The sequence below is a fragment of the Protopterus annectens genome, chromosome 2.part0 (genome assembly GCF_019279795.1).
Source record: "Protopterus annectens isolate FY-2018-M chromosome 2.part0, PAN1.0, whole genome shotgun sequence".
Classification (NCBI taxonomy): Eukaryota; Metazoa; Chordata; order Ceratodontiformes; family Protopteridae; genus Protopterus; species Protopterus annectens.
In genome coordinates, this window is record NC_056728.1 from 1,344,278,425 (window position 1) to 1,344,350,513 (window position 72,089).

Below are 72,089 nucleotides of genomic sequence, written 5' to 3' on the forward strand. Positions count from 1 at the left end.
GTACAAAAAATAGGTCAGAGGGAGCTGGAATTTACTGGTGAAAATTAGCCAACAACCAATATATTGAAAGTAAATAACTAGGGATAGGCAGGTGACAGAGTTGGGCGAAGCCAAGCAGACTAGAGACTGACAGAGAAAAGGAATTGGAAGTGCAAAGTGAAAGACCAGTGCAGGTTGAGGTTTTAGTTGAGTCTAGACTAGAAGTTGCTGTTAGAAAGGGATAATTATCAGGGCATATAAAGTATTGCTAACTATAAGAATCAATCAGAAGAGTTTAGAAAAGATTGGGAAGTGAGACCGGAAAGGCAATTTACAAAGGAACAGTGGGAGGATGTTTATATGTCTCTCATGTATGAAAAAAAAAAAAAAAAAGTCCAGAAGGCTTAAGAGTTTTTTATGGAAGTGTTTGCACATTAATTTATATCCCAAGTAGACTTGAGATAATTTTTCCTCCAGTAGATAGTAAATTCTAGAAACGTGATGGGAAAGAAAGATATAATTTGGAACATATGTTTTCCAAGACCTTCAATAAACTATCACTTAAGACACAGGTGCATAAGCATTAATAGAAAAGGCAACAAACTGTGATAATACTTTTTTCTTTTTTCATTACATACATTAACCATCACATATATGTTTTCTTTCTTTATGATAATACTCATTTAGGCCAGCATTATATAAATTGCTCAGTTATTGTCTTCCCTTAAACCTCACTCCTGATTATGAACATTATTTGAGAAAGTAATGAGCTGGGAGATTTTAAACATTCCCTACAGAGTATTTTGTCTGAAATGCTGAGGCAGCAAATGGTTATAACTCAGGAAACAATTAATTTTAGCTGGGATCTGGAATTGCCTAGGCATGAAAAGACCTTAATATGCTTAATGTTATAGGCTGACAAAAAGCAATTATAGAGAATGGACATCAAGATCTAAGCCAAATGTGATTGAAGTATTGAATATTGTAAGTGAGATGGGGGAGCTGAGGGTGTGATCTTTGGGAAAGGGAAGGAGCAAATGACATAGAAATAAATGGAATTTAGCTGCCAAGACATGCAGAATAGTGTTCATGAGGAGCAGGAGTGGAATTTAAAGCAAGCTAGGACTTGAGCAGTTTATATAATGTTACGGTGAATGAGAATTGTAGAAGGAGAACATATGTGCATACTGCATGAAAATAACAATGGAAATATTATGGGTTCTTCTCCCTTCTGTTGCTGTATGTGTACCTATATCACGTCTTAAAATGCCATGTTTAATAAACATGGTATAAAACAAATATGTAAATGACAATTAAAATGTGATAGCAAATATAAAACAGATGCACAACCCCTAAACACATAAATGACAATTAAAATGTGATAGCAAATATAAAACAGAAGCACAACCCCTAAGTAACATAAAAAAAAAACAAACAAATCAAGAAACAAACAAGACTTCTGAATGGGTGGCAGTTTCATACTTTAATATATTTTCTTTATGTTTTAAGTCCTTCTTGATGTTTCCTATAAGATATTTTATTGTTGTGTATCCAATGAGTTTGAAATTATGGACCACCATTTTGCATTTCATGAAGCTGTTAAACATAGAGCTATTCTTATTTTGTAGAGCTATTCTTAGTTTCTAATACATTTACTGGTTCTGGTTTTCACCATTATTTAAGTTTTTGTTATATGAATCTTGTCAGAGACGTATGTTATGGCATAACCAATTCTAGTAACTATACAGAAATACTTCTCAACATGCTGGTTTCTGTTTTGAATGGTTAATTCTCACAATTTAAATTATGATCTTCCCTTTCAAGAAAAAAAGTAGATATTATACTTCCCACAAAGGACTGTTTTTTTTACACATATCTTCTGGTTTTCTGCTTCTAACAACTACAGAGCAGCTGTACATCATAAATACAGTTAGGCTTCTTCCCCTTCTGTGTGTGTGTGTGTGTGTGTGTGTGTGTGTGTGTGTGTGTGTGTGTGTGTGTGTGTGTGTGTGTGTGTGTGTGTGTGTGTTTTGTGCTGTTGAGTTGTGATTGGCTCATAGTAACCTTATGGAGAGTTATCTAATTTGTCCCATAGTTTATATAGCAGAGATACATACCAAATACCTTTCCTGGATGACCCTCACCAGCAAATGTAGTCCATTCTCAAACTCAGGCTTGTAGCATTACTGATGGATACCTTCCATCTGTGCTGGTACACTGACTCCCCTTTTATAGTCAACATAAAGTTTACATAATAGATATCTATTAATAGTGCTGCTTTCTCAATTTCAAGTTATATACTCCATTCTGTACAGACCTTCAGCTCTCACTACTTTTTTATCTTCCTACACCCCTTCTAGAACCCTCCGCACCTCTAACCAGCAACTTTTGAATGCAGATCATCCAAAGAAGAACATAGGCAAACTACTACACAACTGCTCAATAGCCCACACTTGGAACAAACTTCCTCTACACATACGCTCCATCATATACCTGCACACTTTAAAAAGGAACTCAAACTTTACCTTCTCAAAATAAATCTTGTCCCTGCTTAGAACCTACCTAATTTCTCCTTTATCCAATGGTGCTTCATCACTCTGAACTCCTGAAAGCAAATATACCTTCCTAGGAAGCCTAGGCAATAAATCTGATCACTTGTATATAACTTGTTTGTACATATATCAAAAATAGTTCATCTATTTATTTCATTGTGATTTGTTTCTTAGGGTAATCTAAATATGTTTGATTATGATCAAATTAGGGCTAATATGTTTTGGCAGTGTCACTTGGTTTTGCTACTTTCTATTTTGCTACCTATGTAATCCTTAATTTTTTTTTTTTTGTAACTGGAGCTTTTCTCCTCGGGTCTCCACTGAAAACCGACCTCTGGCCCAGCTGGACCAACCTGGTTCACAAATGTCAATAAATAAATAAATAGTGTCAGAAGACAATTTATGATAGTGTTTACAATACAACAGATTACAAAATTTGATGGAAGAAAATGCCAATTTTTTTATATAATCTGCTCATTTCTATAAATTTAATATGCAGGTACTATCCTCTGTCAACTTGGGTTTCTTAGTCTCTTTCAGCTATCCCATGCTATCATGAAAACCTATAAAGATTCAAAATTTACTACTGACTCAGACAATCTGTGCCAAGGTCTCATGACTGTCAATGAAGAAGTACTTTCTTTTAGTCCAGGTAAAAGTAAGTTCTCTTGAAATTAATCTGATAGTCCCTTCTTTCCGCTGTCCTTGTGTCTTAGTTACACTCTTTCAGTCTTCACATATAGCAGATTGCGTGTCCATATCATGTCCTCTGTCTCTCTTTTTCTTCCCCTTCTCTCTCTCCCTCTGTCTATCATACTATTTAATGAATGCAAATTTAGCAAATACAGATGTTGTTCACACTCGTTTCTCTCTATCTTCCAGACAGCCTTGTTGTCTTCTTCTGAATGCTTTTCATTTGTTTTGCATTCTTGTCCTTGTAGGGTCTCCAAGATATACATAGTGCTCCAGATAAGATCTGACTAATATGCAACACAATGGAATTATGATCTTCTTATCCCTGCTGCCGTCTGTGTCCTGCACAATACATCTTAACATTCTGCTATCCAGTCCTTCTGCCCTCTCTATTTGTGCCCCATAATCCATAATTGGTGTGATGATCACTCCTACGTCCCATTCATCTGCTTTATCTCCTAGTTTAGCATTCCCTAACTAATATGGGACTTTCATGTTGTTAAATCTAAAATGTAGAGTTATGCCCTTAAGTGCAAATAACCTTGTCTTCACCTGTCTGCTCACCAATGTTGTAGCCAGGTCACTTTTTAGGCTTCTTTCTTATACTTGACTAAGGCCCAGTTTTTGTGCCATCTAGAGATAGGTTCACTCTGTTAGTCAACTGCTGTGACATGTAACAGATGAATATTTTGCACAGTGAGGAATATGTCACTGTCATGCCTTTCATCCACCCCAACCATCATCCTTTGAGTCCTTGCATTGTTCACCTACTTTGTAAGTTTCTGCCTTACTCTTAGATATTCCAGCTTAATAGGTAGCCTTTGATATAATACCAAGTCAAAGGCCTTAAAGAAGCCCAGATAGGCCACACCCACTGGCACTTCCTTATTCATCCCTGTTACTAACCCTAGAACTGCAAGAGGTATGACTGTCAACTCTTGCAAGTAAAATCCTGCTGTCTTGGGTCCTGAAACTCTTTTTTTTCTTAGGAGAACCTTAAACCTTTCTCTCAGGATCCTTCCCATCACCTTCCCATCTACCAACATCAGAATAACGTCCTGTAATTGCTTGGATTGGTCATGTTACCTCCCTTGAACAAGGAACCAATGAAAGTTATTTTTTGGTTGCCTGATACATCTTCAGTGGCCACAAGTTTGTCAAAGCTTTCCAGGAGTGTTACTACCAGGTTATTTGCTAGTTTGTGAGTAATCTGACAAGTATCCTATTTGTACTCAGCTCTTTATCCTTCTGTAAGCTGATCAGTCCTTTTTGTATTTCCCCCTCCCTACTGGTCCATCACTCACTTCTATCTACTTCTTCCCCTCCTAGCATACCCTTGAACAGTCTATTTCAGTTGGTGATCCTTCTCTTTATTTCTCTCTGAAATGACCTGAAAAATATTACCCTCAATGTTTTACACCATGTGGGTGTTCACTCTTCAGTGACGAAACAGTATCTACACTACAGCATGGTTTACCTTAGTCACAACAAAGGAGAACCAAGGGGACAAAGTAGAAGTGAAGGCATACATGTTTATTTTTTGTTCTCAGCCTCTTACCATTGTCTTCCTCTGACCCAAAACACATATTGCGCCCCATGTGAAGAAACTTTACCCCAATGTCCCCTATGACATATTCTCCTTCATTCTGATCATGATCTTGCTTTTTTTCCTGCTCTCCTGGCTTTGATGCAAGCCTGTTTCATTTCCTTTACTTCTTTCCACTATTTGAATGATTTGCCTATATTCTTGAGTATTGTCTTGACCTCTCTGCTTAACACTTTTTTTGGAGTCCTACACTCCATCTTTTGAGGACAACTGTTTCAATCACCCATATGCATCATTCACAATGCTGTCTCTTACTTTTATGCATAGGTTGTTTGCCTCTCCAGTTTCCCTATTGCCCTAGCTCACACTCTCAGCTGCTTATAAGCCTCCTTACCATAATCCCACATTGCTGTCATTCAATACTGTGGCACTGCATCTTTATAATATTGAACTGAACACACGTTTCTCTGAGAAACATAGAGCCCAGGAACTTCACTGTGAGAAGTCAAATTATAACTCTTCAACCGCAAACTGGATGAGTCAAACTTACTGAAACACATACTTGCTGAAACTGCAAGTATCATATGTGAGGAGGTATATTTTGCCCCCATGTGTGGAGGCATCAGTCTAACATCCCTTATTTGTTTATACTGTATTTGTGATCACGCAACTGGAAGGGAAAGAGAAAAACTGGTAATGTGAAAAGAAATGTCCCATATATCAGAGTCAATATATATATATATATATATATATATATATGTAGGGAGAGAGAGAGAGAGAAACTCCAAGAGAGCACCCCTGCAATAGCAGGCTACAACTCTTATCACACTTTTCGGCCACCAAACCAGGACCGAAACACTAAAGGTGGAGGGCTGTCCATATTCACCAAGGATATTCACAACACCAGGCTAGTTGCCCAACACAATGCATCTGAAATTCTCCAGGAGCAACTAACACTAGGTAAGACTTCAATTTAAATTATAGCTTGCTACAGATCTCCCACCATGCCCCAAGATTTTCACTACACCTTTCTAAACATACTGGAAAATATTAAGATACAACCAGACACCGTAATACTGGATGATTTCAACTACCCTGCCTGGGAAAACGACTCATGTACCAACACCTTTGCCTAACGGTTCTTGGAAACCATAAATTCCAATGCCCTGGATCAACTAATCCTTAGTCCCACCAGGGGCTCCAGTATCATAGACCTGATCATTACCAACATGGGAAATCGATGCTCCACACCTATGGTCACCCCCTTATTGGTCAGGTCTGACCATAAACTAATCACCCTTGACATCTACATCCCACTCCCAACCCCAGTAAGGAAACCTCTGTAAAAAACTTCTCCAAAGCCAGCTTCATGCTACTCAAGTCAGAAGTGACAAACTTCATGACACCCATGCAGACAGGAACTGAAAGTTCGACTGCTGAATCCTACACTAAGGCACTGTACGAGCACATCCACTCGTGCATGAATTGTGCCATCCCCAGTAGAACCAAGATGCTGTCCTCCAAAAAAAGGAAGCCAATCTGGTGGTCCCTTGCCATAACTTTACAACAAAAGGAAAAAACTGTTGCAGAAAAGAGAAGAATACCAGGATGCGAAAAACTTCCTTACCAGCCTCAGTAAGAAGCTGAGATCCCTCATGAAATCCTCCAAAGCTAGTTATGAAAATAAAATTGCCAAAGATTCCAAAGACAACCACAAGGCATTCTATAGCTATGTCAAGAATCTAAATGTCAATGCTCAGATCTGCTCTGAGCTACAACAGAAGGGCATTAAATATACTGATCCCAAGGATATTGCCAATATCCTGGCAGATCGAGTCAGTGCAAACTTCACCCCCCCTCTCACCCCCTAATGGGCCCATCTCAATACCAAAAGATTGCCAAATTCCGGTAATAATGGCCACACAGGTAAAAAATGCACTCTCCAAAGCTAAGAATACAGCATCCATGGGACCTGACGATATCCCAGGCTGTGTACTACATGAACTACAAAATGAACTGGCACCTCACCTAAATGTCATGTTTAATCATAGCCTCACCTTCAGGCTTTGTGCCCACTGAGTGGTGCACAGCTACAGTTATCCCACTTCACAAGGGGGGATCCACCTTGGATCTCAGGAACCTTGTCATCACAATGAACAAAACATGCTGGAGGGATAGGTTCCTGACCCAGAGACTCCCCAGACTCTGGAATAGACTGCCCATACATGTCAAGCAGAGTGCCTCTTTGGCCCTCTTCAAAAGGAACCTTGATGATTGGATGGGAGATAGGAAATTCACCCTGGGTATTACATCAGTCGCCCTGCTAGACAGGGCTCCAGGGAAGTAAATACTGTGGGAAGAAATAGCCAGGGAATTGTTATGGCTAGGCTTGTATAGGCCCTAGGGCCAATAGCCTAGTACCAACCTATCAACTTATAAATGTATGTATATATATATATATATATATATATATATATATATATATATATATATATATATATATATTACAGTCTGGTGGCTGTGATTTCGAGGAGCTGGGATCAGCTACATAACATTCATTATATTACCATTTATTGGGTGTGTTGAATAGTTGATCTCTCAAGCTCAGTACATCCTTAAGCTAATGTTTGCAACTCTGATCTGTACATGATGTGCTTATAAACCGGAATGGTTTTCTGAAAAGCAGGCTTTTTCATTTCGAGTTTAAGGGCTGTAAGTGTTGTATACATTTTAAGGGGCATGTTGGCAACATTAGGATACAGATGTACATTTTAAAAATGTTAGGTGGTTTGGGGGACAACAATGTTAAAGTTCTGAGTACAGAAAATAAAAATGTATAACTTCACCTCTATTTTCATACTTGGGTTTCCATTGCTGTGAATAAGGTTTTCTATACGGTTACTGTTAGCCATTGAAGATTGTACCCCCCCCCCCGGGGGGGGGGGACTTCTCCTGACCTGTTGAGCACTAAGTCTAGACTGCTGCATTATCAGGTGTCTGACTGCATGAAACAAACAGATTCTTCCCAAACCAAAGGTTTTTGAATAATCCTTTGACATTCTATTCTGGATGTAGGAACTTACTAGTCTGCAGCTGTGAAACTGAGGTTAGTGCTGCCCTCTTTTTTGCCCCTCTTCTGACCCTGCCTATCAACAGAATGTCCTCCTCCTCCACTGCTTTGGATGTGGGATGATAGATAGCATCCAATCACCCAGTCACCCCCAAAGTCTGCATGCAGTTTGTATACTAGTGTACTTACATTTTTCACCATTCACATTTTGCCCTGATGCTCTTTACAACATCTTGGAACTGCAGCATCCAAGTCCCTCTTTTTTGTTGGCCAAGCCTCTGTGAAGCTTGTGATTTTTTTCCCTTGACAGATCCCAGGATAGCCTGAATTTCCTCCATTTTTTCCCAGGCTTTGACACTGCACAATATGCCCTCCCAAACCCTTTCTTTGCTCCTCCCCTACTCTTTCTCCTTCATATCTTTTAGACTGCCCTTCATGTTTACTCCTCCTTTTCTATTTACACCATTTCTTCTCTGTCCTCCTCTTTGTTCTCCTTAAGATCATTCCTTATTCCCTTTCTTCTTCCTCACGCCATTACTTCTTCAACATCTCTTTTGGCAATGCTGTCCCACCTTACTGATTATCTTCAGCGTAAAGCTCCTATCTAGTCCATACCTGCCCTCAGTTGCCAACATGTTCATATCACATTTCCCTCGCTTACTGTTGCAGTCATGAATTGTGATCTCTGTTTACTACTTTCCTTGGTATGGTGACTGCAGATCCTGCTGGCCGCTCCTGTGCACCCAAACTCCTGACATCTTTTGGCCACCCCCTTTGCACCCCTGATCACTTCCTCTTCTGTCTATGATGCCATGCCATTCATCCTTCTGTAAACTGTGGCATGTGACTTTGTCTTACTTATTTCATTACCTTTCCTGCCTCATTCACAGTTCTAACTAGGATCATTCCTGGTACTGTTTTCATCGTGGCTAACGTTGTTCTGTTTCCCACCTGTAAATTTCTAATTCCCCTGCTCTCTAGTGCTGGATTTACTAAGTATAACTCTTACTGTATTCCTTCTAGCATATTCCTGGATGTCTACAGGACTTTTATCTCCTATTCCAAGTTAGCAATCCACCTCACTGGCACTGAAAAATGGTAGCAAAAAGTGATCTTGTAAGTGCCAAGGGGGTGGGGCGGAGTGGGGGCTTAATCATGCAGCTATTTATATATACAAATAAATAAAAACATAACCGCTCAGACTGTAGTTAACTAATCCCTATGGCATACCTCTCAACCACTTAGTCCAAGAATTCTGGACAAAAAAAAGTAATGGGGATATAAATGCCCAAAATTTAGGACTGATGTTAAGTACTTATCTTACAAACTTAGATGGTTGCTAGAATAATAGTTTCTGCATTACCATGCATTTTCTGAGGGATGTAAAGTCTGCAGCTCACATGTCTGCATTATTAACTGACCACACTCCATAACGATTTGCTAGAAAAACACACATTTTTATGAGAAATGAACCAAAAATATAAGGCAAAAATCTGGACATTCTGCAAAATTCTGCACATTTGAGAGGTATGCCCTAAGATGGTTACTGACTTACACTTGAGCTGTTTTTAAGTTCTTGATGCTTTTACTTGTTTGATTACTGGCAGTTACTTATTATTTAGCTTGTACTAATACTGAATATTTCTGTGGATCCGTTTTACAAGACTTTTCTGAACACTGCCTGACTGATAGATTAGGATGTAACCTGGCCTAGTTATGGAGTCCTGTGTGTTATATTTAGTCAGTTTTGCTTTCCTCCACAGATTCCTACATTTAGTCAGTTTTTGTCAGATAATCACAACCTCTGTGTATGCATAGTAATCCAGTATTTTTAAAAGTATTGGTATACATGACAGATGCATGCAGACACAATGAATTAGTTAGCATGGGAGAAAAGGACTTATCAGGCCTGCAGCCAAACTATTAATTTATTATTTATTTATTTATTTTATTTTACATTTGTTGACTGGGCTAGTCCAACTGGATATATGCCCATTTTCAGTGGAGGCCCAGGGAGAAAAGCTCCAACAAACAAAAAACACAATATCATTTATAATATGAGATATTTACAAATACAGCTAAATTTACAGATACTGTGATGTTCTTGACTGGCTGGAAATGGCTGTCATGTAATAGGTAGCTTTCTTTAACATGGAGTTCCATTCTGGCTGCCTTCCTCTCCTTACTTTGCTAAGAACTCTATCACATCCAGGGGTTCTGTTCCCAGATGCACAGAAACTGAAGATCTTTTCCTGAAATTATTCCACTTGCATGGAACAAGATCTGAGGCACTTGTAGACACTTTTGTCCTTGAGCCTTCTTCACTGGCTGCTCATTTTCCAGGAACAGTAGCTCTCAAACACAGATGCTTTGCTCTGAAAAAAAAAGACTTTTGTGGCTGTTGTCTTCTTTTTTATAATTTCTGCTGCACTGCTGTCAGTGCAGAATCTCCTTCTCTTTGCCTGTGCTGTTCTGCCTGGTTTCTTCTTAGCTTTTTCCTGCTCAGCTTTCACCCAGTATGTCAGATACTGATCACTTGTTCTGACTTTGCATACTATTTCTTAAATACTATAAACTTTCCATTCATCTAAGACCTGGTCTTGTATAATGGTTTCATAGTACTGTCTATCAAGATCACTTAAAGAGCTTCACTTTTGCTAAAGGGTATAAGTGTATGAGGAGTTATGTAAATTGTTTATTTATTTGTATTGCTTTGTATTTCCATGCACTTGTTGAGCTCTGAATTCCACAACTCATGCTCTGACTGTGAGAGGCTCCAGTCTGCTTCACTTTGGTTCTGCACTATGCCAGGTTCTCTGATAAAAAATGATACTTGTTTCATCATGCTGTTAAAACCAGGAAGGGTCTGAAGTAGATAAAGACAAGTGTTGTTTCATACTGGCAGATGTTAGGTAAATGAAGCCATGGCAGAAGGTATTGAGGATTAAGTGGTAACTGGAAAATAAATAAATGAAAGTACTAAATGCATAGCTTCATTCTGACAATTCAGCATCCTACACAGGTAGGGTTAACCACTTCATTCAGAGCATATGCATCCATTCTCGTCAATCTATTAGCATGCCTTAATTGTAGATGTTTGTTGCCCACTGTGGGATGATTTTTAGATTATCAACTTTTTGTTTCTTACAGCTAAAAATAATAAAACAGTGTAAACCCTCTTGGGTTCATTTGTCATTTCCACTGCCTTGTTATTGCCTTTTTGGAGCATAGTAGTTAGACCTAATGAGTGAAGATAGAGAGCTAGAAAGGGTGGCAATGAGAAGCATCTCTAGTCAATTGTATAGGAAGAAGTGGGCTAAGTGGGAAACTGTCATAGGGGTTATGGAGTTGGAAGGGAAGTCGACTAAGAAGTTCAGAGAAAGCATAGTGAAACTGCAGGAGTAAAATAACTGTTGGAAGAGACCAAAAGTAAAATGGAGGGGAGGAGAGTGGGTAACAGAGGAAGGCAAATGGGAAGGAAAAAGCTATGGAGTAGTAAAAAAGTAAAACATGAAATATACACTCTGGTATTGGGTCTGTCTTCATGTTAAGGAATGTTAAAGATATAAATATTGACAAATGAAGCAACTACCAGAGAGTAATGTGCGTCAGTGATGATGCTTGCATGATGGCAATGATGAAGTGAATTAATATAATGTTGTTTAGAAAAAAAAAGCAGTATAAAACCTCAAATAGTGGAATATATTTACAACTATCTGTTTTGGTCCTTGTGAGAAGAAGCCCATCTATGGTTCAGAAGGTGAACAATCCAGATAAAATTAACAAGAATTTTTTTTACTTCAGTTGTTTGCCATATTTGTTTAATTTCAGGACAGTTCCCAAATTATATAAGGCAGTGTTCCCCCTGTCTGTCCAGGATGTGTATTATGAATTATTATAGCTCTAGATAGCTTTAACCATTTTTTGGTGATACAGTATTCTATGTACACAGTCTACCGAATATGTTTCTGACGAAGGAAAGGCATACCTCTTAACCTCTTACAGCAAGAAATCTGGACAAAGCCACAAATAACAGTGGGACCAAGACCCAAACATAGGGACAATTTTTAAATATTGCTCTGACAAGCTTAAAATGTTTTATAGAATAACACGTTTTGCATTATCATGAATTTTCTGAAGAGTTTCAATCTGAAACTCAAATGTCTGTCATTATTTGCTAATTTCAATCTTTAATGATTTGCCAGTAATTTGGCAGAAAACTACATATTTATGAAAAATGGATCAAAAATATGAGGCAAAAATCTGGACATTCCGCGAAAATCTGTACAGTCGAGAGGTATGGGGATGAGTAAGCTTCTATTCTTCTTCCTCCTGTCTGCCAGTGATTCTCTTAGGCTAAGATATTTTGCTTCCATAAAGCTACTTTAACTAAATATGTAGCTTCCCAGGGCTCTCTCATAAGACTGTTTATTTATGAAAATAAACCATATCTGGAAACATCTTCATGAAATCCAAATCTACCAATGACTGAAATGTTGATCTACTATATGTAGTTGCCTTAATAAAGCTTAGAAGTTACCTCTCAACCTCTTAGTGCAAGAAATCTGAACAAAGCCTAAAATTTCGGGGGGGAGAACAAAGGCTCAAAAATAGGGAGAGATTTTAAATATTGCTCTTACAAACTTAAAAAGTTGCTAAATTGGAAGGTTTTGAATTAGCATTCAGTTTCCAAATGATATGAAGTCTGCAACACAAATGAATATCATTATTTAATGATTTCAATCTTCAGTGATTTGCCAGAAAACCACAAATTTTATGATGAACAGACTAAAAATATGAGGCAAAAATATGGAATTTCTGTGAAAATCTGTACAGTTGAGAGGTATAATAACGGTATCCCTAATGTCATTTAGTTATAGTAGAACCACCTCTGCCAAACCCATAGGCTAGAAGTGGTGCTCCTCTGCTTTACAGATAGGATTTACTGTTGAAAGTTTAACTTGTGAATAGTGTGCAGTACAATGATTAGAGATCCACCTATTATGCAAATCCATACTGTCAATATTGTTTTAGTGGTGTCTCTTTAGAGATATAAGGAAAAGTCAATGAGTACGTAGGGGAGAAAGGGCCATGGATGCATAGGGAATAGTTTTCAGATTTACTCTGATGAATAACAGTGACTTTTTCTAAGGTAATCACACAGGGACTTTATTTTAGTTACAGTCTTGTACTCAGGGACTAGCGTAGACAGTGCTAAAAAAGCTAAAACAGTCTGTGTGTCTTAGAGTGCCCCTACTTTTATCTCTAAGCCAATAAGTTTTATTCACTGTGATATTTTTACTCACATGGAAATATATACTACATCCTAATAAGATCTTTAAACCACAATAATAATAATAACAACATATAAAGGCATATATAGAAGAAAACAAAGTATTGGTAAAATGCTCATTAAAAAAACAGCTGCTTTTGCTGTAAACTGTGGGAATAACTTTTCCTATATAGTCACACATAAGGCAACAAGTACTTTATTCCAATTAGTCTTCTTTGAAATGGTGCCACTGAGGCCTGTGAAACCTGCTGATGCTTTAGTAAATATGAATACCACCTCAGGTCTTCCCTGAAAAAAGGCCATCAGCCTAATGGGACCAACCCAGTCAACAAAACTGTAAATAAATAAATAAATACAAGTGCATAAGTGGGAGATAATTGGATATGTCTGCCTCATGACAATGTTTGCTAAATGGAATAATCAGAATTCTTTGTGTTTGACTTTTAATTGATGCTCTTCAGAACTATTTATCTAGGTCTAAGTCTAAAATGCTTCAGATTCCAGCATCCAAGAACATGATATACAGAAATAAACAAAATAAAATGTGTGTATAAGCATTCCTCCTCACTGATCCTGATAAGCAGTACATAAGTGATTCTTCTAACATGGAGACACGGTAATTCCAAATAAAGTATTAAGAAAGAAGGAAAGGCGTCAGCCATCTGCATGCACTGCAGTTATTTATTTATGAATTGTAACATCTCACATGTTTACCTTTCAGCTTCTTAGCATAAGAAATCTGGACAAAGACAAAAATAATGGGGGGACAAAGGCCCAAATGTCATACAATTTTAAATATTGCTGTTATAAACCTAAAAAGTTGATAGAATAACTGGTTTCCCATTAGCATGCATTTTCTGAAGAGAATGAAGTCTGAAACTCGAATTTCTGTCATTATTTAATGACTTCGGTCTTCAGTGATTTACCAGACAAAAATTTTATGAGGAATAGTCCAAAAATATGGGGTAAAAATCTGGACATTCTGTTAAAATATGGACAGTTAAGAGGTATGTTTACATGTCCATCAGGGCAGAATCTTTTTAGTGGAGGCCTGGGGCAAAAGCTTCCCTATAATTAAACACATTTATTAAAGCAAAATACCAAAAGTACAGCAAAGGATACATATGACTGACCATTCTAGTGGTCTAGAGGGATAGAGCCCTGGCTATGGCCCTACTGCTCCAGGTTCGATTAGAGGCTTGGGCGACTGATGGAACAGCATGGAAGATGTGAGTTACCATCCCTGGGAGGTGAGCAACCTTGTGGGCATATTCTGTGAGGATCCCTGGTGGAAACTGGGGATGTTGATGCTGGCAGGTGTGGTTCAATAGAGGGAAGGGTGGAGACATGGCTGAGCTACATGTGGAGGCAGGGCAATATGCCATATGTCTCCAGTGTGTGCTCCCCCCTTGGAAGAACCACAAGGCCCACAAAGGAGTAGGAAGTGGAGAAACAAAGGAAGGCCAAAATGGTGGCTGTTGGGCAACATGACCCCTTTAGGATGCACATATGATCCTTGCTTGCCCTGGCTAAATTGCAGGCATTGGACTGGGGATTATTGGGATGCTGGCAGACCCTAAAAAGACATGGGGTAATAGGATGGCTGTCAGTATGACAGAAAGGGAGAGATAAAAAAAACAAATAAACAAAAAGATACATATAATTATCTAGGCACCGAAACCCAAAAAACAAATAGGGCAACTGTATATGCAGCAACTATAGGACTGTGCGAGGACAGCACTCACTACATGGGAAGCAAATACTGCTATACTTGTTGACCTGTTACAGCAGAAGCAAAGCACTAATGATTGTGACAGCAAAGACATAGATAAAGTGACCACATAGTAAACTGAAGACAACATAAGGAGTCTAAGCATAATAATGGCATGATAAAAAGTCACCAGTTACAGTTATTATTATGGACAGATATGCCACTGGGTAGCCTAGAACAAATAAATACTCTGTTAAGGGTAGAGAAGTGCAAAAAGCAGTTAAAAGCAGATGGAGCAACCTGAAAGACTTATAGGTTGTAGAAGGATAGAAAAATGCTGTAATAACAGAGGCCCAGCAAGTGGGGTGTAAGTATGATATGAAATATAATTAAAATAACCAATACAGAGGTGAATACAATCTAATAATTACAAAAACCAACAGGAAGAATAGCAGAATCATGTGTAGGGGTAAACAGGGCATGAAGTATATGTGACTTACAGGAGATGGCTAGAGCCAGAGGGAAACAAAAGAGTCTGTAAAAAGTTTTTCTGCTGACATATACCTAAGTAACTTGAGGAGCAGGAGGTACTACAGTCACATAATATAATTTCAGAGAAGCATGTCCAGTTAAGTTTAGATAAGTTTTAATTTTTGAAAAGAAAAGTTAACCTTTATTATCTGTTTTAATAGTTTCAAACATGGAATTCCCAATCTGATAGAGCCAGGAAGTGAATCTAAAATTTCTAAGAGGCTCATACTACCTTAGAATTTTGGAACAGTATGGCATTGTGCAGAAAGAACACACATGCTACAAAAACTGAGTGAATTATATATTTTTTTAAAGTTCAAACCATTTCATGTTCCAGAGTGATAAAATGCTGTTCTCCTCATTTTGATTTGGTAACGGGCTTGCCAGATCAATAGCAGACCAGAACAAGTTTTCCTACGACAGAGGCCATCAGACTAATGTACAGAATTGTATCTCATTGTAGTCTACACAGTAGTAACAGTTACCAACTACTTTCAGGACTCATTGGCCAAAAACTGCTGATGCTGTGTGAATACATGTGTATATATGTATATGTGTGTGTGTGTGTGTGTGTGTGTGTGTGTGTGTGTGTGTGTGTGTGTGCGCGTGTGCCTGTGTATGTGTATATATATATATATATATATATATATGTCTGTATATATATATATATATATATATATATATATATATGTATATGCATACATATATATATATATATATATACATATATATATATATATATATATATATATATATATATATATGTATGGGATCACTACAAAATACTGAACGCCCAAAATCCCAACGCTGAAAACAACGAAACCAGATGACCGAAACCCCACATTACCGAAAGACCAGAAGCACGAAATGCAAAATCCTGATGTTAAGGGATTTTGGTTTGGCACTTCTGGTGTTGCGGTTCAGGTAAGTATGTGTGTGTAAGTGTGTTTGTGAGGGGTGAAATGTGTGTAAGTGTGTGTTGTGACTGTGGTGTGTGTGAGGGACTGTAATGTGTGGGTGTGAGTTTGCCTTGTGTGTCTATTTGTGCGATCTCGGATATAGAATAATAAAGTAGGGAGGGTGTGGGGGGGGTGCAGGGGGGCTTGCCCTCCTGCCTATGTCTAGTGTAGGATGCATTGTTTGGTTGTGGGGGGAAGGTGTGTGTGTGTGTGTGTGTGTGTGTGTGTGTGTGTGTGTGTGTGTGTGTGTGTGTGCTGTTTGGTTGTGTAACTTTCTTGATTCTGAATTTCGTGGTTTTAAATATTTGGTATTGTAGGGTTTCGGGCATGTGGTCTCGGTGATTTAAGCATTGGGATTTTGGGCGTTTGGTATTTCATAGTGATCCTATATATATATATATATATATATATATATATATATATATATATATATGTATATATATATATATATATATATATATATATATATATATATATATATATATATATAAATATATATATATATATATATATATAATATACATATATCTATATATATATATATAAATATATATATGGATTCACTTTAGAAGCTCGAAATACTGAACTGATGAAATTCAGTATTTCGAGCCCATAAAGTGGAATCCTGAAAAGAGCGAAAGCTCAGAAGCGTCAATTGCAAAACCTCGAATACCGGAGGTTTTGAATTTCGCGCTTCTGAGGTTCCGCTGTGGTTACGGATTCAGGTAAGTGTGTGTGTTAAGGGTTTTGGGTAAGGGCTGTGGTGTGTGAGTGTGTTTTGTTGCTGTGATGGGAGTGTGTGAGCAGAATGTAGCTTGTGTGGTGGTGTTGTGTGTGTGTTTGTGTGTAGTGCGATCTTGGAGTTAGAATATCTAAGTAGGGGGGTGTGGGGGCACAGCACCCCACATGGGTGGTGCATGGGGGCTTGCCCCCCTGCTTTTATGTAGTAGAGAGCGTGTGTTTGTGTGTGGGGAGGATGGTGTGTGTGTGTGTGTGTGTGTGTGTGTGTGTGTGTGTGTGTGTGTGTGTGTGTGTGTGTGTGTGTGTGTGTGTATGTGTGCAGTAGTTGTGTGAAATTCAAAATCTCCAGTGTGCGAGATTTTGAATTTCGAGCTTCTGAGTTTTCTATGTTTCAAAAATTTGATTTTATAGCTTCGAAATACTGAATTTCAGCATTTCAGTATTTCGAGGATATAAAGTGAATCCATACATATATATATATATATATACACATTTTTGTTTCATATACATATATACAAATATTCATACTAGATGGCATTTTTATTATTCGTTTTATTAAATTTATTCATTTGTTTATTTATTTTGAAGAATAATACAGAAATGTATAAATTTTAAAAAATTTAATTGATTACAGCATGACTATCGGGCGATATGATTAAGTATAACATCAATTTGCCCCTTCTGTTATTTGCTGTTTTTTGCTGTAAAAACGTGTTTTTTATTCCCATAGTGACCTCCTTAATTGGTTTTCTATGATAGTTTCAATTCTGTTATCTTATTCTAACATTTACATATTAGACACCCTTTACAAATTCTGCACATTTAATTTGTTTAAGTCTTTTGTATCAAATAGTAGTGCATGGTATATTGTTATTTCAGTTGCGCACGGCATATTGCCACTGTGCACTATAAGAAGTAATCAGAATTATGTTATGGAATGCTTAATATTCTTTAAATGTTCTTTAAAATGTCCTTTAATCATATTTAATTTGAACTAAAACAGTTTTTAAAACTTAATATTTAATAAAAATCTTTCAAATTAGTTTTTTTAAATCAGTTTTTAAATTAATTGTCAAGGAATTATGATGAATTAATAGAAGCGCTTTATTTTATTTTATTTTATTATATTAGAGAATTGCATCAGTTGTCGACCGAATTAGAAACAAGTAAGCAGCAAAACTGCGTTTCGAACTGACATACAGAAACGCATTGTTTACCTGTCAGTAACATTTTACTATCTTATGTATTGTTAACAGAAGTCACAGATATCTATTTGAATCAAGTGGTAATCAATGCATACTTCTTTATTAAACATTGGAGATTTGATGTTGCTAAAAAAACATGAATATAAATATAAAACACATTGGATATGTGGTATGTTCGGTGAACCTTTAGTAGGTTAGGAACTTCAACATTTTCAGAATGTAGTCACTTTAAGAGCTTGATTGCTTAAAAAGTGTGTTAATTGATTTATTGCTTTTACTATTGTTTCATTTGCCCGCCAAAACTCCATATAAATAGATGTGTATTTTTTACTTTTAATTGTATCTGAAGAAGCGTAGTTAATCTACGTGAAAGCGCTCATTCCTTGTTTCCAATAAAGATGTTTTGATCAGAAGACGGAGTTTTTTCCTGTGGTGATTCCTTCTGTTCTTATCGTTATATATATATACACGTGTACATACATACATATATGTATATTTTCCCCATACTCCTGAGGATAGGGCCAGAAATATGCAGAAGTTCTACCCTGTAGCACACTACCCTGAAGTATTGGGTGCCATAGATTGCACTCGTAAGATATTAAGACACCACCCGGGGAACAGGGAAGGCTCTACAAAATAGAGATGGCTTCCACTCTATTAACTGTCAAGTTGTGTGTAATGCCAAGAGAATCATCTTGAACATGTGTGCTGGCAACCCAAGCAGTTACCATGACTCGCATATCTGGCACACCTCCCAGTTGTCTCAGATGTTCACTAGGGGGATATCCCACAGGGCTATTAACTGGGGGGTGCAGGTTATGCACTGGAACCGTGGCTGATGACACCCATGAGAAATGCACACACACACACACACACACACACACACACACACACACACACACACACACACACACACACACACACACACACACACACACACACTTGCTGAAGAATGCCATAATGAGGCACACGTTCAAACCAGAAATATCATAGAGCGTGTATTTGGATTGCTGAAGTCGTGGTTCTGGTGCCTATATACATCTGGGTGAGTCCTGCAGTACAGTCCACACACATGTACTGAAATATTCACAGTATGTGCCATGCTATACAACATTATCCTGAGAAAACAGCTTCAGAAGGACCAACAAGGGGAAGGAGCACACATCCCACCACCAATGGCAAAGTCACCACAGTCACACATAGGTGAGGAGTCAGAGAGGAAACCAGCAGCTGCTGTGGGTGTAGGCAGATATAGGCATGCTCAATATGCCCTAGCATTGGCTAAAAGACAATGCATAGCAGACTCACTCAACACCTAAGGGGCTAAAACCTTCCTCCTACGCGCATGCATATAGTAACATTGATGCCAGGCCACGGTCACAACTTTTACCTACCCATGTATTGGCTGTGTATTGCTAGCATCAGACAAAGTCAGCCCTGAACAGAAACTATTGCAACTTCTGGATTTACAGGGTAAGTGTTGAACGTGGAGTATGTTGTGTAATAATATGAATGACTGGCATATTGTTGCATGTTGTTACTTGGTAGTGTAAGCAAGTAAAATTTGTACAGAAATTACCTTAACATGTGAAAGCAGAGACTTATTTGACTCATATGTGTCCATTATTAAGTAGTAGGCCTCTGGCATCAAAGATCCACGCAGTCATACCTCTCAAAAGTAATGATGGTCACCGCATGCCCTCAATTTAGGACCATTCATTTGCACTGGAAAATCATTAAAGAGAGAAGTTAGCGAGTAATGATACACATTTCAGCTTCAGACTTCACAACCATCACAAGATCATTAACAATACTGATGGAAACAAGTATGATGCTATCAACTGTCTAACTTTCTAAGACCAATATAAGTCAAAGGTACAATTGCCAATTCAACATCAAAAATGCAGATAAACTAAGCACTAAGTCAACTATGCACCCTGAGATTTAGACACAAAGCTTATGTATCCCTGAATCCAAAAGATAGAAAACAGGGAAATGGAACAGTTATCACTTGCACAGGGTGTTTGTGTGTGTGTGTGTGTGTGTGTGTGTGTGTGTGTGTGTGTGTGTGTGTGTGTGTGGGTGTGGTGTGGTGGGGGCAGGAAGCCTAGGCTGACACAAAAGGTCAGTGAGTGTGTATGAGTAAGAAAGAGAAGCAGGCAGACATTCAGATAAAGTAACAAATGGCCACTGAGACAAAATGAGTTTTAAGCTTCATGGCTGAACCATGTAACTGCTGTGTGTGTGTGTGTGTGTGTGTGTGTGTGTGTGTGTGTGTGTGTGTGTGTGTGTGTGTGTGTGTGTGTGTGTATGTGTGTGTGTGTCTGAATGGGTCCTCCAGGTGAAATTGGTATGTGAGTGTCTGCATGAACACAACCAAGCTCTGTGCTAGCTCTATGTTTTAGTATGTCAGACAGGTGTAAGGTGTGCATGGTAGAGGTGGCAGTTCAGCTTTGCCATACCTGACCACGAGAAATGGCTTTTCCAGGCGCTGCACTGGCACATCCATGCCCATGGTCAAATGCACTGCTGCTACTTGGATGTGACTGATGTCTGCTGGAAGAGCTTCCCTCATGGGAGGCCCAGGACCATGACCCCATGGCTTGCCACATCTGGGTGTGGACAGCTCAACCACTGATGGAGCAGTGGAAGTACTGCCACCATGGTAGCGTGATTGGGCATTACCACTTTGGCTAACAGCACATGATGTGGCTGACCTGTGCCCAAGAGGATGCCATCCCCCTCCCAGCAGATGTTCCATCATAGACACTGCCTGTTCCAACATGTCATTCATCCGATCCATTGAATTGGCAACACAGTGGAGGCAGTCATGCATGTCAGCCTGTGTTACATCTACAACCCTAAACATTTCTCTGGAGCAGCTATGGGAACTTGCCAGTGCCTCCATGCTAGCCCTAAACATGTCTTAAGTGGTACAGGAAGAGACATCTGGATCAGGTGGAGGATGGACAGCAGGCCTCCTCTGAACACCTTTAACAACACTCCTGTGTGGCACCTTGCCCACACTTTAGCTAAGGCCAAAGTCAACAGCACTGAAGCCACAGTAACCACACTTCCCTGACTGATTGTCTCAGCCTCCACATGTCCAATATCTGAGGGCCCACTGGAATGGGTAGGAGTAGGCTTACTGGCTGTGTCCAGTGGAATTACAGGGAATGGCTATATGTCAACCTCAGTGTCAGATTCAACCTCTGCACCCCCGACTGTGCCTCAGTTTGGCCACAGTCATCATCAGAATCTGCTGATACTCTGACATCAGGTGGTAAAATTCTCCCACTTCCACTGTTAAGAACACTTGTGATAATAAGCAACAAACACAGGAAAAAAATAATACCTACATTACTATAGTCCAATATACGCTAAAAAAATAATGGTGATGCCACTATTACAGACAATATAGCAATACACACAACAGTCCTGACACCAACATTACACACTAAATATTTTTTTGAACTGTTCATCAGTACTGACATAAAAATGTATGGCTTACCATGTGCAGACGATGGTATGCTCCTTATGTTGGATGGTCCTGGAAGAAGTTAAGCAAAAGGTAAGGACAACATCATCATAATTAACAGTAACACAGGGGGTAAAACTTTTTTTCCCTTTATATGTCCATTAATTATACTTTCAACAAGAACTTGGATGACAAGCCCAATCTAAGCCCCTTGTATAATCAGTCAGAATGTGTTGTCAACTGTAGCAATTTTCAATCAATCCCCCAACCAACCAATTTCTTGTTAAACAGAACTAATGTATTGATGTAAATATTTTACTATACAACAGTATTTAACAAATGAGATGCAAACACCTACTTTGACGCTCCTCCTGGGACATACTTGCAGTCCCTGAAACAGTAGCACCAAAGTCAACGACATACTGTTCTCCTCTTTCCTTGGAGCTATCTGGATCCCTGACAATAGACAGGAACTCTTCATTTGCTGTTAGCAGTGGCTCTGTAACAACCCCCCCCCCCGTACCAATCCAATTAAGGGTCACTGCAGCTGCTGTCCTCTGAACAGATGAGATCATGTCAGTGGCTCTGTGGGAAACCTGATCATATGTCCTGCTGTCACTGCCTACTGCATTCATATCTGCATCTATCTGCTGCAAAATATAAATTCTGCCTCAAATATTTCCATGTCCCCTCTCAAGCAGAAAGGCAACATGTCACTTAAAAGCTTCCACAATGACCTGATTCTCAGGGTCACTGAAGGGTAGCTTTCAGGGATTGAGATGGCTGGGTGCCATAGTCCCAGGAGTCCTAAAACACAATAGAAGGATAATACATGTAAGTATCACATAACTACAAAATAATGGTTCCCAGATAAAACAGAAAAGGTAGCATTTCAGTATTACCCACTGGAGAAACATAAAATAGTCTAGATATTTGAAATATGAACAACAGGCTGGATGCAAAACAAAGGAGAGTAACAGTAGCAACATATCCTTGTTTGTGCCATAACAGAAATTCAGCTTTGCACCCCCCCCCCCCCCAATAGAACAGGCAAATGACACATTTGGCTAATAAACCCATCAGTGAAATGCTAAAAGTGCTATCAAATGAAATTCCCCTGAAACATGTCTACATGTTTAACACAGAACATTCCATTTTAAGGTATTGCCAATCATGTATACCTGTGAAATGTCCTGGCAAACATGCCCATTCCCATCAGCACACTTAATGCATACAGATAATGATGTAGCATTTGCTAATCAAAAATTATATATAAATTGTGATGGCCTCCCCACCACAGGACAGTGATCAAGTTGCTTCAGTCCTCACCACTGACACTGGTGAGAGATGGTCACTAAAAACAGGAATAGATTTACACAGTAATTTCAAATACAGCTCTCTACATCAAGCACAAGTTCCCCCAAGAGCAGTTCCAAGTGACTGACACACTCACACCTGGGTATTTGATTTTCACAGACAGACACACACACACACACACACACACACACACACACACACACACACACACACACACACACACACACACACGCACGGGAAAGGTTGGGACAGATTTACTAGCTGTACCCCCTTATGCCTAGACAATATGGTAACGATGCTGCCACCAGCCAGTTACTGCCAGGCTCTTAAAAGGGGTATCCAATTATACTGAGTAAAATCAATACTAACATAAATGGTAGAGTGTAACCCAAGCAACAAGGCTTTTCAGAGTGGACAAGGCATCACTAAAATAAGCACAAATACTCCCAAGATGTTAAAAGTAATCTCTAAAAGACCAGCCACTATAAAAGGTATACAAATATTTAATAATAAGTAATAAAATAGAAAACATGAGAATATTAATTTTTAAGTCCAAGAGAAATAAAAATGACACATTTGAACAGATTCAAGCAGATGCAGAAAGACAATATTTAGTTAAACTCACTGTAATTCCTGACTGTCTAAAGAAGAACTGTTCCCTATCTAACTTAATTAATACAGCAAGGCAAGATTAGATGCTGAGTGGCTTACTTCCCCAAGGCAAGGTAATGTTCTTCCCACTTACACTGATCTAACTGAACTGATGGTGATATCTGTCATATATTTTTTATATCAGGTTCCAAAGAAAACAAAACAAAACAAGATGATCTGTAAGTTTCAGCGATATTGTAGTTGAGGGCCTCACCAGATGCGCAGTAGCAAGTCACGCCCAAAACCCACCCCCGTGATATGTCATTCATGAATATGCATTCCCTCCCAATGTACAACCGAAGAAAAAGTGCACTTGATGTTGTAATAGGACAGTAAATATAACAGCAAACTGAAGTAATTTACCGGTATGGCGTGAACCGACATTTAAACAAAAAAAAAAAAAAAAAAACACTTTCTCGACCTTGGGGTATTTCAGTTTCTTAGAGGACTGCCAACTGCTAAATTATGGATTTGATACAATGTAATAGCTTCTTATTTAAACTAAATCACCAAAATCTCATACTGTCACTTTGAACGGTTATGTGCTGTCAGTACAGCACACAATCATATTGAAGTGTAACTGCTTCTTTGTTTTACTCAGTTGTGGGGTTAGTCTTTAAGTCGTAAGCATTACAGGGTGTTGCAGCATGACTGAACTTTGATATGCACATATTGTGTATATTGGCAAGTTTAATCAACCTAAAATGTAAAAAAATATATAGAATTTATTGCCAGTTGTTGAAAACCCCAAGTAATATGAAGACCGGGTTGTCACTCAATTTGCGACACGCCCACTTCTGCACGAAAGGAACTGGTGAGGCCCTCAACTACAATATCACCTAAGTTCCATACCCTCAGTGCTGGTTAGAATGACTTCACACTTGATCACATGACTCTGTGAGAGAACAGACTCAGAGCTTTTCTAAAATCTATTTCAGTATTTGAAAATTATAGAATTCTTTGTTTAAACATAAACATTTAATCAGTTACAACAACACTGTTGACACATTTCCAACACAAGCATCTGCACAAGTCAAAGCAACAGCTAAATGACAGAAAATTATTTACAAAACCATCCACAAGATTCCAGCCAACCATGCCGACACATGCCATACATGCACTGCCCCACTCTCCTGACACAGATGGCAACAACTCACATTGTGACATCTCTCCCCCTTTGAAGACCCAAGATAGTTTTTCAAGTGACCCAAGAAAAATGTTGCTTGAGAGAAATGGGCCTGTCTGGGAACACATTAACCTATACTCTGTCTTGAGAGCCCATCTGCATTGGCATTGCTGTAATCTGGACTAACTAACACAGGAGGTCCTCCCAAAGCCCCTTTAAGCTTTTGGAATGCCTGCTCACACTTATCTGGTGTGTTTTTCCTTGGCAAGTCTGTGAGGGGAGCAGCTATTGTACTATAATTGGGAACAAACTTTCTATAGTACCCTTCTGTCCCCAAGAATGCCCTCACCTGTTTTTTGGTAAGAGGGGAAGGCCATGCCTTACTAGCTTCCACTTTGGCAAGTTCTGAATTAATTTTACCACTTCCCACTCTATGTACCAGGTAGGAGACCTCTGCCATACCCACCAGACACTTACTGGGCTTAATGATAAACCCTGCCCTTTGTAGTCTGCCCAGGACCTCCCTGACATTCTCTGGCTTCATTATGTTAACATAGTACAATTTCTGCCCCTCCCTCCTGCCTATTAGGTTTACCATATAGTTAATGTCACTGACCTTCCTTATTACTTCAAAGGGTCCTTCTCATGCTGCCTGCAGCTTATTGTGTCTGACAGGAATGAGCCCATAACCTGCTGTTCCACAGCATACTCTCAGGCTCAAGCATTCCTGTCATTCCCAAACCTTTTTCTGCTGTTGGGATCCTGCCAGGTTCCCCTGGGCCAAGTCCATGAGATACCTAATCCTTATCCTGAGGTTTAAACATATGCCATAACAGACTCCTTGTGGGATTCACACTCACCATCCCACTCATCACCAATCAAATCTAAAGGCCCCCTCACCCTATGCCCATACAGCAACTCAAAGGGTGAAAGTTCTGCGGATTTCTGAGGTACCTCTCTGTATGCAAATGGTAAATGGAGCAAATATTTGTCCCACTCTCTCTTGAACTGGTCTGCAAATACCCGTAGCATGGTCTTTAGTGTAGAGTTTAACCTATCCACAAGACCATTAGTCTGGGGATAGTAGGGGATGATCTTTAGGTGCTTCATTCCACAATGCTTCCACAGACAAGTCAGCTGGTCTGACATAAAATTGGCACCTCTGTCAGTTAATATTTCTCTCGGGAAACCTACCCTGCTGAAAATCTCTAACAAAGCATATGCCACCCTTTCTCTGCCTTGATGGAGGATACAGCCACCACCTCAGGATATCTAGTAACATAATCTACTACTACTACCAGGATATTCTCCCCTGTGGAATGTGGGGTGCTCAGAGGCCCCACAATATCCATAGCTACCCTATGAAACAGTTCCTCAGTCACAGGCAAAAGGCATCAATGGAGCATTGACCATGCCTACCTGTTGGCACTGCTCACAGGTCCTGCAGTACCCTGTTACATCCTTTGCAACCTCAGGCCAATAAAAGTTCTGCATAATACATGTCTTGGTATGCTTATTCCCATATGACCTGCAAAAGAAATGTCATGGGCTATGGCTAGAAGTGCCAGATGGTAGGCTCTGTGCACTACCCTTTGCTGTATTACCTCACCCTCTAGCCCACCCTCAGGGGTCCACTGTCAGTACAGTAACCCTTTGCTCCAGTATACAGACTCCCCTTTTCCTTGAGCATCAGCTGTCTCCTTAGCTACCTCCCTCATTTTTTTAAGGTAGGATTCAAAAGCTGAGCCTGTCTCAACTACACTTTTGTGACCTTTCCCAGCTCTCCTTCCACAGGAAGCTGAGTATCTTCTGACAGCAGTGCCTCACTGTCAGCCTGGGTACTATCACTCAGCTCTGTCCTTGCAGTCACCTTGTCCATGAGAACATCAGTACCTACCAGCAGCTGTGGTTCTCTTTCAGGGTCAATACTAAAGGGTAGTCCCCTCCATAAAATAGCCACATCACCAGCCCCAGCTTTAGGTGTGGGGTCTTTCTATGTCTCCCCCAGCCTACCAGACCTACATACCTATCTCCAATCCATAGAACTGCATGCACACAAGGTACTTTATTATCAAAATCATTCCCTATCAAGACATTTGTAGGAATATCCTCAAACAAAGCTACTTGCTTGATACTTTTTCCACCATCCCAGTCAAGGTGAACTCTGGCCAAAGGTATTTGGAATAGGATTCTTACTCAAGCTCTGATTGGAGTGGACTGCCCAAGCAACTATGGCTGCTTTTTAACCAGTACAGGCTTTGTAATGGTTATGTCAGAGGCTGTGTCTCTCTTAGTAGTGGCTTGTCTTCCATCCACTAAGATAGGATACAAACTCTGGAGATAGTTTGGTAACCATGTTGTCTCCAGACAACTTACTACTAGTATGCTGTTATTCCCACTTGTTGGCACTCTCACCTTTTGTTCCCCACCTTGCTTCAGTGGACATTTGTATGCTACATGGCCCCTCTGCTTACATTTAAAATATCTAACCCCTGATCCTGGCCATGTACCTGAACTAATGGCTTCCCCTGTTACTGGTAGACTCTGCTTGGGTGATTTAGGCTGCCCTCCATGGGTTCCCTTATATCCACTTGCAACACTGGGTATCCCCTTCTTGTGCAGTAATGCCCTGCTTGCTAAGGAGAGAGCCCATTTCCCCCTGGATCATCTGTAGAGTTACAATCTAGGTCTACCAACCAGATTCTAATGTCCTCAGGCAAAGTTCCTTCACCAAAAGGTTTGCCAGTCTTTCAAAAGTGGTGATCTGACAGCCACTCACCCACCTATGAAAATAAGTTAACCCAGCAATATAATTGCATACACTTTCAACTGCCTTCCATCTATGCTCAAGAAGCTTCAGGTGTTAACTTATAACAGTTCAATAAACATTGTTTTACTCTATCATAGTTTAAATAATCAGTATCAGACAATTTAGAAACAGCAGTTACAGCTTTACCATGGAGTAAGGGGTCAGTAACCATACCCAGAGCTCTTGGTTAACATTATACTGTTTACATACTCTTTCAAATATATGAATCAAATTATCAAAGTCATCCCCCTCAGCAAACTGTGAAAAAAGTTTACTGACCTTTATTACTGCTAAGGTTTGTTCATTCCCTTCCACATTACCTCCATGACCCTGATATGTTGTTGTTTTTTTCTTTTTCTTTAGCCTCCATTCGCTGCAGTCTCTCATTTTCTTTGATCTCCAAATGGCACAGTCTCTCTTCAGTCTCGAAATGCCGCAGTCACTCCTGTTACTCAAACTCCAAATGCTTGATCTACTGTTTAAGTCTCTAACTCCAGATGGATTTTTAAGTTCTCTGAGGAAAAGGTGAACTGTCTTGTTTCTGAAAACTGTACATCCCCATCACAACACTGGTTGTCCTCTTGGCCACTAGTCCATACTGCAACTGTGATTAAAGCTGAAATTACTCCAGTTAATATGCACCAGTCCCTTGGCTTCTGCATATCTTGGTCAACTGGTTCTTTGTCAGCTTACCATAATCCTTGCTGACATCTTTGCCTGCTTTCCCTGACTAAACTAAACTAACAAAAATGAATAAAACTGTTGTGAAAATGAAACTCTGAATGTTTACCTTGTGGCTGTTAAAGAGTACACAGACCTTCAGTGACAACTATCCACAGGCTGCTGAAGTTCAATTAATATATCACCACTGCCACCAATATGTGATGGTCTCACTACTCTGGGGCAGTGACCAAGGAGCCTCAGTCCTTAACACTGACACAGGTGATAGTCAGTAAAAACAGGAACAGATTTACACAGTAATTTCAAATGCAGATCTCTGTATCAAGCACACTTTTCCCCAAGAGCAGTTCCAAATGACTGACACACCCACACCTGGATATTTGATACACACACACACACACACACACACACACACACACACACACACACACACACACACACACACACACACACACACACACACACACTCTCCTGGGAAATGCTGGCACAGATTTACTAAGTATGGCCCCTTATGCCCAGACAATAGGTTACGATGCTGCCACCAGCCAGTCACTGTCAGGCTCTTAAAAGCGTATCCAATTATACTGAGTAAAATCAATACTAATATAAATGGTAGAGTATAACCCAAGCAGCAAGGCTTTTTGGAGTGGCCAAGGAATTACTAGACTAAGCACAAGTATTCTCAGGGTGTTAAAAGTAATCTCTAAATGACCAGCCACAATAAAATGTGTAAAAACATTTAATAATAGATAGTACAATAGAAAAAAATGAGATTATTAAATATTTAAGCGAAATAAACTTCAGAGTTTCAATCACAGGAGAAATAAAAATAATACAGTTGGACAGATTCAAGCAGATGCAGAAAAACAATACTCAGCTAATTTCACCATAATTCCTGACTGTCTAAAGAAGAACTGTTCCCTATCTAACTTAATTAATACAGCAAGACAAGATTAGATGCAGATTTGCTTGCTTTCACAAGGCATGGTGATGTTCTTCCCACTTACAATGATCTAACTGAACTGACTGTGATAACTGTCAATGATTTTTTTATATCAGGTTCCAAAGAAAACAAAATAAAACATCCTGATCTGTGAGTTCCACCCCCTCAGTGCTGATTATAGAATGATATCACATTTGATCATATGACCCCGACAGAGAACAGACTCAGAGCTTTTCTAAGATCTGTTTTAGTATTTGAAAATTATAGAATTCTTTGTTTAAACCTAAGCATTTAATCAGTTACAACAACACTGTTGACACATTTCCAATACAACCATCTGTACAAGTCAGTGCAACAACCAAATGACAGAAAATTATTTACAAAACCATCCACAAAGCTCCAGTCAACCTCACCTGCACATGGTACACACGCACTGAACCACCCTCCCTGGCACAGATAGCAGCAACCTACATCATCACATAAATATTAAACAGATGTTTTGTAATGAAAATTTAGCATATGCAGTATACACCTGAAAATGCAAGCATACCTTCTCAAGTTCAGTAATCTTCTGTGCAGATATATCCCAAAGTAATAGCCTCTTTTCTGTGTTCTCCACATAAACAAGTCTCCTCACCTTCGGGTTCTCTAGCTACATGGTTGTCTTTTTATGGTGTAGATTCAGGGATGTCAGCAAGGTAAAGATGCAAATCAGGTGTGAACTCATTAGAATTCCTGAATCCCAAATACTTGGCTCCGTGTATCTGATGTAAACATAGTGCAGGCATTCCCTCAATGTTTGTTTTTAATGGATTGCAGCTGTGAATGATTACTGGTAGGGAGAAGGAAAACATAACAGCAATGTAGACTGCCCTACATCCAATGGGTGTGTCAGGTTAGACTTACAAAAGTGTTAGAAATAATTTTGTCAAGGTTGGAAATGTAAGTATGCAGCCCACAATTCACAGGTTCTGTTCAGTAACATTAAATGTTCCCTTCATTTGTTAGCAACTGTATATTATATTATTGCCATTTAGTATCCTCACACATTTTGAGGACAATGATATAGAATGGCTTACAGACTGCATGTCTCAGATTACTGGTCAGATAAGACAAGCATGAACAACAAGTACAGAGAGGTAAGACAGAGCTGCATATTTGCAAGCAATAATCATAAATGGTTGTGTGATCACTCAGTGTACTACATCCAAAATTAATACATGTACAAATAATTGTTATATGGTTTCATAGCACTGTAGATGATGTTGCAGTTGTTTGTATACAGAATAATTTTAATTTCCTACTGCATAGCTGTTTGTGTAACAAAGAGGGATAAGGCACCCTTAGTGTGTTCTGAAGGTTCATTGGAGTGAGAGTTCAAGTCCAGACTTATGTAGAAATATTTCATGTGTACTAACATTTTGTATTGTTTTTGTCATAGATTGCTTTTCCTCATTTCAACTGCTTTTCCTTTTTTTGCCAGTGTTTGTATGGTGCACAGTTTAGCCCAAACCAGGGAAATGGAGAAAAATGAATGTCAAGTTTGGCTGTGCTTATCTTGTTTGCACAAAGAGAGCACCCCTGCAATACCAGGCTACAACTCTTACCATACTTTTCGGCCACTAAACTAGGACCAAAACACTAAAGGTGGAGGAGTGTCCATATTCACCAAGGATATTCACACCTCCAGGCTAGTTGCCCAACACAATGCATCTGAAATTCTCCAGGTGAAACTAACACTAGGTAAGACTGCAATCCAAATTGTAGCTTGCTACAGATCCCCCACAATGCCCCAAGATTCTCACTACACCTTTCTAAACATACTGGAAAATATTAAGATACAACCAAACATCCTAATACTGGGTGATTTCAACTACCTTGCCATTAACTGGGAAAACTACTCATGTACCAACACCTTTGCTCAATGGTTCTTGGAATTCATAAATTCCAATGCCCTGGATCAACTAATCCATAGTCCCACCAGGGGCTCCAATATCCTGGTCCTAGTCATTGCCAACATGGAAAATCAATGCTCCACACCAGTGATCACCCCCTTGTTGGTTAGGTCTGACCATAAGTTAATCACCTTTGACATCCACATCCCACCCCCACCTCCCAGTAAGAAAACATCCATAAAAAACTTCTCCAAGGCCAACTTCTTGCTACACAAGTCAGAAGTGACAAACTTCATGACACCCATGCAGATGGGAACTGAAAGTTTGACTGCCAAATCTTACACTAAATCACTGTTTGAGCACATCCACTTATGCATGAATCATGCCATCCCAAATAGAACCAAGATGATCTCCTCCAAAAAAGAAAGCCAATCTAGTGGTCCCCTGTCATAAACAAACTATGCAACAGAAGGAAGAAACTGTTGCAGAAAAGAGGAAATCCCTGGATGCAAAAAACTCCCATACCAGCCTCAGTAAGAAGCTGAGAACCATCATAAAATCCTCCAAAGCTAGTTATGAAAATAAAATTGCCAAAGATTCCAAAGACAATGACAAGGCATTCTATAGGTATGTCAAGAATCTAAATGGCAATGCTCAGATCTGCTCTGAGCTACAACAGAATGGCATTAAATATATTGATCCCAAGCATATTGCCAATATCCTGGCAGATTGATTCAGTGCCAACTTCAGCCCCTCTCACCCCCTAAAGGGCCCATCTCAATACAGAAAGATTGCCAAATTCCAGTAATCATGGCCACACAGGTAAAAACCCCACTCTCCATAGCTAAGAATACAGCATCCATGGGACTAGATGACATCCCAGGCTGTGTACTACATGAACTACAAAATGAACTGGCACCTCACCTAAGTGTCATGTTTAATCATAGCCTCACCTCAGGCTTCATGCCCACTGAGTGGTACACAGCTACAGTTATCGCACTCCACAAGGGGGGATCCACCTTTGATCCTGGGAACTACTGTCCCATCAGTCTGACAAGCCTGATCTGCAAGGCCATGGAACGTATTATCATGGAACTTATAAACAAAGACATTGGCAACCATAAAACACTGGACCCCACCCAGTGTTTGTTCGTGAAGGGCTGATCGTGTCTCCTGAACCTGACTGACTTCTTTGAATCCATCTCCAGAGCCATGGACGAGGGTAAGGCAGTCCACACAGCCTATCTGGACCTTGCCAAGGCCTTCAGCACCATCCCCCACTCTGGAATCATAGACAAACTTATTAAGCTGGGCATAAATCCCTATGTCACTCGATGGGTTGCCAACTGGCTTACTGACAGAACCCACACTGTAAAAGTAGCCAACTCCAAATCCATCTCCAGACAAGTGACAAGTGGAGAACCTCAGGGTTCAGTCCTGGGACTACTCTTGTTTGGCATCTACGTCTCTGAAGTACAGGCCAACACTGAGGGACTCTGGCTAACAAAGTTTGCAGATGACTGGAAATTGGGAGCCATTATTGAATCCCCAAATGATGTGGATATTCTACAAAAGGACCTTACAGAAACAGATGCTTGGTGCCAGAGCCATGGGTTCAAGCTCAATGCCAAGAAGTGTATAGTTAACCCCTTTGGGGAAAAAACATGTACCCATGAATTATCACATAGGTGGCAGTACACTAAACACCGAAAGTGTGATAAGAGACTTAGGAACACAGGTGGACAGTGGTCTCACCTTTGATAACCACATCACCACAACAGTCAGGAAATCCTTCTATGTGGCACACCTCGTCACTAAGGGCTTTTTATCCAGAAAAAAGGAGGTCATTGTCCCACTGTACTCATCCATCATTAGACCCATCATATGGTACAACACCCCATTTGGTATGTACCTCACAAGACATCTACAACTGGAAAGGCTGCAGAAACACCTCACTAAAAGAATCACAGGCCTAAAGCAGATGCCTATGCTGACTGACTAAAAAAACTCCAGCTATACTCTGTTGCATATCATTTACACAGAGGCAATCTCTGCTTAACATACAAGGCCATGTGAATGACCTGAGATGTACCTCCCTGGACTACATGAAAAGAGACATAGAGGAGCTCTCTGAACATGTGGCCCAGACCGGTATGACCCTGACCTTGAGTAGCATCTTACCCTCACCAAGAATGATGCCACAATATGAAGACAAGACGATCAATTTCAACAATTGGCTTAAGTATTGGTGTTATTCAAAGGGGATCCAATGCCTGTCAGCCTGGGATGACATGCTCGACAGGCCACGATGCTTCGCTAGGGACAGCTTGCATCTGTCACCCCTGGGCTTTCAGATATTGGCAAAGGCTCTTGCTACCCCCATAGTGCCTTTTTTAGGCAAGGCTCAAAAGACAAACCCACCTCCATAGGTATCACAAGGGATAAGAAACTAAGAGTAATGCTACTCAATGCCAGTAGTCTAAACCTCAAGATGCATGCACTTGAAACTCTCCTTAGCATGGAGAACATCGATATCTGTGCAGTAACAGAACCTGGTTCAAGGCTCCCGAGAGCACCCCAGCACTACCAGGTTATACCTCATACCATGCTTTTTGGCCCCAAATCTTGGACCAAACCAGAAAATGAGGGGGAGTATCAATATTCGTCAAAGATACCCACACCTCCAGGTTGGTGGCACAGCACGAAGCATCAGAGACTATCCATGTGCAACTAACAGTGGGTAAAACTGCCTTCCAGTTTATAGACTGCTACAGACCACCCTCCCAAACCCAGGAACCCCCTCGGCCTTCCTGAGAACACTGAAAAATATGAAGGTCTCACCATTATATTGGGTGACTTCAACTACCCAAATATAGACTGGGAGCATTACTCTAGCTCCAACACCCTAGCTCAAAGGTTCCTAGAATTTATAAACTCAAATGCTATGGAACAACTTGTTACCACTCCCACAAGAGGGGAAAACATACTGGACCTGATCATCACCAACATGGGGACTCTATGCTCCAGACCAGAAGTGTATCCCTCACTGGTAAGATCAGACCATAAACTAATCTCACTGGATATTCACATCCCGACCCCACCCTCTGCCCAGAAAACCACAGTGAAAAACTTCTCTAAAGCAAATTTCACACTCCTCAAAACCGAGGTGGAATCCTTCAAAGCCCCTGGGCCTGTGGAAAATACGGCCCAGACCACAGAATCCTTTATAAACACATTCTATGAACACCTTCAGGAATGCATGGATCATGCAATCCCAAATAAAACCAAGACCCAATCCTCCAAAGGCAGACATCCTGGCTGATGGATCCCAGCCATAAACAAACTATACAATAGAAGGAGGAAGCTACTACATGATAGAGCAAAATCCCAAAAAGGGAAGGCATCTCTGATCAGTGTTAGCAAAAAACTACGGGCACTCATAAAATCATCTAAGGCCAGCTTCGAGAGAAAAATTGCACAGGACACTAAGGATAATCACAAGGCTTTCCTTAGTTATGTTAGGAACCTGGGTGGGAATTCCCAGATATGCTCAGAATTAGTCCAAAATGACAAAAAATACACCGAACCCACAGACATTGCCAACATCCTAGCTGACAGGTTCAGCGCAAACTTCTCCCCCCCCACCAAAAGGGCAAATATCTATCCCAGCAGAGTGCTGCCCCCCTGACATCTCAGTTGCTCAGGTAAGAGCCGCCCTCTCCAAAGCAAAACACACAGCATCAATGGGACCAGACGGTGTCCCGGGCTGCGTCCTACATGAACTCCAAGAAGAGCTAAACCCAAACATAAAACTACTGTTCAATCTCAGCCTTACCACAGGATATGTACCCAAAGAGTGGCGTACAGCAACAGTGGTCCCTCTCCACAAAGGTGGTGCCTCAACGGATCCTGGAAACTATCGCCCCATAAGCCTGACTGCTTGGTCTGCAAAGCTGTGGAAAGGATCATCATGGACCTCATAAAAAAAGATATTGGGGACCTACAGACACTGGATCCTACCCAGTTTGGCTTTGTTAAGGGCAGATCCTGCCTCTTAAACCTGGAAGATTTCTTTGAAACAGTCACCAAAGCCATTGACGAGGGGAAGGTGGTCCACACAGCCTACCTGGACCTTTCAAAAGCCTTCGATACAATACCCCACTCGGGCATTATAGATAAGCTCACCAGCTTAAATATAAACCCCTATGTCACTAGATGGGTTGCAAACTGGCTCAAGGACAAAACCCACATGGTTAGAATTGCTGGAGCCATGTCAGACTCCAAACCAGTTACAAGTGGCGTCCCACAAGGCTCAGTCCTGGGACCTCTCCTGTTCGGTATATATTTCTCGGAGCTACAGGCCAACACGGAAGGACTGTGGCTGACCAAATTCGCAGATGACTGCAAACTGAGCGCTATAATCGACTGTCCAGCCGACACAAGCATCCTCCAAAAGGGCCTCATAGAAACAGACAACTGATGCCAGAGCCATGGCCTCAAGCTAAATGCCAAAAAGTGTATAGTCATCCCCTTTGGCAAAAACAAAGTGCCCACAAATTACCACATAGGTGGTAATCCATTAAGTACAGAAGAAGTAATTAGGGACCTGGGGACCCAAGTTGATAGCAATCTCTCATTTGACAACCACGTGGCCAAAGTGATTAGAAAAACATTTTATATAGCCCACCTAATCATGAAGGGATTCACATCTAGATCAGGGGAGGTCATCGTGCCTCTTTACTCATCCCTCATCAGGCCCATAATTGAGTACAATGCCCTTTTGGGATGTACCTTACCAGACACCTGCAGCAACTGGAAAGACCCCAAAAGTACCTCACCAAGAGGATCAAAGGGCTCAAACAGATGCCATATACTGCCCGGTTAAAGAAACTCCAGCTCTACTCAGTGGCATACCGCCTGCTCAGAGGCGATCTGTGCCTGACGTATAAAGCCATGTCCAACCCGGAATTAATGGACATGCTGCACCTCAGAAAATCCAAATCCCATCGAGCTACGCCGAGACTTGAACCTCAGCACTGAAATAAATAGGACATGCTGGAGGGACAGATTCATAACCCAGAGGCTCCCTTCACACTGGAATAAAATCCCAGTCCAGGTTAGGAGAGTCCCTCATTGACTCTCTTCAGGAGGAATCTTGATGAGTGGATGGGGGATCGTAGGTTTACCCTGGGTATCACTTCTGTGTCACTGTTAGACAGAGGCACAGTATACTAACCTCGAAAAAGGGCATAGCAAAATTAATTTAAAAGGGGTGGTGAAAGCCAAACACACACTGGCTAGGCTTATAAATGCCCTAGGGCAGATAGCCTAGTATGAACCTATGAACCTATGAACCTAAACCCAGAGCTGTTGGACATGTTACACTTAAAGAAATCCCAATAAATCAGAGCCACATGCTCCAGGAACCTAAACCTTGTCATCTGAATGAACAAAACATGCTGGAGGGATAGGTTCCTGACCCAGAGACTCCCCATACTCTGGAATAGACTGCCCATACCTGTCAAGCAGAGCACCTCATTGGCCCTCTTCAAAAGCAACTTTGACAACTGGATGGGAGATAGGAAATTTACCCCGGGGATCACGTCAGTTGTCCTGCTAAACAGTGGTCCAGGGAAGTAAATATTGTGGGAAGAAATAGCCAGGGAATTGTTATGGCTAGGCTTGTATAGGCCCTAGGGCCGATAGCCTAGTACCAACCTATGAACCTATGAGCAAAGCTTAGCAATGTGCAAACCTAGACTAGTGGCCCACACAGGAAGCAGACAGAACACCTGCAGACAGGGCATCTGTAAAAGTGCAAAGGTCAAAAACAATACATTGTTGCCATTTTTACTTTCCATAATGCAACTTCTCTTAGCTGCATTGAGTAGCGGTTAGCAAGGTTCCTCAACACCTGCAGACAAGACTCACCAATAACACAAATAACTTACAAATGAGTTGGAAATCATGAAAATGTCATATAACTTGTCCTGTGGCAGCAGGTGTAAGTGAAGGGTGGAGTACAGATGGTCATGGGTTCTAGTACAGTGTGTGCAACCTATTTTTACTGTTGTGACAGTGCAGTTTATAGCAATGAATTGAAAAATAGACAAATGGTATTTCAACATTCTTGTGGCAACAGGTGTAATTGTAGGGCTGCCATATACATGGTCCTGGGTTTCATTACTAGTTTCCATACATTTTTACTGTTGTTCCACTTCCCATTATACTCACTCTCACTTTTAACACTTTAGGTAGTGGAGCTGATATGAATTATATGGGATATATAGGGATAAGACACCCTTATTGTTTTTTTCAGTTGTATGACTGACGGTATACTGTCTACTATAGTTCTGTAAGTATAATTCTGCTAGCTGGACTTGCATGGCCTTCACAATTACATAACACTCATACACAACTGGATCTATATACAAGAACCTTGTCAGGTTACACACACACACACACACACACACACACACACACACACACACACAAACAAACACAAAACACACCTGCAACACCTCAAACTGTCACCTGTATTATAAATTATTCCTGAATATGTTAATGCAGCACTTCTTCTGTGGCAAAGATGTAAAGTCAATGCTGGGGAGGAAAATGTTTTGTCCCTTATGTCTGAGTTTGAATCCCACAATGTAAAAATCAATGTTATCAGTTATAAAGGCAAAAACAAATGTGTCAGGCCATGATATTTATGCCCAGTGCATGTCTGCACACTTAAATCACCTAACAGTTACCTCCCAATTTTTCCAATATATATTTTCAAGCTACATCATCAGACACCACTTAAACTAAGGCCAAGTGTAAGATTATCTTTTCAATTCCAAGTATTTATTTCCTTCTTGCTTGGCACTACTACATTCCACTTAACATCATGCAAATGTGGTTGGCATTGTTGTTTGGGTTTGCGCACTTCCAGTAAATGCGATAAATGGAATTGGTGGGAAAGCATCATTTGCCATTCCTGTAGTTTGGGTGTTAGACATGTCTGGCATTAGAGGGGAAGGTGCCCGGTTTAGGACACATAGATGGGGTATCCAGGAGTCCAGAATATTTATTGGACTCCTGTTAGTGTCACAGCCAAAGGCTTTTGCAGGGAGACTTTTCTAGCTCCCAGCACAAATCTGAGGTGTGGAATAGTTTAGTTCAAGCTATATCCATTGCTACTGGAATCCCACACAGTGGAAAGCAGTTTATGCATCATTTTAATTACCTACAGAGGTATAAAAGGGAAACCCTCATCCACTGGTTGACTGATTTTGAGATTGTGGACATCCCACAGCTGTGTAAGTATGATAATAAGAGAGTACTTGTAATTGTTAGAAAACTAAATATAAGCAAGACTGGTATGCATAATGTTCCTCTGTTCTTTTCTGTTCTTTCCCTAGTAAATGCCAAATCGGAGTTCAAAGAGGACCCCAAAAAAAAATTAGGTTGGGAAGACTAAGGGTGGTGGGGTCTCTATCTTCATTAAGGACAGGCACACCTCCAGACTGGTTTGCCAGCATGATGCACTGGAACTACTCCAGGTACAACTGACAGTTGGCAAGACATCCATCCATGTTTTACCCAGCTATAGACCTCCCTCCATGACTCAGGACACCCACTGCTCTTACCTGGATCTATTTGACTCCATTAAGGTACCTCCTAACACCCTGATCCTTGGTGACTTCAACTACCCCACCATAGACTGGGTGAACTATTCTTGCACTAATGCACTCTCTCAATGTTCCTCAACTTCATCAGTTCTAACACACTAGACCAGCTTGTGTTATTCCCCACAAGGGGAGATAACATTCTGACTTGGTTCTTACCAACATGGGTGACTGCTGCACCACTCCCATAGTATGTTCTTCCCTGGTGAGATCAGATCATCAGACTATCTCATTTGAAGTTTCTCTCCCACCAACCCCCCAGCCATAATCAAGTTAAAAAACATCATAAAAGCTGACTACAAACTCCTAAGGGAGGGCATCCATGGCTTCACACCACTGCCCCCTCAGAGGATGCAGGCAATTATGCTGAACAGTATGCCAGTGCAGTATACAAGCATCTGTACAGCTGCATCGACGCAGCTATACCCAATAGAACTAAAACCTGCTCCTCAAGGAAACAAAAACCCATTTGGTGGATATCCTCTATCAACAGGCTTTACAACAAAAGGAAGAAACTGTTGTCCAGGGGCAAAAGGGAACAATTTGCAAACTGGAAAAACTCCCTCCTTAGCCTCAACAAGCAAATTAGATCACTAGTAAAAACCTCCAAGGCCAATTATGAATTGAAACTAGCCTCCATAGCAAAAGGGAACCATAAAGTCTTCTTCAGTTACGTCAGGAATCTCCTTGGCAAAGCCCATGTTTTTTTTCCTAATTAGTACTGAACAGTATCACTTACACTAATCCTGTTGACTTAGCCAACCTGCTAGCAGATAGGTTCAGCACAAACTTCACCCCCTGTCCCCCCCAAAGGCCCTTTCAACATCCCCGATACTTGTCCCACACCTCACATCTCTGTAGATCAAGTGTTACAGACCCTATCCAAGGTAAAGAACACAGCTTCTATGGGACCTGATAGTATCCCATGATATATTCTGCACCATCGCCAGCAAGAACTGGCTTTGCCATTGAGCACCCTATTCAACCACAGCTTAAGTACTGGCTTCATTCCAGCAGAGTGGAGAACTGCCATTGTCATTCCCCTTGCACAAAGGTGGTGTCACTACTGACTCTGGAAACTATTGCCCCTTTAGCTTGACACGTCTGATTTATAAAGCCATGGAGTGTATTGTTATGGATTTCATAAACAAGGACATTGGCAATCTCCAAGCACATGACCCCACCCAGTTCAGATTCGTCAAGGGCAGATCTTGCCTGTTTAACCTGGTTGACTTTTTTGAGACTGTTGCCAAGGCCCTGGATGAGGGAAAGTCAATACATACAGCTTACCTTGACTTGGCCAAGGCCTTTGACGCAATCCCCCACTCTGGCATCATCGAAAAGCAAAGACAACTTGGTTTAAATCTCTATCTCATCAAGTGGGTGGCCAACTGGCTCACTGATAGGACCCTTAAAGTCAAAATAGACACCTCCACCTCTGAAAGCAGACCTGTCACTAGTGAAGTTCCCCAGAGATCTGTCCTGGTACCCCTACTGTTTGGTAACTATTTCTCAGAGGTCGAGGCAAAGACATAAAGCCTGTGGCTGACCAAGTTTGTGGATGACTGTAAGTTGAGTGCTGTCATTGACTCTCCAAATGATGTTAACATACTGCAAGAGAGTCTCACAGCAACTAATGACTGGTGCCAAAGTCATGGCCTCAAGCTAAATGCAAAAAATGTCATCATACCATTTGTCATAAACTTGACCCCTGTTGATTACCACATCAAAGGCAACCCCCTAAGCACACAAACTGTGATGAGAGACCTGGACACTCAGGTTGATAACAACCTCACATTTGACCATCATGTAGCAGCAGTGGTCAGAAAAAGCCTTTTACTTGGTTCATCTCATAAGTAATGGGATTGCATCCAGAAAAAAAACATTATTATCTCTCTATCCTCATCCCTCATTAGACCAATAATTGAGTATAATGCCCCATTTGGGATGTACCTCTTCAAACATCTGCACCAACTGCAAAGGCCACTGAAATACCTCACAAAGAGAATCCATGGCCTCCAACACCTGTCCTATGCAGACAGGTTCAAATCACTATCAGTCTATTCAGTATTTTACTGACTGCTCAGGGGTGATCTGTGTCTTGCCTACAAGGCAATCTTGGACCCTTCCCTACCAACTCAAAAAGCCTGAATCTAATATGTGGCATCAACAAAACCTGCTGGAAAGATAGGTTTGTCTCCTAGATGCTGCCCTATCTATGGAATAGACTTCCCATATACGTCAAACAGAGCACCTCACTGACCCTCTTCAAGCAGAACCTTGATGAGTGGATGGGAAACCACAAATTTGTCCCAGTGGTTCCATCTGTGTCCCTCAGTGACAGGGGCAACAGGTGGTGACTGAGGTTTCTTTTTGGGGATAAACTCTTGGCTAGGCTTGGAAGGGCCTCAGGGCCATTAGCCTAGTAACCTCCTATGATCCTATGAATAGACAGGCTCTTGTTGCTCAAATAGAGATACTGAGGGAAGCAAGTGGTATGTATACAGCATGAGTGGTGTTATTGTAGTTTTAAAAGTTAAAGATAGATTTTTTTATAAAGTTGTAGCAAACTGAGCATGGATATCTTAATTGTAAAAGCAAGAATGCATGCATTACACTGTAGCATAAACCAGCTTTAGGAGTCAAACATTAGACTGTAGTCAGAGGTTGTGGGTTCAAATACCACAAATCACAACCACAACTACAGCAATCTATAGTTATAATGTGTATTTGTTGGGAAGTTGGAGTAATGGTTAAGACACATGGTGTAGGGTTTGATCTCACACGGGTTAATTGGCTAGGCTTTAAATGACCCATAAGGGCAGTTAGCCTAGTACTAATCATGAACCTATATACAGTACTGCATTTCTTTAATAATATTTACATTAAACTAAACTCTATAAAAGTGGTATGAATGCCCTGCTGTTAACTGTAATCTGTATAATTGGAACATGCATATTTGCAATATATGCACATTTCATGTATTACTGCCAGCAATCTGTAGTTACAGTGTGTATTTGTTAGGATGTATACTTAAATGTCATACTTCAGATAAAATAGTTGCATAATTTTGTTAATACATTGTATGTCACATATGATGGAACTAATTTTAGCTTCTTTTTCTCGTACCCTGACCCTTATCTCTCTTTTTTATTTTTTATTATGTCTTGTCAAAATGTCTCCATGTCATCCATGTGTACTACATCACTAAATGCTACCTAGCACAGCAAGTTAGGCAAGCCCCAGTGGATCAGCCTGCCACCACTCCACCGGCTACAGCAGTGATGCCCAGCATGTCTGGGACCAGAGACGTCTGTGACTTCAAATCAAAGAGGGGCTGCAGGAGACAGCTGAATGGGTGGGGGGTCAATGGGGGTGGGTGTGGCGAACTAGAAATGGGAGGAGCTATGCTCAAAACCACAAAAACTGTAACTTTAATTAAATACACTGCCCTGGGTGCCAAACCATCATTATGAGAGTCCAATCAAGACAAAATGAAGTGTAGAAGAAAAAAAATATTTCAATGAATTGGCTGCATGACAGCTTACTTAATATCTAGATGGAAACAAAAAGGTTGTGAGGCATGAAAAAATAAATTACTTTTTAAATACATTACTGGAATGTCAGTCAACATCAAGTATAAGAAAAACAAGCAGCACTTAACTCAAGCCACTTCTCCTTGCACTGCAGTTCTAATTATAATTTATATTCAGCTTTATTAAAGTACCAAGTAACATGCTGAAAGAAGCAATATCTGTGATACCCCCACTTGTAAAAATGTTTCTTTTCCAAAAAAGACCTGCTGCCTGACAACTATCTACTTGTTTCATGGGGAAAACATGATCAAAGTAAAAAATGAAAAGCAAACAAGAAACAAACTCAAGATACATTGCGTAAAGGATTACTGCACAGGTTATGGACCACACACGATAGAGTGGCATTCCGTTTAGTTTGCAGGTAAAGCCTGCAAAGATGACTGCAAGTCTCCAACAAATGTAATGAGCTTTTTAAAATAATGTAATCCTGTCCTTTATTACAAATACTGTCATATGCATTTCAATACCCAAGTTTCATACCTTATCTAGTTATGTAAGTATTCAATGCATGGCAACAACAGAAAGGCTTTCAATGTTGGCAGTTCTTTAACAGTATGCTTATTAAAGCTTACTTGCATCTTACAATCTCAGACAAGCTTACCTGATGGTCATTAAAACATTGCTACTTAAACATAGAGCAACAGGCACTTTCTGAATAATAATAAGCATAAATCCACAGTATAAAAATATGACAGAAACCAGAACATTCTGCAAAATCAAGGACAGATGAAAAGCCACTTTAGTACTTGTGTCTTCCTTGGATGGGGGATACTCTGCACATTTACACTGCATAACTGCTCCTTGCCTTGCTTGGACACATCCAGAGTCACTACATGGGGGAGTGGGGTGCAACAAGTATGTCACAATTTTAAATGTCTCTGGCTGACTGTGATGGCCCTGACACATTTGTCATACCTCTCAACCTCAGAGCAAGAAATCTGGACAAAGCCATACACAAAAGTGGGACAAAGGCCCAAAATAAGGACAATTTTTTAATATTGCTCTTATAAACTTAGAAAGATAATAGAATAGTAGGTCTTGCATTAGTATGAATTTTCTGAAGGGTATGAAATCTGAAACTGAAATGTCTGTCATTATTTTCTAACTTCAGTCTTTAATGAGTTGCCACTAATTTGCCAAAAAATACAATTTTATGAAAAATGGACCAAAAATGTGATGCAAAAATATAAAATAGCCACACAATACAGCTGGAAACCTGTCAAAGAAAAGATATTTTTTAATATTAGTACTGCTAACTTGAGCAGCTGACAAAATAAAAGAATATACATACATTTCTGAAATAAAAGTAATCTATAACTCTCATTATTACAGTTATTTATTAATTGTAGACCCTCCACGTTTTCTTCCAAAATTGCCAATTTGCGGAGGGATTATTAGGGGAAGAGCAGCATTCTGAACCAAAATTTGGGACAGTTGAGAGGTTTGGATATGCCTAATTCTATAAAGCAATTTATTTGCACGTACCTCTCAACCTGTTAATACAGGAAATCTGGACAAGGCCAAATATATTGGGGGAACATATAAACAGTACTAAATATTGCTCTTGTATAAACCAAGACAGTTGACAGAATAACAGGTCTTGCTTTAGCATGCATTTTTCTGAAGGTTAAGTCTGAAACTCAGTGTCTGTCATTATTTAGTGACTTGATTCCTAAACAATTTGCCAGAAAACCACAAATTTTATGAGGAACAAACCAAAAATAAGAAGCAAAAATCTATTCATTCTGCAAAAATCTGGACAGCTGAGAGGTAGAGTTCAGCCAAGGCTGTCTTTGAGTTTGCCGCCCTTCCCCCCTCACAAAATCATGGTCGAATGGAGCCTCCCCCCTGCAGCCATTCCAATGAACCATTACTTGACTATTTCACCCCATTTATCATAAACACTAATGTGCATACTGCTTTACTTCTGCAATGATTTGGACTTCATTTGAAAGTTTTATTTTGCATTTTACAGTGCAAACACTAATAGATATCTGTTAAACAAAGCAATGCAGTCTCACAATGAAAACAGACTTAGCATTAACACTTCTCTGCCATTGAAACTCACATTCATTGAAACAACATTGAAACCCACATTTAAAGAAAATACATTTTGCCAGTGGCAGATAAAGATTAACTTTAGGTTTGGGCTGTTTTCAAATCACAGGCCCCTTGCACACGAAACATACACATGCTCTTTCATATACCTTCCTGATTCTATTAAATTATATTCCTTGTACAATACAGTACAGTTTTAGAGGGAATTTTAAATTTATTGTTTCAAACATTTTTCCAGTAAACAATGAAACAAAATGTATGCACCAATAATGACAAAACTGCCCAATTCAGAACATTTCCATCATAAAAGTTTACTCAAACTTCTATATTCCACCAATATTAGTAAATATGCACAATCTCTGAAGGAGTAAAAGTCATCTAAATAATTCCACATTAAAGAGATTTGTAACTAATGAAGAGGTTGCTGCTAGCAAACAACGTTATATTTCAGTGTTTCATCTACAAATAAAGTGCATGTTGCTCTTGAGGAATAAATTTCCTATGTTACACTAAAAAATGATAAGCTAGTAATATTGCAATAGAGAATGGATGGCAAACTGATAACAGGTTCATAGTTACTAGGTATCTTCACCAAAAAGGAGTGCAGCATCCACCCCCTTTGCAACACAGTACAGTATCAGCAATGCATCTACCTACTGTGGGAGTAGAACCCACAGCCTTCTGCATCAAAAAGCAAGTACACTACCTGTTGTGCTATTAACAGTGCAAGCAGATTCAGCATAAGCAGCACTAAACTTTTGCTCCCCTGCATCTCTCAGTTCCTTGTAAAATATACTCAACACTCAACTGTATCTCTGAACTTTGCAGCACAAGAAATCTGGAAAAAGTCAAAATTTACTGGGGGGGGGGGCAAAAGCCTAAAAAACCAGGGACACATTTTAAACATTGCTTGTATAATGTTGGAATGTTGCTAGAATAAAATGCTGTGTTACCACCATACATTTTACTGCCAAGTCTTGAACCCAGGACCTTGTGCAAAGCAGTCAGAGCAGCATACCACTATGCCAAATCAGCTGCTTTGTGAAAGAAAGGAAGATTGAAACTTAAATGGCTACCATTTAGTGAATTCAGTTCTCACCATAGCTGTCAACCTCTTAGCCCAAAACACCTGGACAAAGCCAGTAATGGGGAATACAGCCCCCAAAACGTATTTAGTGAATTCAGTTCTTACCATAGCTCTCAACCTTAGCACAAAAAACCTGGATGAAGCCAATAATGGGGGAATACAGTCCCAAAAATAGGGACAAATTTCAAATATCCATCCTATAAACTTAGAAAATTGATATATTAAATACTTTCTGAAGAATATGAAGTCTGAAATTCAAATGATTGTCGTTTTTATTTAATTAACATTTGTTAACCAGAAAGTCTGACCACAGGGAGGACATACAGACTCCACACAGAAGGCAACTCAGCCAAGAATCAAACCCGAAAACCTGTAGCAGTCAGGCAACAATGCTACCCCTGCACCAGTGCACTACTGACTTTGTAAGTACACAAAAATACAGAAACCACAGATTTTATGAGGAACAAAACAGAACAAATATGAGGGAAAAATGTGCAACTTTTTTACAAATGGTGGTGGGTAGGGAATTCAGGCTCTTGCCACCTGGGACCAAGGTACAGGATTCAAGCCTGTTCTGTACCCACCACCATACGGGGCATGTTACACACACATCCTTCCATCTAGCCCATCAAAGCCTGCAACGAGAGCAAGATGTCCTTCTCGTGAAAGCAGAGCAAGTTGGGTGCTACCCAGCCTGCGGATGTTGCAGTCCGATTCCCCTTCAAGTCTATGCAGTTGTAACTGCATAGATGTCTGCTCTCTTTGTAATCCAGACTGCTGGTGAGACAGTCTGGATTCTGTATGCATGTTCCAGACTGGTTCACCAACAGTCCGGAAATACCCCGAGTGCACATGGACTCATTTTATTTTTGTATTTTCTTTTTTCTTTTATTTTATATTTTCTTTTTCTTTTTTGTTTACAGCTGGGGAGCTGCAGTCCTGCAGCTGAATAGCAAGAGCTGCCCCTGTCTGGGACCCAACCTTGCAGCACTGTCTCTGCTGCTCCTGCACTACCTGCACCCTTAGATAGTACTGCCTTGGCAGCTGGTGCTGTTGTACCCTCCAGGAGTAGTGGCAGAAGTAGGGATTTCATTATCCACAAGGAAATACCAGGGTTGGTGTGTAGAGTCATGCACTGCACCATTGGTGTATTGCTAAACTGGATGGAGAGGCTATTCTCCCTCATGGTATGTAAGAAGAGAAGATGTCAAACACTCCAGCCACCAGTGGACTAAGGGAACAGTGATGACAGTCCAGTGGATGACGACTTGATTCTGACTGTCTCCAAGTTTGATGGGCATGAATCTATGTTCTCTCCTCCCTCACCCCAGTCAAGGTATACCCTAACCTTTTGTGCCCCTCACCATCCTTGTCTCTTGCATTGTTTGTCTTGTTTGGTTTTGCTTCCTCACCTACCCAACTTACCTGACACAGACATACCTACGTCTCTTATCCAAAGGTCTCTTCTTGAATTAAAAAAAAAAATAGGCACCTGTCCCACAAAAAAATATCATCCCATACATAGCTCTCCATTTTGCACATGTGTCTTCTTGACACACTTGATTTGGATCAAGGTGTACCCTAACCTTTTGTGCTCCTCACCATCCCTGTCTCATGCCTTGTTTGTTTGGTTTTGCTTCCTCACATACTCAACTTACCTGACCCAGATATACCTACATCTCTTACCCACCATTCTCTTCTTGAATTTAAAAATAAATGGGCACCTGCCCCACAAAACAAATTGTCCCATGCATAGCTGTCCATTTTGCACGTGTCTTCTAGACACACTTGAGCCGGATCAATTGTCTGTACAACATGATTACATTGTTGTCACTCCTCTTTCTGGAGGAGGCAGTCCAAATTCAGCTAATATTCAGCATATATTATCAGTTTTTACTGTTGATGAAATGGATAGCTGTAGTTCTTTCCCATCTCCCTCCTGCATATTCCTTATTGCTTTCCCTTTGTTCTTCTCCCTGCTTGCTTCCCATTTCACCACTTTCCTATCTACCCCATTTCAACACCTATAATCTGGTCAAAAAATAGAATCACACACAAAACACATAAGTACCAGAAAAAGCAATGGCTTTCCTTCACTTTTTGGCCTCTGTGTCTGTGTGGACTTTGGCAATGTGCATCAATGCAAAGCAATGGTGAGTGGCACTACAACAATGTGGTTAACTCCCCTCACTGCCGCTTAACCCTCTGCACTATATCAATACACACACACATACAATCATGTGTGCTGCATGTACTATACAGAATATTCTGAATGTACTATAAAGAGTAACATCATTGCATTATCACTGTGCATTTAAAAGTATTACATACACCTGGATTCAAACCCAGTATCATGTGGGCTCAAAACAAAATGTGTCAAAGCATTTACACCTGCTGCCACAGATTCAGCTAAGCAGCAGGTGTATTTCATAGACTCAGTACTAACTCTCAGATTTTCAGCAATGTAGCTCACATTTGTGCACTGCTTAACTCTGTGCAAATAGGGGAAGTAATGGAAATGTGTATCTCACATGTGCAAACACTTTGCCAGCCATTACACAAACCCGTTGCTTGCCACTGAGCTATGCAAAATCACTATTAGCATGTTTACTATCTAGTTACTCTTTATAGCATTAAACTACATGTGGAAACATAGCAAACTGAAGGTCTTATCTAACAATATGTGACATATTTACAACACAGCCATGTGTTACCCCCCCCCCATGCACTGCAACCCTGGTGTCTCAGTACTTTTCTCACACATGTATAAACTACACTACATAAATTAATATCAGATGTGTGATATGCAATGCACATCAGTCTGGTAACATGGAGAACTATAAGCCTAACCAGTCTTATCTGCAAGGCCATAGAAAAAATCATCATGGACTTTATCCACAGGGACATAGGTGACCTTCAACAAACTTGACCTGACCCATTTTGGTTTTGTCAAGGGTAGATATTTCTTATTAAACCTATTGGACTTATTTTATAATGTCCCCACACCCTGGATGAGGAATAACAGGACATACCACTTACATTTCATTTAGCCAGGGAATTTGAAACAATCCCCCATTTAGGTATCATAGAGAAAATCTTCCACCTGGGGATTAACCCATACATTACTAGATGGATAGCCATCTGGCTCATTGACAGAATGCACACTTTGAAAGTTGTGAAGTTCACCTCCACCACTAGACCACTTACCAGTGAAATACCACAAAGATCTGTGCTGGGCCCTCAACTGTTTGGAAACTATTTCTCTGAAGTCCAGGTGAAGGTAGATGTCTTGGGGATTACCAAGTTTGCAGATGACTGTCAACTGGGGCACAATCATATAGAGTCCCCCTACAATGTTAACTTATTACAGAAAGGGTTGACACAGACAAATGATTGGTACCAAGCTCATGGACTGAACCTTAAAGCAAAAGATATGCCTGATTGTTCCCTTTGGCAAAGAAGTACACCTACTAACTATAATATACATAGTACCTCTCTAAGCTAAAACTCAGTGTTGCAAGACTTGGAAACACATGTTGATAGCAATCTAAACTTTAATCACTATGTGCTCATCATGGTAAGACACATAGATAAGGGCATTGCATCCATAACCTGGGAGGTCATAGCTCCACTGTACTTGATCATTATCAGACCACTAATTGAGTACAATGCTCTCTTCTGTATGTACCTCACCAGACACCTGCAGCAACTGGAGAAAACACAGAGGTTTCTGACCAGGAGAATCCAGGGCCTTCAAAACATGACATACATGGAAAGACTGAAAGACTTGTCACTGTACTCAGTATCATACAGGCTGCTGACAGGCAATATATGCCTGGCCTACAGAGCAGTCGTAGACCCTGCCCTACTGGAAATGATGGACATCCACAAATCAAATGGGACAAGAATAACTTGCTCCAGGGATCTCAACCTAGCCTGTGGAATAAACAGGACATGCTGGAAAAACAGATATATCTCCCAGCAATTACCACTCTGCTGTATTAGGCTCCCACTACATGCGAAACAGTGCTCTTCAATGACCCTATTCAAGCATAACCTTAACAACTGGATGGGTGAATGTAAATTCAACCCAGGGGTGACACCTATGTCCCTCATGGACAAGGGAAGATGGTGCTGATCACAAAATTGCTCTGCTAACAATGACCACCAAACTATGCTCAATAAAGTTACTTGGGTTTTTGCAGAGCTAGGCTTGTAAAGGCTCTAGGGCCATTAATCTAATAACCTTGTATGAACCTATGAAGGTCTGAACCTATGCAGGCCTTCCAGCATCTTCTCTCCAACATGTACTGCTGGTGTCATCCACTACAAGTTGTCCTGCAGCCTTGCAAATGTCCAATTTATGCTGTGGAGCTTGTGTAAAGTACTGAGATCTGTAGTTTGTGTGCTTAGAAAGGTTGGGGTTCTGTTCTTACTGAGTCAAGTGTGCGTGTGTGTGTGTCTAAGCAGAAGAGCATACATCTGTATCATACAGTTATCACTCAAATCCCATGAATTGATAGTATTTTGACACTTACACATACCTACACATCAATTTCCTGCAGGCCTCCCAACATCTTCTCTCCATGCACTGCTGATGTCATCCACTATAAGTTATCCTGCAGCCTTTTAAAACCTGATTTGTGCCATGGTGCTTGCATAAAGTAGTGAGCCCCTGTAGTCTGTGTACTTAGACAGGGGTTCTATTCCCAATGCAGTGAACTGGGTGTGTGTTTTTGTGCTCTTGCTTGATAGTAGAGAGAGCCTTTTACACCAGCATGTGGGACACTGTTATTACCATATTCTCTTCACCAGACACTGCTGATGTCATCAGCTATTTCCGATTTTTAGATGTGCACTATTCCCACCAAGGCAGAGTCAGTGACTCATCACCTCATCCTACACAATCCCGATTACAGTGACATGGCTTTCAGTCTATCCACATACATCATGGTATGGTTTGTAGGTTCTGTGTTTTCTTGGTGAGAAACCCCTGTGGTCTCGCCAGCTGCTGCATGTATCTGGTGAGGTACATGCAAAAGAGAGTTTTATACTCTATTAGTATTTTAATGGGTTTTGAGTACAGTGCTGTAATATCATTCTCAGATCTGAATACAATGGCATGACTTATGATGTGCACAACATAGGCCTTCAATACCACTGTGGAAACTTGGTGGTCAAATTTCTGATTTCTATCTATGTGTGCTCCCAGTCCTTGCATCACTGGGTTTCAGCACAGTGGGACTGTTGTCAATGCTGTAATTAGCAGGTCATTCCACTTTTCAGATAGATAACATAAAGACACATTTTTGCATTAATTTGTAGACTATGTGGCCTTGTCACCAATCATTTGTCTGTGTTAGCCCCTCCTGTAGTATGTTATCATCATAGGTGTACTCAATGATTGCACCCAGTATGCAAGAATCTGCAAAAGTGGCAAGCAAAAGGCTGTATACGTTAGCCTGAACTGCCAAGAAATAGATTCCAAACAGTAAAGGGCCAAGCACAGATCCCTGGGGTATACCAGTGGTAACAACTCTACTGGTACAGGTTGATTCACCAACTTTCACAGTATGTATTCTGTCAGTGAGCCAATTGGTTACCCATCTAGTGAAGTAAGGGTTAATCCCCAGCTAGGAGACTTTCTCAATGATACCTGCATGGGGGATTGTGTCCAAACCCTAGTCCAGAACAGGATAGCCAGTATGCACTGTCTTACCTTCATCAGGCCTATCACACAGAATCAATGGGCTGTGACAACATCACAGATCACATATCGAGTGACTCAGCACATCTTTCTGACACTGTTGAATACACACTTCAACACACCCTCCACACAAACTATGTTCCTGCAGAAGGGTGTACATAAACATGCATCCATCTGAGCTGGGGGGACAGCAGCCAATGCATGCATGTCTAGACACATGCTAACTCTCCTCATCTGTGAGGTACACCAACATGTCATCATGGACCTTTTATAAATGGACACTAGTAATAACCCATCTTTATGCAACAGAGCTGTGTGAGTTGTCAATGATACCTCATGTCTGTTACATCTGCTAGAAGTCCTCAAAGAGGTCATTGAGGGCATGCTTGATGGAAACACTATCATCCTTTTGAACCCGACAAGCCCAAAGCATTTGACACAAATCCACACTGAGGTATTCACTCAACACTGTCAGATGTGGCCATAAACACCAAGTGAGGAGACTACTGTATCACATATATCACATATGTGGCATCTAAATATGTTGAAATGTGTGAAGTGAACTATATCTCAGGTCCAGTAATCAGGCCTGTACATCAGAGATGTGTGTTAGGCAGTTTTCTGCCCATTATTTAAGTCACAGACATCACCAATGATATATACATCCTGTGTCCAAACAGCTGTCAGAAGGGCTACAGATTGTGGGCAGTCATTGACTCCATGTGTGATATTAGTATAATACAGACAGTATCAACACACAAGAAAGATTGCTGCCACAGCCATGACAACATCTGTAATGACACGAAAAGATGGGGAGATTTGTTATGTCAGAAAAACAAACACACAACCCAGGTAAGATATAGACATCATATCCTATAATCAGATTGGTAGGTATGTGACCTGTATCCTCGGGTAGATGGCATGTGAAATGTCCACCAGAATGTGACCACACTGCTGACTACTCCCTTCTATGTAACACAACTACTGAGTATTTGAAGGACATCCACATCACAGGCCATAATACCTGCATAGTTCACAGCCTTCATCATACCAATAACTGAGTAAAATGTACCTTTCTTCATGTACCTCACTACACATCTTCCAGTGTGTGTAACTGAAGTGTACCATCTTTGCCACAGTGAGCTGTCACACATCTTATTGGCCATACCTAGGTATTCTTTTTGTGGCATAAACATTACTGTCTGATGGTGGGAAAACTCCATCAAGTTGTTACACCAGATGCATGTGCAACATTTATGGCATGGGTAACATTTGTGACAGTGTGGATTATGCTATCTATCTATATATATATATATATATATATATATATATACATATATATATATATATATATATATATATATATATATATATATCATACACACAAGTCAACTAGCCTGTATTGATCATAATGTCACATACAGGTATAGCAGTGTCCCTCCTAACACCTCCATCCAACGTTACAGTGTCAGGACAGTGTGTGTGATTTCCCTCATAGAGTGTAGAGAGGAAGCAGGACTATTCGACCCCGGACGGTTTGCCCCTGGACGGTTCGACCCCAGTGCATTTCTATACAATTTCATGTATAAATTTATATGTGATTTTTTTAGTAGGCAGTTTGACCCCGGACTATTTGACCCCAAACTATTTGACTCCAAATATATTTACCCTCTGAAACTTTGACCATTGGGAACTGAGTAGGACATGTACAGCAGACGAGGATTTCTCCCACCAGCTCATCCAAGTTCTTGAAGTCACACAAAGAGTGCTGGGGTGCCTTTTGGGGGTAGATGGGGGGTTTGTACTTAAAGTGATGCTCTCTCTTTTCTTCCTCAGGTCTGCTGCTATCATCCAAGCTCAAGTGATTCCTTATTTCCTACTCAATTTCCTCTTCCATCTGGATGAGGGTTGGGGTTAGCATTCCAAATTTGGATCCCCGCCTTGCCACCTCCAGCAGGCAAAGTACAATGTGCTTTTCATTTCTCTAAACATTTACCATTCCTGGCTGGAGGCAAACCCAGGGAGTACTTAATCAAGTTTAGTTCACAAGTAGAAACACGCATGTTTTTTACAAAACTGTGGAAACAGAGCAAAGTTTTGTCAATAAACATCTAAAGATTGCATGCTTTAGCAAAATGCCTTGTATATGTGCCGTGCATCACTCAAGCTGGTTTCCATCACTGTGCAAATTCAATTGCTCGATTAGCACTTCAAGTGGCCAGGGACTTTAAGAGATCCTGTGGTGCCAAATGCAGGACCCAGGTGAGGGTAAGTGTTTGGCAGTTTCAGAAATGAATGATCTGTTGCCGTTGTGCTTGTATTTATTATTTGACTTTTGAGGCTTCCAAATTGTGCTTACGACACTTTTAATGGAGTTGTTTTGTTTAGTTATGTTTGGTATTGATAGCTTCTGTGGCTTCTGTTGAGGAATTCTTTCTCGTTGTAACTGAACAATGAGGTGTTTGCTGGGTTTATGCTTTTATTGTCTTTCTTTCTAGATCTCTTTTTCATTTTTATTTTTACCCCCCCCCTCCCATTCTGTGGAAAGGTTTTGTAGCTTGACTTCTTCAAGTTTATTTCAGACTTTTTTTTTGATTTGTTGTGGTGTATAAAGTGAATTGATGTTTGTCCTTGGTAACTGTGCAGTGTAGCTTAAGTTGGGCGAGGGGCAGTGTCTTGTTTCTAGTCTTCCTGTCACTTTTGTTTTTAAAAGTTTGTGGTACACATTGTCATTGAATTAGTAGCCATTATTCCCAAATTGTAAATGCTCAGTGTTGTTTTTTTTTTTTTTTTTTGCAGCAATATAATAAAGACATTGATTACTAAAACACGGCAGTAATCTAATTTAAAGGTTTGCATTTTTAAAGTTAGTATTTAGCATACATCTGTTATTCTAATAACAGAACTGCATTCAGTTTGAGGCTGCTGTTCGGGTCCAAGCGTCCAGGGTCAAATCGGTTGGGGCGAATTGTCTGGGGTGAATCAGCGGGGTCAAAATATCATAATAGTTGTACAATTCTGTTTGTGCAGAACCATCTCTAATAACTCAAAATCACGTATGTTATGTCAGGGACATGGGATTACAGGTGGTATTATTCTGACATTGTCCATGATTGTGCATGCTTCTTTTAATGTTCTCCATGAACCTTTACTTGTGTCCCACTTGCTGGAGACCTCTGCTGAGATTACATTCATATTCATGCAAATCAGTTTGCACAGCTTCACAACATGCACCCTACCTCAGTTGTATATAACATCCCTGATAGATGACCTCGGCATTGGTCATGTAAGGATGCTTAGCTCACACAGACATCTTCCCCATTGTCAAGTCACCTTGTGTGACAGTCACATAATACACATTTTCACTGCATAGTCTCTACTGTACCATATTGACATGTGATTGGTGTTTCTGCTACAGCTGTCTTCCACTGACATGCCCTCATCTGCTGTACATTACGTTATTTTACCTGTCCTCTTTCCTTGTGTTCATTCCTACAATTCATCTGTGTGTCCCTATACAATACACACACTTTCCCTGGGTGTTTATTTTGCATGGAAGTCCATGTACCCTTACAGATCATTTACACAACATTGGTATAGAATACCAGGAATGGGATTTCACAATACTCTGCACTTTATACTTATTTTTATTTTATTTATTTATTTTACATTTGTTGACTGGGATAGTCCGACTGGATGCAATTCCATTTTCAGCGGAGGCCCGGGGAGAAAAGCTCCAAGGGTAAGCAGATACAGCATTACATAATACCAGCATTACATATTACAAACATACTATTTACAGAGATTACATAAGTAAGCAAGTTAAACAAGTTCCACAGGTTACAGTTAATCCTGAGCGCAAGTCAGGATTAAATTAAATTACATAGTAAACTGGTTAGCAGATTTGTACACATTCTAGAGATTGTTAGCCAGGCTTGATACATTGACATAGCCAGTTAAGTGACAAATGTTGTTTGAGTCTAGTTTTAAATTGACCTAAGGATGAAAGTAAGGTAATATCAGCTGGAAGAGAGTTCCAGGATCTACTTTCAGAGTTTGCAAAGAAAGAATCATACACTGTCCTGTACTGTGTTTGGACCATATACATAGTACATACCTCTCAACTGTCCAGATTTTCACACTATGTCCAGAATTTTGCGTTATATCTTTTGGTCTGTTCCTTATAAAATTTGTGGTTTTCTGTCATATCACTGGGATAATATCAGGATTGATGTCACTAAATAATTTGCTCTTTAGAAATGTGCTAGAATAACAAGGTTTGGGTTTCAGACTTCAAATACTTCAGAAAATGTATTTTAACACAAACCGTGTTACTCTAGCACATTGTAAAGAGCAAATATGTCAAATGTGTCCCTATTTCTGGGTTGTTGTCCCCCCATTATGTTGAGTTTTGTCGAGATTTCTTGCACTAAGAGATTGAGAGCTATAAGAACAATATAGGTTAAGCCCTGGTGATCACTGTGGCATTCCACGCAAATACACTAACCAACTGTGCTCTAGTATAAAAATGATTGCTATTCATGTTGCTTTACATAGTTTCTTGGATGGCAACACTGTTGCCAGACACAAAATGTTTACATGTGGTGCGCGGCATAAATATTTAATGAGTGCTACTGCTCACCATGGAACACTGTGCAAACATGTAAACTCCATGTAGGCTTTGCACAGAGCCTACATGGAGTTTACGGAATCCCAGGGTATGTTAGATATATATATATATATATATATATATATATATATATATATATATATATATATATACATAGAGAGAGAGAGATGGAGAGAGAGAGATTGTTTTCATTTTATAATTCTAGTATAAAGCTTCCCAAATGGCAAAGCAATGGACAATTGTAAACAAAATCTTTTTTGCCTGAAAAGCAAAATCCTCAAACCTAACCTCACCAAAACAGACACAAACCACCCAAACCCTATATAGAACTAATCACAAGAAACACAACAGTCTCATTTTGTAATCAGTTAAATACCAGATAAAAAAACATAACCCCTAATACTACAACCAGACATTATTTTAGTAGTGGCACTGTTAGGGAAAAGGTTTTTCAGGAGGTAATGTGCAGGGTTTGGGTAAGGGGCAAGGACAAGGAACGGGATAAGGCTAGCAGACATGAGTAAGGGTAGGCAAAAGGGCTTTGTCAAAATGACAAAGTAGCTTATTAAAAGAAGAGGCTACTTTTGGCATACATGATCTGTTAGACCCACGCCATAGACGTTTGACTGCATTTGGATACATCAGAAAAAAGAAGCAAAATGGTTTACCAAAAGCTAGTTATAAAAAATCTTTAATGTAGCTCAGTTTTTTATTTGTATTTTAGTTCAGCTTATTTATATTTGGATTCAAAACAAGAAGTGGTGTTGCTCAAGGAGAAGGTAGATAGTGTGCGCAGAAATAAGGACTGAAACATATTGCTGGATCAAGAGAATGGAGTAATTTAAATTATGATTAAATAAATAGTGACCATGACAAGTTATACTGGTAAAACTCTGAAGCAAATTTGGTGACTTAGACTGTTAGTTCGGCATAATGTATTACTAATAAACTGCAAAATAAAATCAGCTTGTCACTGTCAGGAGATGTGAAATAAAGAGAAAGGCTAAATAGGTAAACTACACAATGAGGAAATACTATGTAGCATTGTATGCCTAGAGATTAAAGGGATTATTACACTGCCAGGTTAAGAGCATTACCTGATGTTAGAAATAGTTGCTATTTATCCAAATTAGAAAGCTAAAACTATCAAGGTACATGTATGCAGAATTCTATTACATCTGCCAATTTATGACTGAGGAAAACTCACAGGGATATGAATAAATATCAGAAGGTAGCAGGAAGAAGAATGGGTGATCGATTGTTACCCAAGGAAGTATGCCATGATTTGGCATGAGACACAATGACTCACTGAAACAAGAGAGCAGGTACAGCACAGTGTGATTAAAGAAAAAAATGATGACTGGTTATTCCCCAAAGCAAGCTCATCGCAGTTTTTTCTTTTCCAGTATGTCTGCTACCCTCCTCCAACTGGTCCTGAATCCATTTGACCCCATCCCCCCACTAATATACTGGATGCTTAACAGCTGTCACTGGGGTCAAATACTGATTGGAAGAGACATTATCCAGGCAGCTGTAAAGGATGTGGTCTGTTTCTGTTCCTTTCCTCATTGTCGCATTAATCCTACCATCCTTCCCTAATAAGTCATTCATACTTCTGTGCTTCAGTCAAAAATGTGGCTACTGTGAGGACACACAGCATAATGAGCGTGCACACTTCAGTCTATATGTTGTATGCTAGAACCGACTTCTCTGCTTGATTATCAGTCATACAATAGGTTGAGGCTGCCTTCTTAACCCAAGATGAGTGACCTGGTGTTAGCCGTTCATTTCCACCCTCTTCCACTGAATTGTAAAGCACCAGGATCCCTAACTAATCCAAGTTCTCCTTGATTGCCATAAAGGCATCATCCCTTTTTGCTACAGAACTGGATGAAACACTTATGAGTGTGATAAAATGTAGAGTTTCATGGGATAAAATACTTCATAAGTCAAGGACTTTGGCTGGTGTATTTAGAAGCCCAAATAAATGAAGAATATTCCTTAATTTGTTCTTGTGTAGGCAGTCTGAATAAGGTAATAGTGAATAATGTCTAAAGAATCATTACATGTAAATGATCTCGAAACTTCACTCTGTCCAACTAAGTCGACTAAATTAAAATATAATAGAAATATTCTGTTATTGGTGGGGTCACTGTTGAATGACTCTACCATCAGACACATTTTAATAAGCTCTTAATTGCTTATTGCAACATTATCGGTGTAGTAGTGTAGCAGTAGAGTTGTCGCCTCACAGCAGGAGGCTTTCCGGTTCGATTCTCAGCTGGGGTGCCTTCTGTGCAGAATCTACATGTCCTCTCTGTGTTCATGTGGGTTTCCTCTGGGTGCTCCGGTTTCTTCACCTGTTACAAAGACATGTATCTGAAGCATTTCTCCCTGGGCCTCTGCTGAAAATTGGCTTCATTCCAAGTCAGACTTTCCCGGTAAACAAATATAAAATAAATAAAATCTGAATTGTTGATTGCAACAAAATGGCCCAAGGGCAGCTTGGAATGCATAACATCTGCATCAGCTTAAAAATGTGTGTATGAAAATGTTCCACACAATGTGTGTCCAGCATTCAAAAGTCATCAGAATGATATATTAGATAGTCTCAGCATTTAAGGGCTTACAGGCAACAAGACAGAGAGAGTTTGGCAAGATTTAACTCCGCAGTAGCAGTAAAGAATTACTGGGAGTAAGCTATCCCAGAGGACTTTAAGAGGGCTTCCTAATGAAATGTCTGTACTTAAAAAGCTGAGTGCTGACATGCTGAAAAAAAGACGAAAACACAGGAGAAGAGCGAATCTTGAAGATCTCTCTTCTTAAAACTTCTTTTTTTTTTGCAGGGAGCGGGTTCCCTTAGTGTGAGGGTCAAGCCTCCACCGCCCCAGACATATATATATATATATATATATATATATATATATATATATATATATATATATATATATATATATCAGACTTGGTATATACCAGTCTGATCTTTTAACCATTCAGTCTTCATATTTTAGGACTCACTGTAGCGGAACCCTAAATTTCAGATGGTTACCCTTTAGGAGAGGTAGCTTCTGAATGAGGAAGGTTTGAACACTAAAAAATTAATCATAACTGTGGCACTCCATTGAAATGGCTGTTACATAAGAATTTGTGACAATGGCCCATTTTAGTGATTTTTATGCCAATATCAAGAGCAGTCATTCCTATACAACTAGTTTTCCCTTTTTGTTGATTTGTTCTTCCTTAAGGAAAGTGTGTACTTCCATGGTACTAGGTTATGCTGTGTGTATGTATATGTATATATATATATATATATATATATATATATATATATATATATATATATATATATACATACATAGAGAGAGAGATTCATCAGCTCTAAGTCTAGTGGTTTATCAGTTTATCAGACAAGTAAGACACTTGTTGCTATAGATGGTACAATAACATGCTTTTAAAGTAAATCAAGAAAGGGTTGAGAAATAATCTGTCAATAATCCACAACTGGGTGTGGGTATCATAGGATTTACCAATGGCTGGTGTGGTTTGATCATGAGGGTGAAGCCCGAGTGACTGAACAAAGCTGTATGTAAGTCCTGCACAGACCAGACCCTTACTCCACTCTGCAGTCACTCTGGCTGTGTCTGTGATACAAAGCATCTGGATGTGTAAAGGCAGCATGCACTCAGGATAATGAATTAAGCACATGCACACAAACACACTCACACACATATACACACACACACACACACACACACACACACACACACACACACACACACACACACACAACACGCACGCACACACACACTCTCTCATAGATACAGCCATAGATAGACAGACAGAAGCATAACACACACACACATGCACACTCACATAGATACAGATGGCTTACTTTTGTATTTGTGCCGCACCATTTGGACTGCATGAACAGTTAGAGTTAGAAAAATGTACTCTTGTAGGAGAAAGTCCAGGGCAATATTATGCAAAATGTTTTGAAGACAGTTCTAGTCTTCCTTCTATACTGTACCAACAGGCACAACAGTTAGTGAAATTTAATCATCAGGTACTGGGATATTTGGGTACACAAATGTTATGGCCCATTGTAAAGAACAAGTACTAGCATCCACAGTTAAAGAAAATCTGTGATTTAGTGCATGCTGAATGCTTAATATGTTTGCAGGTCAATGCTCAATTGAAAACAACACTGTTACTAGGGGTAACTCCAGCGGATGGACCTTGGTATGCCATCCAGATTGACTTTGCAGGTCCATTACCCCCAGCTAAAGGTGGGTACAGGTATCTCCCTGTGGTAGTGGTAGTGGTAGTTGATGTTTTTTCAAAATGGGTAGAAGGAATTCCTACATAAACAATGACGGCTAGGGCTACAGCAGAAGCCTTATGGAAAAACATTTTTGTCTTTGGGGATGGCCACGAGTTATCGAATCTGATAACGGGCCACAATTTGTTAGTAAACTGATGAAAGCTTTGTGTGATTTGCTTGGTATCCAGCAAAAATTTCATGTTCCTTACCATCCCCAGTCTAATGGGAATGTTGAAAGAATGAACAGGACTCTTAAGGAACGCCTTAAGAAAGCTTGCGTGGAAAAAGGCGTAAATTGGGTAAAACATTTACCTGGAATCTTGCTGGGTGTCAGAGCAACTCCACACAATAAAACAGGGATATCACCTTTTGAAGTTATGACAGGCAGGAAAATGCCTGTACAATTGCCGTTTGATCCTACTGTTAGTACAAACAGACCATTATTAGAGATTGCACAGCATCAACAGTGGTTAAAAGATATTTCTGAATTGTGTCAAAGCCTATCAGAAATGCAAGCATTCAAATTATGGTTCGTGTTATGCCGGAAGAAAACCTTCCCTCTGGGACACAGGTATTAATCAAGATGTTCCAGATGGATGGTCCGTGGGATAGTAATTGGCAAGGACCTTTTGAATTAATTGCTCAGTTAGGACCTCTAGTGTACCAAGTTAAAGGAAAGAAAAAAAAAAACAAAATGATTTTTGTTCATAGAAACCAGTTGAAAGTCATTAAGTGACTTCATGTTTTGTGGGATTTTTTATAGACTCATGGCAAATGCCAAGTCTGAAACAGTTGAAAAAGCATCTATCAAAACAACATTTCAGATTAATACCACTTACATGGAAAGGTTATATTATTGTACATAATGAAGATTCTGTTTGTTATTGTACTGACTGTGCTCATTGAAGCCCTTGGGGTAGGGTGTCAAACAAGAGAAATGCAAGTTTGGAAAATAAACAATAACAATAATGCTGTAGACCTAAGTTGGGATGGATGTTCATCACAGGTAAATCGCTCTTTTGGGCAAAGACAGTAGGACAACTTTACTTGTCTATATAATGCTAGTTGTATCTTCGGGTACGTAAGGTTTTCCAGCAATGTTTCCTTTTGGTCCACAGTTGAAGGTCATTATTACATTCAACCAAATAGTCCTAAAGTAACCCTTGAATTTAATTCCACAGTTTCTATTAAATGTTGTCAATTTCCTATAGTTTATTTAGGAAAAGGAAAAAATTCAAAGAAATATCCACCATCAATACAATGGCTAATCTTCATCTATGTGAAGAAGTGTGGCAATCATACTATACAGGTAATTAATATTCCTCCCAATAATACGAAAGTACAACTAAATTTTACTACTGGAGTTTTTGTAATATGTACTAATGTCACAGTCATTACAGGCCACATACATTGGGCATATGTTCTATCAATATTAACAGGTAAACCTATCTCTGTTCATACAGACCATTTGGTTAAAATCCCTTCTACCTGTAAAAAGGTAGGCAGACAGTATCAAAAGGTTGTAGTACATTTTAACATCAGATTCCCAGACACAGGCAGGTGCTGATATAAAAGGGCTTGGTATGATACTCTGCTAGGTGGCCATTGGAGCTGTTAATGCAGCTGATATTGAAATTCTAACTAATCGTTTAAAAGTAGTGGGGGAAGATATCTCTCAGATTGTGCATTTACAAGCATCTTGGAATCCAGAAATATGGAAGACACACCTGCACAATATAAATTATCAGCAGCAGTTTTTAGACAACTATGATGCTATGCAGCTACATCAGTTAAAATTTGATGGTAACATGACAATTTCTGTAAATTGGACAAAATGCCCTATGTAATCTTTGTATGTGGAAATTCAAAAAATAGAGTACAAACTGAACTTATGTTACAAAATGAAAATGTTTGGTGACAATTGTTTAACAAATGGATACCTGATACAGATTGGATTAAGCTATTTACTGAAGTAACATACTGTACTCCACAATACGGTACAGGAAAGTTTATACATTATAATGTTACTGATACCACTATTATGTGTCAGTTTACTGTTTTACCTATGATATTTCTCGTACTAGAAGGGTATGAGTATTGGTTGCCACAATTTGAAGGTAATTATATAGATATGAGAGGAAAAACACATAAAATCGAGTATTGTACACAGACTCAAAATGGACTGATTTGTGGACAGCATTCGCTTGTCTATGAACCATGCTTACTGCAGCATTCTGTTAATTTGTGTAAATGGACTATTATGCCTTCTTCTTTTCAAATGTTTATAGAAGTGGCTCCTCAGTATATTTATCTGGTTACAGATCAAGATGTAGGTCATAATTTAAAATTACCTTTTGTAGGATGTTTATCACATGTTGATTTCCTTAAATGGAATAATAAGAGCTATGTGTTTACTGAACCCATAGAAGTGAATATTTCCAAGAACTGGAATTATGACTTAATACAGCTTCCCAATTTATCTATATCCTTGGATAATAAAAAAAATCATAATGAACAATACTAAACTTCTCAAAGAGTATTTGGAAAAAAGAAATAAAAGTATTCTGTATTATGAGGCATTAAGCATCATTGCAAAAGATAAACTACTTAGTTTGGCTGAAAAGACCAAAAAAGACACTGCTCGCAATTGGCGGGATATTTTTACTGGTTGGTTAAAATCAGGAAAAAAACTGTTAAGTTGGTTGATACATCCTGTATTAGTAGTGTTAGGCATTATAGTTATACTATCTGGAATTGCTACCTAAGTTGTCATTTTTTGAAAAACTTATAGAATTCAACAAATCATGATGGTTAACCTAGATAAGTGGGGAAAGGTTTCAGTGTGTGTACAACTGAAGTTGAAAATGAACAGTCATTTTCCACTTTTTAAATGAAAAGAGGGAATTGTGAGAGTAAAGAACAGGTTAAAAAGGACTTTGGTGGATTTTTTCTGAAAATGTAAAATAAATGTTCTGCATTTCAGTGTGTAGAGTGCACTCAGTTTATTTACTTGGCAAAGACATATAGCTTGGCATTCATTGTTAATAAGAATCAGAAGTAAAATATTTTATCTCTTATAAACTATGCAGCTTGTGAAATTTATTATCTACAAGCAGGTCAACACAAACTCTTGTATGCAGCTGTATCTCGTCAATATGATACGCAATATAGGCCAAGGATGAAGAACAATTTCAGGAACAGAATGTTTAAGATATGGAACACAAACTGTCAGCAGACCAGCTTGAGAGGAAAGACTTATTATTTTGGCAAATTCTCAAAACTGCTGATGCAGGCAGAAAAGACACTATAAAGATTAGGACTATTTCTTTTGTATCAGAGACTTTGATTATTCTAAACTGAAGTACGTTTTGATGTATATACCTTTCATTGTTAAGCTAGATGTAAACCTTGTGTGCAATAAATGAATGTTGTAACAGCAGAACTGTCTCAGTGTCTTCATTGAGTAAAGGTACAGACTACCTGAATAGTGTAGTACCACTTTAACAAAGCTGTATAATTTTATATTTTCCGACTTTCCACTGTACTTTTAGGCATTGTAAGTGCCATAATACAAAGTGTTAGAATGTCACCCATGATTCATTCTTATGGCTCTCAGTGACCACATACACACTTAGTATTTGAAGTGCAAGCAGCATAACAGGTCAGTATAAGTAAACAAGACAGTACAGGACTGACATTGTGTATCTCCAAACTGTATCCTCTGCTTTACAGCTTACCATTCACATTTCAATCACCCAGTATCAATATACTGCATTTTCTTTTTCTGCCATTTGAATTTCACATTCAGTTTACTCCATACCTAGTATCTGGATATGTATTTTCTTTTTATCTCAGCTTATAGTCACATCTCAGTTTCCCCAGTACTGCACACAGTATTTTGTCGGCCTTCATAATTCTATCTTTCATCTTCATAGGTTCATGTGTTAATAGGTAAGTACTAGACTAGCTGCCTTTGCACACAATTTTTAAGCCTAGCCAGTTTCCCTTTTTGTACTTAAAATAATCTATCTCATTTGGTTATAGATTGGTCTTACCTATCCCATGATTGATAATTATATATTATCCCTAATGAGAATAACTGGGATCATGCCATAGATAATTTGAGGGCACCCATGCATGGAATAAAATATTTAGGAGCTGCCTCTGTCCATTAGTAGTACAGAAGGCATTCCTGTGGTACATTTTCTCTTTCCCATCCATAGACATAAGCTGTGGTTGAGTATGGACAGGGATGAACTTTGTTTTATGTGGATGGGGAGCCTGTTCAGCAGCAGTGGTATCCTCTATTAGATATACCTGTCCCTCCAAACCATTCTGTTGATGTTGCAGAATAGGTTTAGATCCCTAGACTGTGTCTTTCTGATGCCATTTGATTTGCTGATGTGCAGTAACTCCATCAGTAATGGGTCAGAGGATGCCTTGTTTGCCAGACACAGATCACCTCCTAGCAGTCTGTAAGATACCGAGTATAGTGACAAGGCTATGAGTTGGGCCATGTAGAACATATTGTTTAACTCTTGTATCCTTTTATTAAGGTATCTTTGGGGGTGTTCTAATTGTTGCATGTGTCTGGCAGATACATGCCAAAGGGGCATTCTATTAAATGATCGGCCTAAGAAGGATGAGGAAAGGGGGACAATGACATCTCTAGATCTAGACACAATCCCTTTTTTATAAACTGTGCAATATAGAAGGACCTTCTTACAACAATAGACACATTCAGATCAAAAGTTAGGTTGCTGTCCATATTAATTTAAAAAATCCCAAACAATTAGGTCTACTCTTAGGGGTGTATTGTCAATGTGGTAGTTTCCTGGGGTAGATGACTTCCTAAAGAATACAATAATGCATTTTTTGGCATTTAGTTTCAGTCCATGATTTTGGAACTGGTTATTTATTGGAGACAAACCTTTCTGCAGGACAGCTAAGTCATTTGGGAATTCAATGACTGTTTCTAACTTGCAGTTATCTGCAAACTTAGTCTGCCAAAGTCCTTTGGTATTCGTTTTTACTTCAGAAATAGTAAAGGTCCCACCACAGAACCCTAAAGGACTCCACTGGTGACTGTCTCTTTGTGGAGATAACTTCTCCTATTTTGATTATTTGTATCTTATCTGTGAGCCAGTTGGCAATGCAACAGGTGACATAGGGGGGTTATTCACAGTTTATTTTGCTTTTTTACATTGCCTGTTTGGGGAATTGTGTCAGAAGCTTTGGTGAGGTCTAGGTATGTAGTGTGCACCCCTTTGCCTTAATCCATTGCTTTGGTGACCTTTTCAAAAAAATCCACCAGGTTGAGTAAGCATGACTTGACTTTGATGAATCCACGCTGAAATGGGTCCAGTGTTTGGAAATTCTCTATGTCATGAGTAAGTAATTCCTTGCCAAGTCTTTCCATGCTTTGCATATGAGGCTGGTTGGACATCTTGGCATTTGGCTTTCTTTCCATTTAACAACTTTTACAATACATTTGCTGGAGGAATATATTCATTCTTCCTAGTACATGGGGTAGTCACTTATCATTCTCTTTCTGTAAGGCCTTGGGAGTGTAGCTTAACTTCCATGACTTAGGCAATTGTTGATGACAATCTTCAGATTTATTACTTGATCCTTTTGCTTTTTATCAAGATGTATCACAAGTTCTGTTTGTACAATTCTTGCATCCTGTTATTTTTTTTATTATTATTTTAAGGAAAAAGCTTTTCAATATCAAACTCAAGTTTAAAAAAAAGGTGCTTGTTCATATTTGGATTAATACTTCCAAAACCTTGCTACATACAATGATTATTTATTTATTTATTACATTTGATTACTGGGTAGTGTCTGACTGGGCCAGTAGCCTGTTTTCACTGGAGACCTGGGAAGCAAAGCTCTAAAAAATTACAAAAATACATATATAGTACAATAAGATGAAGGTGAGGATACAAGCAATGCAAAAACAGAAATTTAAAATTTATATCCAACTAAACAGAGATAAAAAAATGACAAGTATATATATATATATATATATATATATATATATATATATATATATATATACACACACACACACACACACACACAAAGTAGAATCACAATATAACAAAGTTTAAAAAAGTATAGAACATCAAATTAGGAATCAATAAAGATTTTTTGTATACAAATAAAAATTAATGCAACATATGAAGTCAGATTGCCAAAACAACAATAGGTTAAGAGAGAGAATGTGATAGTAGACAGTGAAGGAGGGTAAGAATAACTTAGCCTGAGGGGGTACAGTAGCATAACCAATGATTTGGGAAATATTCTTTTAGGAGCCGTTTGAAGTTATGTGTATATCAGGTATGGATAGAATATGCTGGGGAAGAGAATTCCAGAATTTGGCTATTGTGTGGCTCTATAAGTATTAAAAAAATTCATATTAAAACATACTTGATGGCAAACACAATTGTATTGATATTTGACCTATGTCTAATGCAGCTAAAGAAACATTGAATATTATTTGTATTGTAATGATTTTATATTTCTCTAATATCTCAACATTCAGGTAACACACAGAACTCCAAAGCTTCATACTAAAGCTCACAGCTGTATGAATAAAATCTCACTGACAGTATGTGTCCTGCTTGAATGGTTACTGAGATATCATAAGCTGCTTATACATTACAACATTATTATTCACTGTCTTTATTTTGGCTTACAAAATCCAGTTTAAAGCATAAAACTGAATTCTGTATTATTCTGTATTATAGAGCTAAATTGTTGCTTAGATATCTGTTGTCTTAGTGTTCTGCAAATATACAGAGATCAGTATATATTTTTTTGGTTTTATAATTTGCACTCTGGTTCCTCACATCTCTGTTGAAACTTTCTTCCCCACCCCCCTCATTTTGGTTTCTATTGCTTGTGTGTTGTTAACTCAAGGTTCCCTTAATTTGAACTGTTAATAGCAACAGTCTGCATTTAAAGTGGAACCTGTGTGTTGAGAGACAGCCTTACAAGACTATCTGCAAATATATAGAGCTGAGTATATTTTTCTGTATTATTCTGTATTATAGAGCTAAATTGTTGCTTAGATATCTGTTGTCTTAGTGTTCTGCAAATACACAGAGATCAGTATATATTTTTTTGGTTTTATAATTTGCACTCTGTTTCCTCACATCTCTGTTGAAACTTTCTCCCCCCCCCCCCATTTTGGTTTCTTTTGCTTGTGTGTTGTTAACTCAAGGTTCCCTTAATTTGAACTGTTAATAGCAACAGTCTGCATTTAAAGTGGAACCTGTGTGTTGAGAGACAGCCTTACAAGACTATCTGGAAATATATAGAGCTGAGTATATTTTTCTGTATTATTCTGTATTATAGAGCTAAATTGTTGCTTAGATATCTGTTGTCTTAGTGTTCTGCAAATATACAGAGATCAGTATATATTTTTGGTTTTATAATTTGCACTCTGATTCCTCACATCTCTGTTGAAACTTTCTTCCCCACCCCACCCCATTTTGGTTTCTATTGCTTGTGTGTTGTTAACTCAAGGTTCCCTTAATTTGAACTGTTAATAGCAGCAGTCTGCATTTAAAGTGGAACCTGTGTGTTGAGAGACAGCCTTACAAGACTATCTGCAAATATATAGAGCTGAGTATATTTTTCTGTATTATTCTGTATTATAGAGCTAAACTGTTGCTTAGATATCTGTTGTCTTAGTGTTCTGCAAATATACAGAGATCAGTATATATTTTTTGGTTTTATAATTTGCACTCTGATTCCTCACATCTCTGTTGAAACTCCCCCCCCCATTTTGGTTTCTATTTCTTGTGTGTTGTTAACTCAAGGTTCCCTTAATTTGAACTGTTAATAGCAACAGTCTGCATTTAAAGTGGAACCTGTGTGTTGAGAGACAGCCTTACAAGACTATCTGCAAATATATAGAGCTGAGTATATTTTTCTGTATTATTCTGTATTATAGAGCTAAATTATTGCTTAGATATCTGTTGTCTTAGTGTTCTGCAAATATACAGAGATCAGTATATATTTTTTTGGTTTTATAATTTGCACTCTGATTCCTCACATCTCTGTTGAAACTTTTCCCCACCACCCCCTCCCTGTTCTTGGTTGTAGTTTAAATTTGGTGGCTTTTGCAGTGCCCACCCCACTGTAGATTTGATCTAGGACACTCCCCCAGTCCCATCTCTTTACCGCATTCTACCTAATAAACCCTTTCTGCACTTGCTTTTAGTCCTTTTTAATTTAATTACATTTTTTCAAACTGTGTGTGGACTAATATTGCTACATACTTAAGTGTGCCAGCTTGCACTGCATGTGAATTGTTTTTACTACTGTTTTTGCTACTTTTCTGAAAAAAAAAATTGTAAGCCTGTTTCCTACCTTTCCTGTAATTAGTGTTCCAGATACATATTTGCTGTATCCAGGACTATTTGTAAGCCTCTGAGCCCCCAAGCCTTTCTGTGTTGGAGGGAAGCCTTCTACCTTATCAGTGGGAGTGGTAAGCACCAGGTAACCTGTCTACCACATAAGGAGTGGTTCTGGCCCAGAATTTGTAGTTATTGGCCATTTGGGCGGTCTTCCATCTCTCTCAACTTTCTGATTTGAAGGCCTGCATTTGCACTTGTTTCTGTCCTGTAACTCCTGGGCCCATCTCATTTGCTCACTCAAAAAAAAAAAAAAAAAAAATTATCTGCTTTTACTGTATTTGTGTTTCTTCCTATTTTATTTTGCTTTTGCGTCATCTTAAAAGTACTCAATTGTATTTATTACTGCTTGGTGTAACTCATTCCAAGCCTTTTAGTTTAAGCACTTGGGCTTCAGACCAGTTGTTTTACTTTAGGAAGGTTTGTGGTTTGCACTGTGGTGGCAGGACAGGTAGCTTACATCCATCTAAGTTGGGAACTGCTGATTGAGGGCTCAGTGTCTGTTATTCTAAAAGTGTATTAATTCTGTTTTAAGCACTTGGGCTTCAGGCTAGTTATTTTACATTAAAAGGGTTCGTGGTCTGCACTCTTGTGGGAGGAGAGGCTGGACTCTGCCCTTCTAGCTGGGAATTTCTGGTTAAAGGCTTATAGTGCCTGAATATTTGAACTGCATCTTACTGAAATTGGCACACCTTGCTTGCTGTAGCATAGACTAGATCCAGGCCTGCTGAATCTAGCTTTGTTTGTAGAACTTGAGCACTAATCCAGGCATTTTTTAAAGTATTCAAGTGTATTTATTACTGCTTCGTAGTAACTTGATTAAAGTGTAGCTATCATTCTAAGTCTTTTGGATTAAGCACTTGGGCTTCAGACCAGTTGTTTTACATTAGGAAGGTTTGTGGCCTGCACTGTGGTGTCAGGACAGGTAGCTTACATCCGTCTAAGTTGGGAACTGCTGATTGAGGGCTCAGTGTCTGTTATTCTAAAAGTGTATTAATTCTGGTTTAAGCACTTGGGCTTCAGGCCAGTTGTTTTACATTAAGAAGGTTTGTGGTCTGCACTGTAGTGGCAGAACAGGTAGCTTACATCCTTCTAAGTTGGGAACTGCTGATTGAAGGCTCAGTGTCTGTTATTCTAAAAGTGTATTAATTCCGGTTTAAGCACTTGGGCTTCAGGCCAGTTATTTTACATTAAAAGGGTTCGTAGTCTGCACTCTTGTGGGAGGAGAGGCTGGACTCTGCCCTTCTGAGCTGGGAATTTCTGGTTAAAGGCTTATAGTGCCTGCATATTTGAACTGCTTCTTACTGAAATTGGTACACCTTGTTTGCTGTAGCATAGACTAGATCCAGGCCTGCTGAATCTAGCTTTATTTGTATGCTTGTTGTTTGTTTGCTTGTTATTTCCCTGAAACGCTAATTCCACCTAAAACGCGGCATTTCAGCGCTTCTGTGGATCCCTAGTGATTCTGCATTGCTTACTGTACTTATTTCCTTGTTTCACTTGAAAGAAAGTTACTGCTTGTTGTTTTTGCATTTAGGTTACCTGTAACACATTGCATTTAAGTTACCTGGCACTTGCTCACTAAAGCAATTATATAAGTCAGCACTAAAATATTAAAAGCACTACACCCTCACAAACTCCCCTTGAGTACCTCGTTCCCCATTGGCCCTTTTTTTCAATTATAAAGGAATTCCCAATACTATTCTAGCATGTCCAAAGGTCAGTTGTCAATCTCCTCTCTGGTCCAGCTGGTGAATCTGGGAATCTTGAGGCAATGTTACAATTGCCTCATGTACACAGACAACCCTCACCTCCTCCCAACAAATTCCAACACATGTGAGAGATGCAACCATATAGCCATACTGGAGGCTAAGCTCTCTCAACTCAGTACTGGCGAAACCAGTCAGGAGGAGAAGGAAACCACACTCACTACAATTCCAGTCTCACATAGACCTACCACGACAGCAAACCAAACACATAAACACACAAAAACATACTCGGAGGCTCTAAATATAAATCTGCCTAAGCAGCAGAGACCTCCAAAGCAGACACCCAAGCAACCGCTACCCCAAAACAAAACACGTGCAACACATAGCTCACAAAGCCAGTGTGCCGAACAGTCACAGCCCTTAAGACTAAACAACACACCTGATACACTTGTAATAGGTGACTCTATCGTCAGGCACACTGACGTCCCGCTCACCAGGCTGAACAAGGAGAAGGTCATGGTGAGCTGCCTGCTGGGCGCTAGGATCCACCACATAACACAAGCACTCAGGTCACTCCAAGGCAAGTACAAATATGACTCAGTCATTGTCCATGCTGGTGTGAATGACCTGAGACGTACCTCCCTGCACTACATGAAAAGAGACATAGAGGAGCTCTCTGAGCATGTAGCCCATGCCGGTATGACCCTGACCTTGAGTAGCATCTTACCCTCACCAAGAATGATGCCACAATATGAAGATAAGATGATCAATTTCAACAATTGGCTTAAGTATTGGTGTCATTCAAAGGGGATCCCATGCCTGTCAGCCTAGGATGACATGCTCGACAAGCCACAATGCTTCGCTAGGGATGGCTTGCACCTGTCACCCCTGGGCTTTCAGATATTGGCAAAGGCTCTTGCTACCCCCATAGTGCCTTTTTTAGGCAAGGCTCAAAAGACAAACCCACCTCCATAGGTATCACAAGGGATAAAAAACTAAGAGTAATGCTACTCCACGCCAGAAGTCTAAACCTCAAGATGCACGCACTCGAAACTCTCCTTAGCATGGAGAACATCGATATCTGTGCAGTAACAGAAACCTGGTTCAAGGCTCCTGAGAGCACCCCAGCACTACCAGGTTATACCTCATACCATGTTTTTTGGCCCCAAAACTTAGACTGAACCACAAAAGGAGGGGGAGTATCAATATTCGTCAAAGATACCCACACCTCCAGGTTGGTGGCACAGCACGAAGCATCAGAGACTATCCATGTGCAACTAACAGTGGGTAAAACTGCCTTCCAGTTTATAGCCTGTTACAGACCACCCTCCCAAACCCAGGAACCTCACTCGGCCTTCCTGAGAACACTGGAAAATATGAAGGTCTCTCCAAACACCATTATATTGGGCAACTTCAACTACCCAAACATAGACTGGGAGCATTACTCTAGCTCCAACACCCCAGCCCAAAGGTTCTTAGAATTTATAAACTCAAATGCTATGGAACAACTTGTTACCACTCCCACAAGAGGGGAAAACATACTGGACCTGATCATCACCAACATGGAGACTCTATGCTCCAGACCAGAAGTGTATCCCTCACTGGTAAGATCAGACCATAAACTAATCTCACTGGATATTCACATCCCGACTCCACCCCCTGCCCTGAAAACCACAGTGAAAAACTTCTCTAAAGCAAATTT